Source organism: Carya illinoinensis, chromosome 13, assembly GCF_018687715.1.
Source record: "Carya illinoinensis cultivar Pawnee chromosome 13, C.illinoinensisPawnee_v1, whole genome shotgun sequence".
In the NCBI taxonomy this organism is placed as follows: domain Eukaryota; kingdom Viridiplantae; phylum Streptophyta; class Magnoliopsida; order Fagales; family Juglandaceae; genus Carya; species Carya illinoinensis.
Window position 1 is genome coordinate 16,613,744 of NC_056764.1, and position 72,089 is coordinate 16,685,832.

The 72,089-nt window shown below is 34.7% G+C and overlaps 1 long non-coding RNA gene across 16 annotated transcripts; it reads right to left on the reverse strand.

The window, feature by feature from the left end:
- Nucleotides 1-19,956: 19,956 nt before the first annotated feature.
- Nucleotides 19,957-32,758, reverse strand: LOC122292268. Of its 16 annotated transcripts, none has more exons than XR_006236879.1 (5): nt 31,325-32,758; nt 22,732-31,193; nt 20,756-22,271; nt 20,540-20,605; nt 19,957-20,371 (listed from the first exon to the last, which is right to left on the reverse strand). It is a non-coding gene; the product is annotated as an uncharacterized LOC122292268 (long non-coding RNA). The 16 variants fall into 16 exon arrangements; XR_006236877.1 differs by having other exon boundaries at nt 20,503-20,605; XR_006236878.1 differs by having other exon boundaries at nt 19,957-22,271; nt 31,325-31,493; nt 31,680-32,758.
- Between the last annotated feature and the right edge of the window lie 39,331 nt (nt 32,759-72,089).

A 72,089-nucleotide genomic window follows, 5' to 3' on the forward strand; every position in this document is an offset into this window, starting at 1 on the left:
ACAATGGTATGGTGTCGTCACATGATGGGTAACTCCATACTTAGTCAGTAGCGCTTCAAATTAGTGATTGCAAAAATGCTTCCCACTATCACTTGTGGCGCCACAACCCCACTTGAGATTTGGTGGTGACTAAGATGCCAGGACATGCAATAGAAGGCTACACACCCCTCGTACATGACAGATAATATGCAATACTCCTAGGTATTCTAGCAGTATGCAATAAACGTTCAATGGAAACAGTAAAAAAGTAAAGAGAATTTAAGCAATGCAGTAGGCAATCACAAAGTACATGGTACAAAAAAAAACTTTTACCCCAACCTTGTCCCATCATTGACATCCATAAACAGAGAGTTTTCAAAATATAGTATGAGTTTGAATTTTCCAAAACATGGGACCAAAATATTTCTTTTCATATATCAAGTTCCGAAAGCATTTCTCCCTTATGGAAAACGGGTCCCAACACTAAACATCTCTTCTCTCTCTCTCTCTCTCTCTCTCTCTCTCTCTCTCTCTCTCTCTCTCTCTCTCTATATATATATATATATTTTTATAGCGGTTCGTCCTTCACTTGTTTCTCCAAAGCCCGGTCATTATCCCTATTATTGAGGCCTCGGAACTCCTCAATGAACGGGAGGATCTTAGAGATCTCCTAATCTATAGCTTCCAGGTGCTCCAAATTAGTGGGCTCTGGCCTATTGATGCACATCTTAGGCACGATCCTCTCCGGAGGAGGGGTGCCGTTCTCTTCCTCTTGGTCATTGGCATCACCTTCTATTCTTATAACAACTTCTACCATTTCAGGGGAGGAATGATAGTGAAAAATTATAACAATGAGATTTCAAAATATCTCAATAAGTAATCACATAGCATACCACAGTTAATACAAGCATACAAGAGGTCTATCATGCAATGCATGCATGAACATGTACATAACTCATAATTGAGACTGAGCTGTGACTCATGCATTGACCATTCTTAAAACTTGTAATAGAGACTTAACATTTTCGAAAAACATACTTTCATCATCATTCATATCTTAGTTAATCACGTGATCCAAAACATCTCATATCATATTGCGATTCACATCATGTGATCCATATCATATCATGCAGGTGGGTGGCCTTGTTCTTATAACACTTGTGGATACATCACGGTTTCCCTATGCACCGCGTGTTTCTGCTAGTTACCGCACTATCACTAGTCCATGCACCATGATGTCTACGTCTTAACATAATTTAACTTATTAACTCAACAATACTATATCGGGCTACATGCCTTGTGCATCCACTAGCGTTAGGCGCTACCCCTCTCCAGCATTCTTTTAAAAGAATCCATCTGATCGAAGTCGATGGTTTTTTGTCGATTTAGGGGTTATCACTCCATTCTTAAGCACTCCAGAGTGGATAGAGGAGTTCCACTAAGACATTCCCCCGCCCTAGCATTTGGGGTCGTGATAAAACTTTCTAAAACATTACTTTATTTCCAAAAACTCTTTTTGTTCTTGAAAACTTTTCTCTTTGAAATCACTTTTCCCAAATGCATGTGACATGAGACTTAAGACATGTGTGCTAGTACTTGACATATACCATATGAGATATCATGCATGAAATAACCAAGCATAACGTGTTTAATTCATAGCATAATAACATAGAACTCATAAGATCTTGAAACACAAATATGGAACTAGGTAAACTAGCCTTAATCGAAACATACATGCATAAGAACATGGAAAATCATCACTTAGACATATTTCAAACTTCATCCAAGATGCTTAGAAATCATGGCATAGTAGAACAAGACATGGAATCATGGCATTTGAACAAGATCCAAGTCACTCAAAATAGGGTAAAACCAAATCATTACAAGTCTTAAAACATCAACATCATTTTTCTTAAAACCGAAACATGTAAGGAATTTGTTGTGAAATTTCGCAAGTGTACGAAATCGTACCAAATAATATAATGATAAGAAAGATGTCAAACCCACGAGGACTATTTACCTATTAACTATAGAAATTGTTCTAATTCTAAGTTTTTTGAAAGTCAAGAAAAGTGGTTGATTTTGAATTAGAAAAATAGCAACAAATTAAATTAAATCAACAACTAAAGAATTGATCAAACACTTGAAAGAAAGAAGATTTCACCCAAGAAGAAAATACTAAGGCATCTGACTCACCTAACCAATCCAATCTCAAATCCTAAACATGCAATAAATCAGCTATCATCCTATTTGAAGGCAAAATATTCTAACTTATCTAAGACCCTCTCTCGAGTAGAATTAGAATTACTTAACCTACGATAACCCGCGATATGTCTATACAAATTGAAAAGAATTTGAGTACATTAAAATTAATAATATTTCACATAAAAGCCTCATAGATCACATTGACACATTCTCATCTTTCATTCAATTCATGGCATACATCTTACGAAACTAAACTACATGTATCATCTCTCGAATTAACATGCACAACAAGTTATTCAACTATTGGCTAACTAATTGAAGGCATTAAACTCAATGAAGTATACTCAAAATGAATGAAAAAATTATGATCACAACGAAATAAGATTCGGGATTGTCCTGGAGAGGCTACATCGTAGCCTTAGCAATAGAAATTAGTTCATAATCTAATCAAAACAAACCATAATAATTTTAGAATTCATAATGAGAATTATACAAAGAGAAGATTAAAGAGTTAAGAAGGAAATTCTATGTAGATCAAGAATCTCTATCGTTGATGAACTCCAATTCTGCAGATTTTTGACCTCCTGCTTGAAGCACTGTTTCATCCCTAAAGATATTCATTTTCGGCCCTTCCTTAAATACGAAAGTTTTAGGTTTTTATCTCAGTTTTCCGTAGACACCAAGATTGCCCTTATTTACAATAAGTTATGTTATAAATACTAAAGGGTATTTCAGGAATTCTGCAGTTTTGTGACTTTTGAATTGATGCACCCTTTCGGCCTTCTAGATATTCGTTTTTGGCCAAGGATTTAACACAAAAGTTTAGGATTTTCTCTTGGATTTCTGTAAACACCAAAATTACCCTTACTGGAGTTGTCTAGAAAAGGTTATCCTCTAATTATCGAAGGATATTTCGGGAATTTCGAGAACTGAATGTTTCCTATTCTCTTGATGACTCCTTCAATTTATTTATTCTTAAAAATAAATAAATAAAAACTCTAATAAATAAGAAAATTAAACACAAACTTGCATAAAATTAAGAATAAAAGTATGACAAAACTTATATAGAAATTAAGCACCTCAAACACCCCAAAACTTAAGATTTGCTTGTCCTCAAGCAAAAAGAAAAGAAAAAAGAAAAAAAAATTTAAAAAATAGAATAAGTTGATTTCTCACAATGATTGCCTCATGGATTGCATAAAGAAATTGAGTGATTCAAGTGCATGCTTAGGCCACAAGAGAACCTTTAAGTGTGTGTGTGTGAGTAACCAATCTCAACTTGCTATTCTATTAACTCGGATTAATTTATACAAACTTGATTGAATTATGATTGATCTCTATGAGAATGAGATTCTCAAACTTCATATGCCTATTTTTCAAATCAACTCTCTACTAATGTATTGCAAAAGAAAAAAATTGGTATGGAATTCAAAGTAAGACAATTCAACACAAGCTTATTCAATGAAGAGAGACAAAGTTTAGTTTTACATTTACTTAATAGAGCAACTTATGAGCAATTTATTCATCTCTTTTTTTCTTTTTCTTTTTCTTTTTCCACAACCCCCAAATTGTTTTTTTTTTCTTTTTTTGTAATTCGGGTTGTATTATTTGTATTTTGTTTTCATTTTTTTCTCTTATTATTATTATTATTATTATTATTATTATTATTATTATTATTATTATTATTTATGATAGAATAACAAAACTTGTTCTTGCTCTTTTAACTCTTTAACAAACTTTTTCTCTTCTCTAATGATTAAGCAAATAACAAATTTTCTTAAAAAGGTAGGATGATTGTTTATGGGTTAAAAGGTGTGGTAAATGTGGGTTAATGAAAGAAAAATGGCCAATGTGTTTAAGGCTCAAAAGGGTGACTAGTAATATATAATTAGGGTAGGCTGGAAAAGCTCAAACGTTCCAACGATGGCCTAGATCATTTCTCTAGTGGTGTGTTGCCTAGGATTTCACCTTGAGAGATTATCAAATAGGTTCTAAAAGTAAGTCTTAGAAAATATCTAATTCACATCAATATACTCTAAGCCAACAAAACAACTTATTGATCATGGTATTGTGCAAAAATGTTCAAAGGAATTCAAGTAACCCAAGCTAACACAAGAATTAAGCACAAACAAGACAAATTTAGCATTTTCTAAGAATCAAACTCAATTTCAATAAGGTAATATCATAGGCTTGTGGTCATCAACCAAAAAACAAAATATTTTGTGATTTTCAAAATTTTTCAATAATTTTTTTTTTTTTGTTTTTGTGAAAATAACTAGATACTCCCAAAATAAATTACAGATGCCCCCAAACTTAATGAACACATTGTCCCTAATGTGAAGAATCAAAAGAGATGACAAATTGAAAGGATAAAAGTAAACTTCCCTGAAAATGTTGCATGAGTGTAATGCTAGGTCCGGGGAACATTTGAGGCAATCATTTGGGCTCTACAATGCCGACTCTCAAGTGTGTGCGCCTAGGTGTGTTTCAAAGGAATGATGTGGAAGGTTCTTCTAGCACAGCGGCACAGAATTGCACTATTTGAAAAGTGAGAGCATGAAAAATAAAATAAAATTGAAATAATAAGAAAAATAAACGAAAAAAATAAAATAATGGAAAGAAATTTGGCTTGCCTCCCAAAAAGCGCTTGGTTATAGTCTTTAGCTTGATGTTTCCTTCTTTGAATCACCAATCAATCAAATCAATGGAGACTTTTGGCTTGTTGACATCTCCTTCGAAATAGGGCTTTAGACGTTGACCATTAACTTTGAATATGCCTTTTGAGTCATTAGAAAGCTCAACGGCACCATACGGGAAAACTCATGCTACTATAAATGGTCCGGACCATCAGGATCGTAATTTTCTAAGGAAGAGGCGAAATCTGGAATTATAAAATAAAACTCTTTGGCCAACTTCAAAGTTTCTCTTGAGAATGTGTCTATCATGCCATCTCTTGGTTCTCTTCTTGTATATGCGAGCATTCTCATAGGATGCAAGTTGAAACTCATCCATCTCGTTAAGTTGTAAATATCCTCTTCTCACATGCTGCCTCCATATCAAAATTAAGAGTCTTAATAGCCCAATAGGCTCTGTGTTCCAATCCACGGTTAAGTGACATGCCTTCCCAAAAACTAGACAATAGGGGGACATACCAATTGGAGTTTTGAAGGTTGTCCGGTATGCATAGTGCATCGTCTAACTTTTTGGACCAATCTTTCCTTGGGTTGCTCACAGTTTCTCCAATATTCATTTCAGCTCTCGGTTAGAAATTTCCACTTGCCCACTAGTTTGAGGATGGTATGGAGTGGCAACCTTATGTGTAACACCATATTTACTCAAGAATGCCTCAAATTGCCAGTTGCAAAAATGTTTTCCCCCATCACTAATTATTGCTCTTGGAGTTCCAAACCGAGTGAATATCTGCATTTTTAAAAAATTCATCACAACTTTAGAATCATTTGTAAGGAGGGAATGACCCCATGAAATCTATGCCCCAAATATCAAATAGCTCAACAACAAGTATATTATTTAATGGCATTTCATTTTTCCAGGAAATATTACCACTCCTTTGACAGTTATCACATGAACAAACAAAAGCATAAATATCTTTAAAAATGGTGGGCCAATAGAAACCTGATTGAAGCACTTTAGCTACGTTTTGTTCACTCCATAGTGCCTACCAACCTCTAAGAATGGCAATGTCTTAGGATCGACTATATCTCTTCCTCAGGTACACATCTCCTAATCACTTGATCACTACAATGCTTATAAAGGAAATGTTCCTCCCAATAGTAATGCTTGACCTCCAAAAAGAATTTCTTCCTTTGTTGGTATGTAAAATCCTAATTGATCACATTGTTTACCAAGTAGTTTACATAATCTGAATACTAAGGAACTTGTGTTAGAGATACAACAAAGAGTTGTTCATCTAGAATACTATAACAGTCTGTTAGAAATTCAATAGTGGAATTTCGATAGATTTTAGAAAACTCGTGAAAACTCCTTTAGTTTTCACGAATCGACTAATTACAAAGGTTTTAACCTGTCAATATAGTCAGTGTTATCACTCGCTATGGTACTAGAAATGCAATTTTAATTGCTTGAGGTAGTTAGAAGTGTCAGAATACGTTATGATTTCTGCCACTAGAGTCAGTTGATTATTTAGGATTTTATGGCGCAATAACTCATTTTCATAATTTCAGACAAAACGCATATTCGAAACTGTGAAATTATTTTTAAGGACACTTCGGGTTGAGTTTTGGTAAATGATTTTCACTGTAGGTTAATATGAATATTTAGGATTTTTCAATACTAAGTTTATTATGCATTTTTTTGGAGTGAATAGAAATCTCAATAAGCGTACTAAGTGTATGTTTTCAAAATCACATTGTGAAATGTCCAAATTAGGTTAGAGAAATTTTATTTAGACACTTGGCAAGATCTTAACCACACATAGTGAATAGTATTAGACACTTGGCACAAAGATAAACCATTAGATGGATTTGTGAAGAAGGTGTGAGATCGTGCCGTCTAAGCAAAACTTTTTTTCATCTGATCAACCAATTTGAGCTAGATCAAAGAGGGTTTCAACCCTAATGAAACCTTAAATGGTTGGAATACAATTGAAACCCCAAAAACTATGTTGAAACCGACACCCTAAATGGTTTTCCCAAACCCTAAAGTTGGCATTCAAACCCTTTTTAATCCAATTTCTAGCATTGTGTTTAATCACTTGATTAAATCACTTCTACATGCTATTAATTTCTCAAATTCTTGTTATGACATCATTATCCAACCTTTTAAATTTTGGAAGTTTGATTGGGCCAAGAAAAATTGGATTTGGGCTTGATAGCATCTCAAACCCTAACCAAACCCCCTTTAAACACCAAATTGAAGCCCACCTAGTTGAGACCCATAAATTTGGCCACCTTGGCAAAGCTTCTTGAAGAAGTTTTCTCCCCCACAAGGTAGACCATCCACTAACCTTGGCTGCACCCAATAGTGCCTTGATATGGTGGAGAAACCCACCTCATCAACCTCCATACCTCACACTTATGAGGCAGTCATTTACCCTCACTATTCTCCACTTTATATCACATAGCCACCTCCAATCAAGAGTCAATCAAACCCATATCTTCCCCCTCCAGACGTCTAGAGTCATGTAAGATACACTTCTTTCTCTTTAATCACTTCTTCACCCCGTTCTTAGAGAGAAACCCAAAAGAGCTATCTCCGAGATTTCTGGGTCTTTTTGCGTGGAGAGTTTTTACTCCTTTTAGGTATTTTCACATGATAACTCCTTCATAAAAATTGTTCCTCTTTGAGTATAGTTTCCGTATATATATTATTCATATCATTCCAAGTTTATTGGTTGATCAAAAGCATTTTTAACCATGGAAACATCATTCTGGGTGTGAAACTGGAGAGTATGTTATGTTTTGGAATTTGTGACAAGCTAATGGACATATCTTAGTTCAAAAATTTTATGGAGTGTTTTTAGCATGTGTTTAAGAGTTTTCATTGAGGTTTTGTTACTTGACTAAAACTTTTGATGATAGATTTTCTTAGATCTAGAAACTTGAAAACTGAAAGTGGAAAAACAGTTTTTATTTAGAGAAAATTTGAATATTTCATAGTTTGATCTTACTCTAAAGGCTTTGATGTGATGACCCGCTTTTACGTGTATTTTCACTGAAGGGTTGTTTTTAATTTAATTAATATATTGATTTATTTATTTTAAATTATTACGTTTTAAATTGGTTTTTATTTATTTGCTGTTGTGTTTTATTTATTTAGTCGTTTTACGGTTTTTAATCTCGTTTTTTGCGGATCTGTTTTGTTTTCCGAAGTGAGGATTGGACCTCATTTCTTCCCTCCATCTTTTCTTTTCTCTTTTTCCTTTTTCTCTTTTTCTCCTTTCTTTCTTTTTTTTTCTTTTTCTTTTTCTTCCTTTTTTCCCTTCCCTCCCACGCGACCCCCCCCGGTCCGTCTCCCTCTCTCTCCTCTCCTTCATGCCGATCACCCCTTGCACCCAAACCCACCGCCGCCGGCCACCGTGCGGCACACCAACCCCACCATTTTCTTCCCCTCCCTCCGGTGAACCACCCCACAAATTTTCACCGCCAACGGAGCAGCCGTTTAGCTGGAAAAAGCTCATTAAGCCACACGGTTTTTGCTCCGATCTGCCGCAGTCGCTCCACCTCCGGCCATCACCTCTTCACCACTTCATCACCGACTCCTTGTCATCCTAACCCACCCATTTCCGGCCTCTAACAGTCACCGGAATAGCTCCCACGAGCTAGTTTCCATTTTGGGCATTTTAGCCCTTCCTCCGCCGTTTTCGCCGCCACCCACGGCCAAACTCCACTTCTCTTAGCTTCATAAACATACTTAGACCATTCCCTATCAATCTCGAGCCTTTGTTTGTCCCTGTTCAAAAGTGGGTATTTTACAACCCACGGCCACAGTGAAATTTCACTGTTACGTTGCTTTCCTTCCGCCATTTACAACGCCGCGAGCTTTTTAAAAATACCATATAGCGCTGAAATTATTTTCCAAACTCTAATTTTAGATTTGAATGTATTTTTCTCATACAATAAATATTTATTGTTGGTTGGCTGATTCCGGACTGAGTCCGAGGAGTTCGAGGGTCGGATGGTTTGAGGACGGAGTGCTTGGTTATGTTTGTTTGTGATTTGGTTGGTTATTCGTGCCATGAGGCGTGCGTTGCATATTCCATATTTGTACATTTTTTTTAATCGAGAAAATCCCGTTTTATTGGCGTAAATGGTTTTTGGGTGCGTGTGTCTCACGAGCCCAAGCCGAGATGAGTTATTATCTCGGTGGAGCTCCTCTGGTCACTCGGGAGTGGATAATACTGAGTGACATCCCCTGGGTTGTCGCAGGGCGACGACCGGATCACACGATATGGTAACGCTGTCGTGTCGACTCCGTGGTCCCTAGAGTGGCGGGGACTAGAGGATGGCCTGGCCAGGTACGCGCAGGACGTGAGTCTGGGCAGCGCTCGTTTAGGTGTCACACGCGTAGTCGTTACCTGCGGTGTGGCATAGAGCTAGGGTGTGCGGATGATCCCTAGGGGAGATCATGGTGCATGCATAATTGGATGGTTTTTATGGTTTTCGGATACGGGCCATTTTTGGGGAAAATGACGAGGTTTGGTTTCGAGGCATTTGATCCATTTTCTGGGAAAATGGTGGTAACAGTTTTGGGCCATTATCTGGGATAATGGCAAGGATGTACTGAGGCTTCTGATCCATTTTCTGGAAAAATGGTGGTTTGGGCCATTATCTGGGATAATGGCAAGGCTTGGTTTTAAGGATATGTTTTTGTGAGCCAAATGGATTTTTTTGGCGTGCGTAGAAAAATTATGATTTTATGGGGCATGTGCATTGGTTTTTATTTCATGCATATTGTTTGAGTTTTATATGTTTTTATCTAGTGGTTTGGATTTTACTTACCTATGGCACCATTTTTTGTTCCGTAGATTTTGGTGCAGAGTTCGAGGAGGAGGTTGAGCCCGAGGATACGGCTCCGCCAGAGTTCTGAGTGGAGTTTATGTTTTCTATTTGGTTTTGATATAATATTTGTGTTTTGTAATATTTTATTATGTATGTTTTAATAGCTTTGTATTAAAACAAGAAAAAAATTCTGGTAATTAGTCATGACTTTCATTACCTGCTGCGTATTTCTTTTTGCACATTTGTTGCTTTTACACACACTTGACACTCGTCAATAGGATGATGACCCGTGATGTCATCATCCGGACGTCTCGATTTCCCTGTGTTCGTGCATGGGGATTTGGGGACGTCACAGGTGGTATCAGAGAGGTTTGGCTCTGGGTAAAACCACATGTCCCGTAGGTAGTACCAGAATGTTTTTAAGGTTGTGTTTTAAAAATTATGTTAAGTAAAGTTGTTATTTGATTTGTTTTATTTGTTTTATTTTTTTGAGCTTGTTTGCTTGTTTTTATTTATTTGATTATGTTTTTGCAAGCTGGTTTCTTTTTGTTTCTTGTTATGTGGTGTTGGTCTTTGGTTTTTGCTTTTGTTTGTTGTTGGTTTTATGTGTTTTTGTTTTCTTAAAGGGGGTCAAAGGTTGTGGTGGCAGGAAAAATGGTAAGACCAAGGAAATCTACTCAGAAGCCACGGGACAATGCATCAAGAGATGACTCCATAGCCCAAGCAATACGACAGATGACGGAGTTTATGCAGCAGAATTTTAGGCCATAGCAGACAGGGCCCTGGCCACAGCAAGGAGGACCTTGGCCACAGCAAGGAGGACCTTGGCCACAACAAGGGGGTCCCTAGCCGCAACAATGAGGGCCTTGTCCACAACAAGGAGGGCCTTGTCCACAACAAGGAGGGCTTTGGCCACAACCGGGAGGTCCTTGGCCACATCAGGGAGGGCCTTGGCTATACCCAGGAGGATCTAGTAGCATGGTGCAAGCCGGATGCACCTATGAGCGCTTTCTGGCGCATAGAACTCCACACTTCACTGGAGAAGAGGATCCACTTCAAGCTGAAAAGTGGATCAAGGACTTGGAAAGAACTTTTGAGGTGTGTGGTTGCACCGAGGCGCAACAAGTACTCTACGCCAGCTATCTGTTGCAAAGCACCGCTTCTGATTGGTGGGACACCAAGAGGGTGATGCTGGAATCAGAATTGGGATCTTTCACCACTGTGACCTGGCAGCGCTTCAAGAAAGAGTTTAATGATCACTTTTTTCCCGCTTCTGTAAGGAAGCAAAAGGCAAGAGAGTTCTCAAATCTGGTCCAAGGGAGCATGACAGTGGAATAGTACACCCGAAGATTTATAGAACTGGGGCGATTTGCTCCCCACCTCATCGCCACAGAAGAGATACGAGCTGAGCGTTTTCAGGAGGGACTACACCCTGATATATGCCATATGGTGGTCAGTCACCGAATATCCACTTTTCAGGACTTAGTGGATGTGGCCACCCTTATAGAACGAGAGAATAATCTGAGTATGGACTCCCCTCCAGGGCATAAGAGGCAGAGTTTTTCTGGTGAAGGAAGCAGCTCGAGTTCACCTCAAAAATTTGTTCAGCGGACTGGAACTCGACCGCAAGCATCCTCAGGTGTTCGCATAGGAGGACGTGTGCCAGTTTGCAGAGTTTGTAATAGAGCCCATGTGGGTGAGTGCCCTTCTGGTGGGGCTCGATGTTACAATTGTGGCCAGCGGGGTCACTTTGCCCGTGAGTGTCCAAGACCAGTTCAAGGAAGCCGTGGAGGTAGACGCTGTGGAAGAACAAATCCAAGGCAAGCAATGCAAGCCCGGGTTATGTTGTCATACCCGGAGATATGGATGATGAGGCACCAGCGACCCATGATGCTGGAGTAATTACAAGTATGGATTAATTTAATTTAATTTTATGTTGGATTTGATTTTTAGTGTATTTGGTTTCTCCTTTGTTTTTTGGATTTCATGGGTTAATGTGTTTGGTTCAGGGAGAGTCCATTTATATGAGTTTTATGCTTGCACTTTGTTTGATTCGGGTGCTTCACAGTCATTTGTATCTTCCACGTTTGCTCGGATGTGTAATTTGATCACGGAACCTTTGCCAAAGTCATTGGTAGTGGCTTTACTCGATGGTGAAATAGTGTGGTGTTCCAAGGTTGCTTTGGGATGCCCGTTAAATTTTGATGGAAGGTTCTTGGATGCTGATTTGGTGGTGTTTAAGCTGTTGGGTTTTGATATCATCCTCGGGATGGATTGGCTCTACCGATATTCTGCGAGTATTAATTACAGAAGTCGGATAATTAGCTTTCAGCTTCCAGATGGTGATTCTCTAGAATTTGCGGGGAGTAAGTTAAAAGAAAAGCCGGTAATTATATCGGCAATTCAAGCAAGAAGAGAGATTGCATGGGGAGCGGAAGCCTTCTTAGTCCAGATGGTGTCCACGCTGTCTGAGAAGAAGTCTTTGGTAGACATTCCAGTTGTGGAAGAATTCCCCGATGTGTTTGTGGATGACTTGCCTGGACTACCCCCTATTCGAGAAATGGAGTTTGTTATAGACTTAGAACCTGGAGCGGCTCCTGTACATAAAACTCCTTACCGATGGCACCGGTTGAATTAAAAGAGTTGAAGACTCAGTTGCAAGAGCTGGTAGATAAGGGATTTATTCAGCCTAGTACTTCGTTGTGGGGTGCGCCAGTGCTGTTTGTTAAAAAGAAAGATGGAACCCTCCGTATGTGCATCGATTATCGTGAATTAAATAAGGTGTCCATCAAAAATAAATATCCTCTCCCACGGATCGACGATTTATTTGATCAGCTTCAAGGAGCGGCTGTGTTCTCGAAGATTGATTTGAGGTCGGGATACTACCAGCTGAGGATCAGAGACAAGGATGTGCCCAAAACTGCTTTCAGGTCGAGATATGGGCATTATGAATTTAAGGTGATGCCGTTTGGGTTAGCTAATGCCCCTGCTGCTTTTATGGATTTAATGAATCGAGTATTTCGACCTTATCTGGATTCCTTTGTGGTAGTATTCATTGATGATATTCTGATTTATTCCCGAGATGTTGAAGAGCATGTGTATCATCTTCGTCTGGTACTTGGGAAATTGAGAGAACACCAGTTGTATGCCAAGCTCAGCAAGTGTGAATTCTGGTTGCAGGAAGTTAGATTTCTTGGGCATGTAATTTCCCGAGACGGAGTGGCTGTTGATCCTAGTAACGTGGAAGCCATTTTGTCATGGCAGCGTCCGACTACAGTGTGTGAGATCCGGAGTTTCTTGGGACTTGCCGGATATTACCGAAGATTTGTGGAGAGATTTGCTCGCCTATCCGGACCTCTCACAGCTTTGACTCGGAAGAATACAGAATTTGTTTGGTCAGATAAGTGTGAGAGAAGCTTCCAAGAATTGAAGAGCAAGTTGACGACGGCACCAGTGTTAGCGCTTCCAGAACCGCATAAGCCATTCGTAGTCTTCAGCGATGCATCTAAATTTGGATTGGGTTGTGTCCTTATGCAGGAAGGACGGGTTGTTGCTTATGCATCTCGTTAGCTAAAGGACCATGAGAAGAATTATCCGACGCACAATTTGGAATTGGCTGCGATTGTTTTTGCTCTCAAGATCTAGCGGCACTTTTTGTATGGGAAGCATGTGAAGTATACACTGATCACAAGAGCTTGAAGCACTTGTTTTCCCAGAAAAATCTAAACATGAGGCAGAGGCGATGGCTGGAGTTAATCAGTGACTACCAGTGTGAGATCAAGTATCATCCAGGGAAGGCAAATATAGTTGTTGATGCTTTGAGCCGAAAATCGCATTTGGAAGTTGAAGCCAAGCCATCAGAATTGGATTCTTTGCTTTGTGCGATGAGAAGGCTCCTTATTGAAAGTTCACAACAAGAAGAGATTTTATCTTCAGTTCTTGATATTCGGGTAACTGATTTTGAAGAATTGAAGACTCTTCAAAGGAAGGATCCGAAGCTGCTGAATATCAGAAAAAGAGTCAGGAAATCTCGAGGGCCGTTACAGTATATTATCGATAAAGATGGAATACTTCGGTTCCGAGATCGCAGAGTGGTCCCCAAAGATTCAGAATTCAAGGAGCGGACCATGGCAGAAGCTCATGCGGCCCCTTATTCAGTTCATCCCGGCAGTACAAAGATGTATTGGGACTTGAAGAAAAATTATTGGTGGGATGGAATGAAGAGGGATATTGCCTTGTATGTTGAGAAATGTCACACATGCCGTCAAGTCAAGGCTGAGCATCAACGACCCGCTGGTGTGCTCCAACCCCTCCCTATTCTTGAGTGGAAATCGGATGACATCACGATAGACTTTGTAGTGGGCTTGCCGAGGACGCCTAGTGGGAAAAATTCTGTTTGGGTGATTGTTGACTGGTTAACAAAGAGTGCTTATTTCTTGCCTGTTAATAACACCGATTCCTTGGGTAAGTTGACACGCTTGTATGTGAAAGACATAGTGCGGCTGCACGGCATACCAAAGAGTATAGTGTCTGATCGAGACCCAAGGTTCACATCTCAGTTCTGGAAGAGTTTGCAGGCGGCATTGGGTACTAAGTTGAAGTTCAGTACTGCATATTACCCGCAGACAGACGGCCAATCAGAGCGCACCATTCAGACCCTTAAAGACATGTTGTGAGCGTGTGTCATAGAATTTCAAGGGAGTTGGGAAAACCATTTGCCGCTCATAGAGTTTGCGTATAATAATAGCTTCCATGCGACCATTCAGATGGCTCCCTATGAAGCTCTTTACGGGAGGAAGTGCAGATCGCACTTATGTTGGGATGAAGTCGGGGAGAGTAAGATTATTGGACCTGAAATAATTCATGAGATGCAAAGCCAAGTTCAGATCATCAAGGATAAAATGGCGGCAGCTCAGAGTCATCAGAAAAGCTACGCTGATACCAGGAGGAGAGAGTTATCTTTTGAAGAAGGTGATTGGGTTTATCTCAAAGTCTCTCCCATGAGGGGTGTTAAACGTTTTGGTAAGAAGAGGAAACTGGATCCAAGGTATGTCGGCCCTTTTCAGATTCTGGAGAAGGTAGGGTCCGTCGCCTATAGAGTTGCTTTGCCAGAGTATTTTGGAGATATTCATGATGTCTTCCACGTATCGTCCTTGCAGAAGAGCTTTGGACAACAAGAGCCACGCTTTGTCGACCCAAAGAGTATTCAGTTGCAACCGGATCTCACTTATGAGGTTGTTCCGTCGCAGATCATGGATTGGAAGGAGCAACAGTTGAGGTCCAAGACGATACCTTTGGTTAAGGTGGCATGGGGAGATCCGTTAGCTCAAGACTTCTCTTGGGAGCGAGTAGCGGACATGAGGGAGCAGTACCCATACTTGTTTGAGTAAAAACGGTACGTTTCTTAATCTTGGTCACAGGTGGTTTATGTGATATTATGTGGCTTGTTTTAAGTGGATGGTTAATCTTGCAAATTTCGAGAACGAAATTTGTTTTAAGGGGGGGAGGATGTGATGACTTGCTTTTACGTGTATTTTCACTGAAGGGTTGTTTTTAATTTAATTAATATATTGATTTATTTATTTTAAATTATTGCATTTTAAATTGGTTTTTATTTATTAGTTGTTGTGTTTTATTTATTTAGTCGTTTTACGGTTTTTAATCTCGTTTTCGGCGGATCTGTTTTGTTTTTCGGAGTGAGGATTGGACCTCATTTCTTCCCTCCATCTTTTCTTTTCTCTTTTTCCTTTTTCTCTTTTTCTCTTTTCTTTCTTTTTTTTTTTTCTTTTTCTTTTTCTTCCTTTTTTCCCTTCCCTCCCGCGCGACCCCCCCGTCCGTCTCTCTCTCTCTCCTCTCCTTCACGCCGATCACCCCTTGCACCCAGACCCACCACCGCCGGCCACCGTGCGGCACACCACCCCCATCATTTTCTTCCCCTCCCTCCGGTGAACCATCCCACAAATTTTCACCCCCAACGGAGCCGCAGTTTAGCTGGAAAAAGCCCATCAAGCCACACAGTTTTTGCTTCGATCTGCCGCCGTCGCTCCACCTCCGGCCACCACCTCTTCACCACTTCATCACCAACTCCTTGTCGTCCTAACCCACCCATTTCCAGCCTCTAACAGTCCAAGGAGTTCGGGGGTCGGATGGTTTAAGGATGGAGTGCTTGGTTATGTTTGTTTGTGATTTGGTTAGTTATTCGTGCCATGAGGCGTGCGTTGCATATTGCATATTTGTGCATTTTTTTTTAATCGAGAAAATTCCATTTTATTGGCGTAAATGGTTTTTGGGTGCGTGTGTCTCATGAGCCCAAGCCGAGATGGGTTATTATCTCGGTGGAGCTCCTCTGATCACTCGAGAGTGGATAATACTGAGTGACATCCCCTGGGTTGTCGCAGGGCGACGACCGGATCGCATGATACGGTAACGCTGTCGTGTCGACTCCGTGGTCCCTAGAGTGGCGGGGACTAGAGGATGGCCTGGCCAGGTACGCGCGGGGCACGAGTCTGGGTATCGCTCGTTTAGGTGTCACACGCGTAGTCGTTACCTGCGGTGTGGGACAGAGCCAGGGTGTGCGGATGATCCCTAGGGGAGATCATGGTGCATGCATAATTGGATCGTTTTTATGGTTTTCGGATACGGGCCATTTTCGAAAAAAATGGTGAGGTTTGGTTTCGAGGCATTTGATCCATTTTCTGGAAAAATGGTGGTAGGGTTTTGGGCCATTATCTGGGATAATGGCGAGGCTTGGTTTTAAGGATATGTTTTTGTGAGCTAAATGGGTTTTTTTGGTGTGCGTAGAAAAATTATGATTTTATGGGGCATGTGCATTGGTTTTTCTTTCATGCATATTGTTTGAGTTTTATATATTTTTATCTAGTGGTGTTTGGATTTTACTTACCTGCGGTACTATTTTTGGTTCCGTAGATTTTGGTGCAGAGTTCCAGGAGGAGGAGGAGGCTGAGCCCGAGGATGCGGCTCTGCCAGAGTTCTGAGTGGAGTTTATATTTTCTATTTGGCTTTGATATAATATTTGTGTTTTGTAATATTTTATTATGTATGTTTTAAACAGTTTTGTATTAAAAAAAGAAAAAAATTCTGGTACTTAGTCATGACTTTCGTTACCCGTTGCGTATTTCTTTTTGCACATTTATTACTTTTACACACACTTGACACTCGTCGATAGGATGATGACCCGTGATGTCATCATCCGGACATCTCGATTTCCCCATGTCCGTGCATAGGGATTTGGGGACGTCACATTTGATATTTTTATATGATGATCCTAAGTCTCTTATTTTCATGTTATAATATTAGTTTGAAGCTATTTAGTATTACTTTCAAAGATATGATTTTTCTATGCAAGAAGATTCTAGTTAGACCTAAGATTTGATTTTTTGGGTTAGATCCATGTTTTATTAATTTTTAGCCATGTGATTTTAATTTTTATGGTTGGATCTTCTTTAGGACACATTTTTAAACCATTTTATGTTTTATTTTGAAGATCTCATCTTTGTAAGTCATTGATCAAGAGATTTATCAAAACTATTTGAGAAAAAAGTTTCTGTTTTTGGACTATGTGTAAAACCAAAAACTTCAAGTGTTATTTTATGCTTTTGATGACTTTAATTTGATGATTTAAAACATGGTTGATCTTAGTATGATGTTATGAATATGTTAGAAGTAAGATTTGATTGTTTGAAATTCTTGGAAATGTTTTGATTTAGGGTTAAAGCTTGTGATTCAAGTGTTTAGATCTTTTTACAAAAAAGTTTAGCGTTGATTATTAGCTTCGTATAAATGGATGTTTTAAGTATGGTTTTAAACTTAGGATAGGAAGATCTTTCTTGCAAAATTTTGGTTTAAGCATGAGTTTTGATGTTGGAAAGAATTTTAATAAAAATCAAGAGAAATGGCCTATGGATGTTTCGGCCATGGTGTGTTTTCTATATTTGTGATTTGTTTTAAATTTTTCTGAGTTGATATTTGAGTTTAGAAATTTACATGAGGAATGTAAATTTTGAAAATTTTTTGAATTAGGATGTGAAATCCTTAAATTATGGGTAAAATGGTTATTTTCCCACATGTAGAGGGTAAAATGGTAATTTTACTTTATGTTGTCTCTTTTACACATTTCTAATTGTTAGTAATTAAATTTCTAACTTTTAAATACTCTCTTACAGTTTCTTGTATTTTGCACTTTTTATCATAGCATGAGATGATCGAAGTAAGTTTGCTCTTAACTTACTATCAGTTTATTATGTATGTGTGATGGGTAAGGGAACTACAGTTTATATATGTATGTTACCGTATATGTCATGCCATGCCACGTCATTACATGTTTATCTATTATGCATGATTTATTCTATCATGGATATTATCTGTTACACAATCTATTCTATCATGTATTATTGTATGTTATAAGTATGTTATATATTACATATATGTCATATCATGTAATATTCAATGTTGCAAATATGTCATGTTAAGTATGATATACGTTACATGTTCGGTGATGTTACGAAATGTTTCCATCTCAAGTAAGTCATGTCTTTCAAGTTATGTTTAAGTCAGTTATGTCTAGGATACTCACGATGTAATCATTATGATTATCCGAGCATCTCCATTTGTAATTCACACAAGGTACTTTTGGCGAAATCATTTTGATTGTCAGAATGCAGTTCAAGTTCATTCATGCAAATACTCATGGCTTAATCATTCTGATTGTTAGGGTATCTTATTTAAAATGCTCGTGATGTAATCACTATGATTGTCAGAGTATTATTAGGTACTCCTAGTGTAATCATTCTGATTATTAGGGTACGTGCTTTAAAATACTCGTGATATAATCATTCTGATTGTCAGAGTATTACTAGGTACTCCTGGTGTAATCATTCTAATTGATAGGATACATGATTTTTTTTAAATACGCATGATGGAATCATTCTGATTGTTCACTATTCCTGACAAAACGACTGGCGAAGTCATTTTGATTGTCAGAATTCAAGTTCAAGTTTAAGTCAAGAAGTTAAGAATATGCAATCATGGTAACCCCATGAGATAAGAATACATCATCATGGTAACCCCATGAGATAAGAATAAGTAATCATTGTGACCCCATGAGAAAGAATAAACAATCATGGTGACCCCATAAGATAAGAATAAGTTTCAAATCAAGTTCACGTTAAGTCAAGTTTCAGATCAAGTTCATGTTATGTTATGTACATACATGTTATGCTCATGTTCATATTAAGTTTCAAGTTCTTGTTTATATCATGTTATGTTCACGTTTATGTTATATTATGTTCAAGTTCACGTTCATGTCATTTTATGTTCACGTACATGTTATCTTCAATTTCACGTTCATGTTATGTTATGTTCACATTCACATTATGTCTCAAGTTCATGTTTATGTCATGTATGTTCACGTTCATGCTATGTTTCAACTCTATGTTATGTTTCAAGTTCATATTTATGTTATGTTGCTAGTCCATGTTATGTTTTAAGTTCAAGTTCATGTCATGTTAAGTCAAGTTCAATTCACGTTTCAATTCAGGTTATGTCAGTTACGCCATGCTATATGTCAAGTTATGCTATACTTACTTACGACTTTAATTATGCATTCATGCTTTTATTGCTATGCATACATCATTAACATGTGTGAGAGTTTCCTGTTAACTTACTGAAATTTGTAATCAAATCTCATCGTGGTAGTTCCAATTACCATTCCCCCCGAATGGTAGGCGATGTGTCAGGATCAGAGCAAGGAGTTGACATTGGTAGACTGGAGAAGGTTGACTTGATGCCCCAAACACTACACGGAGCTTACAGCTTCCATAGTTAGTTTTTGGACAGTAGTCTAGCCTCGTTAGTCAAGTTATACGAGTTACTCAACGAACTTCCTCAATAGTATATTTTGGTAATATAAATATGAAGTCTAGTCTCCCATGTTTTTTAGATTACAGTCTTCTAAGACTCGTACTGAAATCGTGGATGTTTATTTTGTTAAGTATGCTTAGATTACGATTTAGTTATTTGAGATATTATAAGTTTGGTGCATAGTATTGCGCAAGAAAAAAAAATTTATCCTCTGCGAATATTGCATAATGCTATATGCATGTTAGGAACATTACATCTTATATGTCATGAACGATGGCAGGTAAGCTTATGTTGCATGTCCCGACGCTTCAAATGTTCATCCGATCCCAAACAAAAATCTGGGGGCGTCACAAATACCTCATTTATTGGAGAAAGTGGAGCTCTCTCTTCAGTTGTGTGCTCAAGTCTAGAGAGATGATCGACTACTTGATTTTCGATTCCCTTTTTATCTTTGATCTCCAAATCAAATTATTGTAGTAGTAAAATCCACCTAAGTAACCTTGGTTTAACTTCCTTTTTAGCTAACAAGTATTTAAGAGCAAAATGATGAGTGTAAACAATTACTTTTGACCCAATTAAATTTGATCTAAATTTATCAAAAGCAAAGACCACGGCAAACAATTCATTTTCTGTAGTAGCATAATTTAATTGGGCATCAGTCAAGGTACGACTTGCATAGTAGATAACATGGAGAACCTTGTTCTTCCTTTATCCAAGCACAACTCCTTTGTATAATCACTTGCATCACACATCAATTCAAATGGAAGTACCCAATCCGGTGCACTTCTAATTGGGGCTGAACTTAACTTCTTATTCAAATGTGCAAATGCCTGCAAAAAATTATTGGAAAAGTTAAATGGAGTATCTATGACCAAAAGAGAACAAAGGGGTTTAATAATCTTAGAAAAATCTTAAATAAAACGAAGATAAAACCCCGCATGTCCCAAGAAACTTCTCATACTCTTGACCGTGCTAGGTGGAGGTAATTTGTTGATCACCTCTACTTTGACTCAATCTACCTCAATGCCCTTGGAAGAAACTTTATGCCCAAGTACAATTCCTTCCTGCACCATAAATGACATTTTTTCTAATTAAGAATAAGGTTAGTTTCTTTACATCTTTGTAGAACTAAAGATATATTATTTAAACAATTATCAAATGAAGAACCAAAGACAGAAAAAATCATCCATAAAAATTTCAAGAAACTTTTCCACCATCTCCGGAAAAATGGCCATCATGCATCGTTGAAATGTGGCTGGAGCATTGCACAAACCAAAGGGCATCCTCCGATAGGCAAATGTTCCATACGAGCAAGTGAAAGTGGTCTTTTCTTGATCTTCTGGTGAAATGTGGATTTGATTGTATCCCGAGTATCCATCTAGGAAACAATAATAAGCATGACCTGCGAGCCGTTCCAACATTTTATCAATGAAATGAAGTGGAAAGTGATCTATTCGTGTGGCATTATTGAGCTTGTAGTAGTCTATGCACACTCTCCAACCCGTGACTGTTCTTGTTAGGATGAGTTCATTATTTTCATTCTCTACCATTGTCACTCCTCCCTTCTTGGGCACTACTTGCACCGGACTTACCCATGAGCTATCATAAATAGGGTAAATAATTCTGGCCTCCAACAATTTGAGAACTTCCTTTTTCACAACTTCTTGCAAGTTCGGATTAAGTCTCCTTTGTGGCTACACTGTAGGCTTATAATTGTCTTCCATTAAAATCTTGTGCAAGCAAAGTGAAGGGCTCATTCCCTTAATGTCGGCTATAGTCCATCCCAAAGCTTGCCTGTGAGCTCTCAAAACTCGAAATAATTTCTCTTCTTCAAGACCTATCAAAGATGAAGAAATTATTACGGGTAAAGAAGAATCATGTAAATAAGCATATTTAAGATGAGAAGGAAGAGGTTTGAGTTCTAAAGAATGGGCCTTAATAATGGATGGCTTTTGTGGAGTAGTGTTTTCGTCCAATGTTATGTTTTCTTACTTCCCTTTAGGTAAGTAAGGTGGAGATGCTTTCAAATAGTGTAGACAATTGCTTATATTGGAATTCTTAGAATCAGAAGTGCCAGATTAAATAAGACATGCCTCAAGCTGTTCCTTAGGATAACTCTCTTCAAAAATTTCTACCATAAGTTCCTTAATCATATCTATGTTGAGGCATGTATTGGTTGTTCACAGATATTTCATTGCCTCAAACACATTGAATGTAACTTTTTCATCTTGCACCCGTAGTATTAGCTTTCATTGTTGCACATCTATGATAGCTCTTCACGTGGTTAGGAACGGTCAACCAAGAATAAGTGGGGTTTCTCTATTTTCCTCCATATCTAAAATAATAAAATCTGCAGGGAAAATAAACTTGTCAACTTTAACAAGAACATCCTCTACTATGCCTCTTGGTCATTTAATGGATTGGTCCACCAATTGAAGTGAAACGGTAGTGGCCTTGACCTCTCCTATCCCCAATTGCCTAAAAATAGAAAAGGACATCAAATTTATGCTAGCACCTAAATCACACAAAGTTTTTTTTCGAAATAAGAGTATCTAATGGTGCAAGGAATAGTAAAACTCCCTGGATCTTTAAGCTTTGGTGGCAACTTATTTTGGAAAATGGCGGTGCACTCTTCAGTCAACATCACAGTCTTATACTCTCCTACTTTCCTCTTATTTGATAGAATCTCCTTCATGAACTTCACATGACTAGGCATTTGTTTCAAGTCATCTGCAAAAGGAATGTTAATATGTAATTTTTTGAAAACATCAAAGAATTTAGAAAATTGTTTAACTAGCTTATTTTTTTGAAGTATTTAAGGAAAAGGTATAGAAAGAACATAATGAGAAGTAAGAGAAGAAGACTCGGGAGGATTTCCTGAGCTTTTCACTATTGGGCTCAGAACAGGAGTGGGCAATGCTGCTCTTACAGTCATCTCCTCTTTTCCAGAATTTTTCTTTTTCTCTTCTAAATTAAGTTTCCTTCCACTTATTAAAGTAATGGCCTTCACTTGCTCTTTCAGATTGTTTTCTATGGTACTTGGAAGGGATCCTTGAGGCCTTTCAGGCATAAATATTGCCAAGTGACCAAGTGTCCTTTCAATGCCCCACATAGTATTCTCATTGTTCTTTAGAGTAATGTCATGTTCTTGAAATTTAGCATCCACATTGACCATAAATCATGCCATTACCTTATGCAAATTCATCTTCTTCTCTTGTTGTTGATTTTGAAAACCTGGTGGAGGCTTGACAACATTCTGAGAGTTGCTCCATAGTAAATTTGGGTAGTTTCGCCATCCTGAATTGTAAGTGTTGGAATAAGGATTGCTTTGTCGTTGGTAATTCGACACAAATTTTGCTTACTCCAAACTATTGTTGGCGAATAGATTTCCCACTTGATAATCTACCCCCATATGATTTCCTGCATAAAATTCACAAATTACATTAGTAAATTGAATGGAACTCACATGGACATTGTCTAATTTCTTAGATAAAGCTACAACTTGAGCAGCTAAAGCAGATAAAGGATCAATTTCATGAACTCTCTGAGTTCTTTTTGTTGTCACTCGATCCACTAGCCATTGATAATTGTTGGTTACCATCTCCTCCACCAACTCATATGCGTCTTCCGGTGATTTCTTCATCAAAGTCCCTCACGCTGCTGCATCAATCATTGTACGTGTTGTAGGTTGTAAACTATTGTAGAAAATTTGCACTTGAATCCAAACAGGAAGTCCATGATGTGGACACTTTCTAAGCAATTCTTTATACCTATCCCAAGTTTCATAAAGCAACTCCATATCAAATTGGACAAAAGTGGTGATATCATTTCGAATCTTTACAGTTTTGGCTAGGGGAAAGAACTTTGCTAGAAACTTTTTAGCTAAATCATCCCATGTAGTTACGGTTAACGATGGAAGTAATTTTAACCATGCTTTTGCCTTGTCTCGGAGGGAAAATGGAAAGAGTCTCAATCTAATAGTATCATCAGAAATCATGTTATGTTTAAAAGTATCACATAACTCCAAAAAATTAGCTATGTGAGCATTTGGATCATCATGTGGCATGCCACTAAATTGTACCGTTGAATCCATCATTTGAAAAATTGCTGGCTTTATTTCAAAGTTATTGGCTTGAATGGCAGGTCGTCTAATGCTAGAAGTAGCTCTGGTGACCAAAGGGACAGCATAATCTCCCAAAGTCCTATTTCCAACTTGATCTTTCATTGTTTCATTCTCAGTTGTGGAATCCTCATTCTCCTTGTTCAAACGATGAAGGGTGCGTTCAATTTTAAGGTCAAAAGGTACTGACTCCAAGCTTCGAGTACGTCTCATGCATAACTTGGGAATGCTGAAAAGAAAAATAAAAACAAATTAACAATCAAGACTTAAAAAGAAAAAAAATTCACATTAACTTAGAACTAGTTGGTATCAAAAGTAATAGAAAATAAATAGTCCTCGGCAACGGTGCAAAAACTTGTGAAATTTTGCAAGTGTACGAAATCGTACCAAATAACATAATGATAAGAAAGATGTTGAACCCACGAGAACTATTTACCTATTAACTATTGAAATTGTTTTAATTCTAAATTATTTGAAAATCAAGAAATGTGGTGGATTTTGAATTAGAAAAACAGCAACAAATTAAATTAAATCAACAAATAAAGAATTGACCAAACACTTGAAAAGAAGAAGATTTCACCCAAGAATAAAACACTAAGGCATCCGACTCACTTAACCAATCCAATCTCAAATCTTAACCATACAATCAATCAACTATCATCATCATATTTGACAGTGAAATATTCTAACTTATCTAAGACCCTCTCTCGAGTAGAATTAGAATTACTCAACCTACGATAACCCGCGATATGTCCATACAAATTTAAAAGCATTTGACCACATTAAGATTAATAATATTTCACGTAAAAGCCGCACAAATCAGGTTGGCACATTCTTGTCTTTCGTTTAATTCATGACATACATCATATGAAACTAAACTACATGCATCATCTCTCAAATTAACATGAACAACAAATCATTCAACTATTGGCTAAATAATTCAAGGCATTAAACTCAATGATGTATACTCAAAATGAATGATAAAATTATGATCACAACGAAATAAGGTTCGGAATTGTCATGAAAAAGCTACAATATAGCCATAGCAATAGAAATTAGTTCATAATCTAATCAAAACAAATCATAATAATTATGGAATTCATAATGAGAATTATACAAAGAGAATATTAAAGAGTTAAGAAGGAAACTCTATGTAGATCAAGAATCTCTATCATTGATGAACTCCAATTCTGCAAATTTTTTATCTTCTGCTTGAAGCGCTGTTTTGTCCCTAAAGATATTCGTTTTCGGCCCTCCCTTAAACACTAAAGTTGTAGGTTTTTATCTCAGTTTTACGTAGACACCGAGATTACCCTTATTGGAGTTTTCTACAAGACGTTATGCCCTAAATACTGAAAGGTATTTCAGGAATTTGGCAGTTTTGCAACTTTTGAATTGATGCACCCTTTCCGCCTTCTAGATATTCATTTTTGGCCAAGGATTTAAAATAAAAGTTCTAGGAGTTTCTCTTGGCTTTCTGTAGACACTGAAATTACCCTTATTGGAGTTTTTTAGAAAAAATTATCTTTCAATTACCAAAGGGTACTTAAGGAATTTCGAGAACTGAATGTTTCTTATTCTTTTGATGACTCCTTCAGTTTATTTATTCCTAAACAAAATAAATAAAAACTCTAAGAAATAAGAAAATTAAACACAAACTAGTATAAAATTAAGAATAAAAGTATGACAAAACTTATATAGAAATTAAGCACATCAGAATCTTATCACCATTTTTCATCATAAACCACATTAGCCATTCCATAATCATATTCCAAGTTCATGTAAGAGTATTCAATCAAGAAAATAAGAATAGCAATCAAAGTAATAGAAACAAACTAAGGATTTGCACAAAAGTGTACATGCATTAATAAGAAGTAAGTTGAGTGTGTACTTATAAAAATCCATGGAGATTAACAAATAGCAAGCTGTAAATTGAAGTGTAAATAGTTAGAATGAGGGCTCTAAAAACCCCAATCCATGAGGTAAAAGTGTGTGTGTGATTGCTAAGGCTACTACTCGAGTTTAAACACCAATAGGTCAATTGGTTTCTAGGGTTTTGAGTTAAGAAGTCTCTCATTTTCTTGTGTTCTTCTCCATAACTCAAAATAAGGTAAAAAGGCAAGTATTTGGCTAAATACATGAAGGATTTGAACTCCTCATTATTTGGCTTATCCCAAACCCTAGGAAACCCTAGTTGGTTCATTAAGAACAGTGTGAGACTGTGAGTGTTTGGTCAAAACTGAAACTATTTAGAGATTCTCATCTCCACGAGTTGATAATATGTCATGTGTGGGTGTGTGCATGAATCAAGAAAGTAAATCTCACCATGCTTCTTCTTTGCTAAGCCGAAATCTCTTCTTGAAGGTAGTTTTCCTTTGTTTGGTTGGAAGGAAAGTGTGAGAAAGTGAGAAATCCTTTGAATGCTTGTGTGAGAGAGAATCAAGAAGGTGAGAACATGAGAGGTCCAAAAATGGCAAAAGAAACCCTTGAGCGTGTATCTCTCTCCCCTTTATATAGAACTTTTCCACAAAATCTTATTGGTCACTTGAAACCCATTGTATAAAGGACAAATGGCATTGTCCTTCTTCCTTCCCCCTTGCCTTCCATGTCCCTTGAGTTTTATCATGAGATTGCCTTGGAAAAGATCAAAGCTTGAGGTGGCGTGTGGGGTTCCTCCCCTCTTGGCCAAATGCCTCAAATGCCCCTCTCAAAAGTTTCTAAGTGCAATCGTGTACATTAGGGCTACTAGGTAAAATTACTCACTAATCTCTTCCTTTTCTCAAAATAACATGTTGCATAGATGCCACATGGCTTAGGCATGTGGAGGTTTCTAGATGCCGCCCCTCTCTCTCTCCCTTCCCTATGGAGGTCTTTCTCATTCCATGCACATTCTCGAGTTGACCTTCCACTTTCCAAAGCCTTTTGTTGTAACCCTAGTTAACAAGTGGCGTGTGAGTGTGTGCCTTGAGTGTGGTGGCTGAAACTTTAGGGTTAAGATGGTCTTTTGTGCTAATGTCCTTTCATCTTTTCCTCTAGAAACTCTTTACATGGTTGGCACTTGGCAAAAATCTAAGAAAACTCATGGGTGGGTGTGTGGTAGGAGGAAACCGAAAATCCTTCTTGTCTTTTAGCAAATGATGGCAGCTCAGTTAAGACAAATAAAGAAATTTGAGCACCATCGTACTCACGTTTTGTATATAGACTTCCATGGTAACCTTTATAATCAACGAGCATTACCGTGAGGACCAGAAACCTCAACCTAGCTGGAAAGAAGCAGAAATGGAGAATCTACGAAATTTTAATCCAGAAGTGGAATCAAGTCATGCAGTGGAAGAATGCTTGATTAAGTTTATGCCTTGTGAGACCTCAGACACATCTACAAATCGCATTCGTTTCCGTGAAGAAGGCCAACCTATCAAGGACAAGGAGCTTGAGATAGAGCACAAATTAAATGAAATGCGGGTGAACATGTATTTTGACTACGACCTAGATGCGGTGTTCTATTTTTCTCAAGATTCAGTAACAAAAGAATTGGATCAAGCACCACCCTCATCCTCATCTTCAGAAGAATCCATGGCAGCAACGAGGGGAGGTAGTAACCCTAGATCTAACTACAATTGTTATGGTTACTGTCGGAGTACTGATTTCAAGGAAGAAATCTTTTTTTCAAGGAGGGGAGGATGTGATGACCCAACATAGTGAAGCATGGGCCATGAAATATTTTCTTGCCTTAGTGATAGAGGGCCCTGGTGATTTAAGGGAAGAAGAGGCTTTATAAGCTTAATTGTGGATTTTATTCCTAAGAACTCTTAGTGTAATTCAACCATAAGGGAAAACCCAAGACGACTTAAACTTTAGCTTAACATTCAATCCCTAATGGTATCTAGTGTTGATAATGGGCCAAGGGGGAGACAAGAGTGTTAGGAAAGCCCAAGGGAAGGCTTACACACCTAACCCTAGTAGCATTGCCATTTGTCACTCATGCAAAGATGCTTCTAGAAAAATGAAATGCTGAGATGCATAGGAAAAACCAAGAGGCACTCGGCCAAGCTATCCTACACGCCTAGCATCTTCTAGATGGACACATTTTCAATTTCCAAGAAAGCCATGCATAGGGAAGTGGCGCATAGGGAAGACCAAAGGGATTTCCAAGAAGGTTTTGTGAGGGAAAGTGATGGTTTGGATTAAAGTGAAGCATGAAATCTCACTTTATTAGTTAGAGAATGAAGTTGGGCTTCTAGATTCATAGTTTAGGCTTAAGATTGATGATGGCAAGGGTTATACTTCAAGGATTGGATGATGACTCGTGTAAGTGAAAGGAAATGGATATTTTGAATAGGTAGAGGTGTAAGTTTGTACAATTAGAAATTTTATGGAAGAGTATGCAAGTAAATAGATAATGAAGATTATTTGGACAATGACTAATCTAAGTGTGAGAAGTCCAAGTAAGGAACCAATGAGAGGTTAAAGCCATAAGGGAGAGAATGGACTAAGAGTTAGGGAGATAGTTTTATTATGCAAGTTCTACTTTTAGTGTTCTTGTAAATGAAAAGGAAATTAAGTGAGGTTGTGTATGCATATAGGTTTCCATCTGACACTCAAATGAATGGATTAGATGAAATGTGCATAGCATGGAGTCCAAGGAAGTATTATATTCATGCTTTTCTAGAGTTTTTAAAGCTATGAAAATGAAAATGAATGGTTTAATAAAATGCTTTTTAAATCTATGCTAAGGTATAAAGGTTTAAGTATATGTATGTACTGACCTTATTTGGCAGCCCCTTTTTACGCACTCAAAGAATAGTTGTATGCATGTGAATAGATGTTATACATAGTATGTATTGCATGCATGTTCCATGAAATGAATGATGAGGATTTATGTTCTATGTTACGAAAAGATGTTTTAATGAAATGAATTGATGAATGAAAGGAATGAATAAAAAGAAAGGAAAGGAAATGAGTAAAAAAAAATGAATGTTTTAATGAATGAAACTACGTAACAATCATGACTGATAAATGAATGATAGTACCAAAGGACAGGACAGATTGCAATGTCCAATAAATAATATTGGTAGTGCACCCAAGGCTACCCCTTAACTAAGGGATTCCCAATTTACAGCCACAGGTGAAATTGGACTCAAAAGACCGTTAACCCCAACACACGGGGTGTAATAGTGTATAACGGCTAGAGGAAAAGTGATCAAATTAATTGTATGAATGAAAGGTTTTAGTTTTATGAAAGAGAGTACAAGGTGGGAATGCATAATTGAAACTTATGTAAAGTATGTATATGAGTAAGAATGCATGAATGAAACTTATGTTCTTATATTTTTACGGTATGAGGTGATGCTTACTGAGTGTTCGACTTATTTTATTTTTATGTGTGCCCCACACAAGAATGAAATGAAGACGAAGCGTTAAAACAAACATGGCCCAAGAAAAAGATGACGAAAGCCTAGGCCTTTTATGTAATTTATGAAATATTTTTTTTTTTAAAGAACTCAATTTAAAAAAGTCAGTAATTCTCGTCTCGTAGTCTAAAATCATTTTCTAAAATTCCACCCCAAGAATGGGTGTTACAAAACCGTTAATTAATATTTAAATTAATTATATAAAATCTTTAGGATGGCATATATGATATATTTCAATGTACCATAAATAATAATTAATCTGTATATGAAGATTTTTCAACTTTTGAAAATGAGAATTAATAAACTCATATAATATTTATTTTTCAAATATTTGAATGCTTCTCAATAAATTTCTATAATTAAATTTATTTCGATTATATACGCCACCGTTCAAACGGGATAGCAACCATCCCCACTAGAGTTATTCATAACTTCCCACCAAAAAAAATGTTCAAATGATTGGATCTCACATTCGAACGGTTTCTAACTTTCCCCCGCCACAACTATCATTCGCCACAAGTATCATTCGAATAGTTATGTCAACATTCAAATGTGAAATATCATATTGTTCGAACATGTTTTGGGAACGTTCAAACTATTTTGTTTATTGAGACGCTATATTCCATCCTAGAAACTCTAGTTTGAATAAATATTTGTCTGTTTGAACTTGTAAAAAACTGATTCGATATTTTTGGACGAAATATAATTTTTCGCCTCAAATAATTACTTTTAGGGACCAAATTTAATTTATCCTTAGAAGATTTGGTCCCTAAACTCAAATTTCTTGTAGTGAATTATATATGTTCTATAAGAAATAGATTAGTGTAGGTAGCCAGCAATGCTAGACGTACATGATACTATATATCCACGCATGGCAAGATTAGCAATATTAATGTAGATCCAGTACTCTGTTATAATAAGAACAAATATGACTAAATATCCTGTCTTAAAATAATAATCATAGAGTTTTTTCTTTCTTTTTCTTTTTAAATCTAAACCCTAAACATGTTTTGCATGCGTCTGAAACAGAGTGCTGCCATCCATATAAATGACTACCATGCTGAAGATTTAACGTAGGGTACAGTACTTTTTCCTACTTGGCCAAATAATTTTCTTATATATATATATATATATAGCGAGTCATTATTTATCGCACTATACATTTAACTACCAAAAGGCAATTAATCGTGGAAATTTCAAGTTCTGCAGATGAAAAAAAAAAAAGACAAAACCAGAAGAACAAACAAGATTTTATGATGTCGATGATGATCTATATTATATTTATGGATTATTTAGTATGATCTGTTTTGGTCTCATTAATTAATAACAGTTTGGAGAAATCAGTGGTCCTAATATTTCACAGCTAGCCAGCTTGTTTAGAACCAATAAAGCAAAGCATGGGCATATACCCTTCTACTGAAGCCCCAATATTGCAGGTGAACCAGGACAGCTTAGACAGTGATAGAGGCACACAGATTTCCAGAATTTTGAAGTGACAATTATAACTGCTGTCATGAATGAAGCAGAAGAGAAGAAAAGTAAGAAAATAAAGACATTTTTTTTGGACTTTTTTTGGGTAAAATATTTTTGAAGATCAGGTGGTAAATATAATTCATGGACTGACCAATATCTCTCTTTTAGAGTTACTACATGCCAGCCGAATGATCCAAGTTGCAAGATGTCTGATCTTTTAAGTTTGGTCCACAAACAAGAGTGATGGGTGATTAATGCTGCTGAAGGTAAACTGGTAAAGATAATTCTGGCTGGGAAAATAAGCTCCTACTCTGATTTTTCGGATCCAAAGTCCAAACTCTCGTTCCTATTAATTTTCAATTTTCTGCTTAATTCCAAATAAAAACCCACTAGGCAGAATGTCTATAAAAAGTCGATGTGTATAGTTTTTTGAATCGTGTCGTGATTCGAATGGAAAGAAGCAAAAACTTCAATAAGCTATTGATATATAGCTGAGATAATCAAACCGGATGAAAGAACCGAACGTGAAAGCTAAGTACTTCCTTTTTGGTCACCTTTCTTCGCAGTTTTTTTCTCAAATTTTCCCATCCATTCTTAGAATGCTCATGTGATGACTTGTCATCCACCAGTAACTGTTTCTTTGCCTTTCTGCACATAAGCCATGAAAACACACATAAACATTTATGGTGAAGATTTCTAGAATCCATGGATGGATCTAAAACAAAAACACCCACCGATGCAGCCGCAAGAAAACACAACAAAAATGCATTAAAAATCACCTTTCCCGATAATATGTTAATTCTATAGCCCAAGCTGCATCATCAAGATTCTCTCTCTCTTGATTTCTAGAAATAGACAGAAGTATATATCCCCCATCTCCATCTATAAGCACCTGAGAAGATACTATTTCCACCCTAGCAAGTTTGGCTCAGAGGAATATTCACAGATCTAGAGAAGGTCAGCAGAAGTCCTTGAATAGTCTATAAGATTCTACGCAGTTTGCAGAGTGAGAACTGACAATCATATAAAAATATACATACAGTAAACCCACTCAGATTGTTTTGGGAAAAAAACTGAAGATAGAAAGAAAACCCAGCTTACGGTAACAGAAAGTACTCGGAAGGAAAGGATCACCTGGGTTCAAGTGCAAAAGAGGCAGTATTGAATAGTGCAAGAGATCATCCTCTTTAATTTGTGTAGTCGTTTATTGCCGATGCAGCATCATCAAGATTCTCACTTTCAAAAGAACTGTGGCAGAGTGCAGATTTTGCAATCAACCTCTGTGCATTTGCATGTGAATCTTGATGATGCTACACCCGCAAACAACTGACTGTCAATCTATATATCGTCCATGCACAACGCCTGATTTTACCGAATATGTGCACTAAATATTATATCAAGAAAGGTAGCAGAAGTACATCCGAACATTTCCATTGGGAGACCCTCGTCAAGAAAAGGAAAGACAAAAAGAAGGAAATAAAAATGAAGAATGGAAAAAATATGACATTTCATGTACGACTTAGCCCGACGCCACAAGAAAAGATGACTTGTTCGATTATGAGTGGTTGAAACATAAAGTAGTACGTGAGGGGTACCACCAAGAAGAATCTACCGTGTCCAACACGACTATAGGAACAAAACTTTCAACTATCGAGTAAAGACCTATTGAAACAAAACAAAACAAAACCCTATTCATAAGTTTTCTGTACCCCAAAGAAAGAAATTATAATTCACTACTATTTATGAAGTCACAGAAACTGGAGACTGAAACCATCTGTATCGAATTGACTTGACACTTTCGAAATCATATCTGGGTCAGATTTCTCCGATTAGATTCCGGCAACAGAAACAGTTCGAAAGGGAAGCCGAGTCAGATTCCGGCACAGGAAAAGAAAGCCCCGGTCTGCAACATATCTCTCCATGCCAGATTTCAGCGATTAAGCCCACAAAGAAAAGGTAAATCAACAAACAAAATTGATATATCAGACGGACAAAAAAAGCAAGAACCCGATAGAGGTAAAGCGGTTTATATATACATATTGATTGGGGAGAAAACAAATAAGTACAAGCAATAAAAATGAGCAAGAAACAAAGGAGAAAAAAGCATACTGTTTTGCACAGAAAAACAAAGAAGGTGAGTAAATGGCTGAGATCTATGATCTCTATATATGGACGAGACCACAGAGAGAGAGAGAGAGAGAGAGAGAGAGAGAACTCACAACTCACAAGAATGAAAACAATGGAGGGAGTGACTATTGGACAGAGATATATAAACAGGGCCGACGCAAAGTTTCATTGGCTGTCTCAAGTTTTTACCATCTTGATATTCTGATTGGTTTATGCTTAGCTGTTCGGTACTGCCCCAATATTGGCGCAGTTAAACATCACCATCTTCCCAAAACCCTAGTTACTTTGGGTGGTGGGAGCAATGAGCTAAAGGCATCCTCTTGTGATTATAATGGACTTTCCATACTTTCCCCCTTTTTTTTCCGTTTTTCTCTCATCTTTTTGTTTCTTGTATGTTTTTTCTATAAATTTGTTCTTGGAAAATGATAGAAACATATTCCACCAATTAATAGACTCGATCCCAATCACCAAAGTTACGTGGAATCTCGATCCATCGGTAAAGAATATATATCAAACTTCTTAGAAATCTAAATTGACAAAAATCGTCATTTCAACCGACGAAATTTAAAAATAAAAAATAAAAAATATTTAAGAATAGTGATACATACACGAGATATGCACCAGGATAGTATGTACATTTTTGTTTACATTGTTCACGAATACTGCAAAAAAGAAATGCACCGTCCTAGTGCATTCCCTGGTACGAATTAGTTGATCTCAACCTATGTATAACACAAGTTTCCTGATGCTTAGATGCATCATGCATGCATGCACTTTAGTACATGTGCCATAAATATGGCCGGATTCCGGTTGCCCCAATCACTAGATATCACACGATTACAAGCATGTCTTCTTTGACGTTGTTCTACATGTGTAAGAGTCTTTTTTAGATTCAGGTCTCTAAAGTTTCTAGTTTAAAATGAAAGAAAGTTTGCAGAGAAATGGTTTTGACCAAAACAAAGAATAATTCAATAGAATATTTCAAATATATATAATTGTACAAGGTAAGCTAGAAAGGAAATAAACTAGAAATGAAAGACTAGACTTAACAAATATATAATATTTGATAGATGCACAATATTTGACAAATGTGAAGTTATCTATACAGAAGTCCTGAATTAGTGGGATTCGAACGTTGATATCAAGATTGATCTCTATTAGGCATGTGAATCTGAGTGTTGAAGTTGTTGCACAATTTCCTTTACTGATGTGGCGTCTGCTGAATTGTTTGATTTAACCTACCTCCGCAAGCTGATGGGGAGTGGTTCAACCAAAAGTCTGGATTTAAGGAAGCTAAACCGAGAGATAGAGAGACCTTTAGTGAAGATATCATCCACCTAATCTGAGGAGGAGATAAACTTGATAAGGATGTCACCATTGAGTACCTTCTCACGGATAAAGAGATAATCGACCACAATGTGTTTAGTGCGTGCATAGAACACGGGATTGGAAGATAATGCCAAGGCACTAATGTTGTCACACCATAAAGTAGGAGTTTGTAAAAGAGGGACACACAGTTCTTTGAATAGTATACATAGCCAAAAAAGCTCAGCTGTGTAGAGAACCATAGCACAGCATTTGACTTCAGTGCTGGATTGAGAAACTACAGCTAGCTTCTTGGCACTCCAAGAGACAAGCTAGACAGTTGCCAAGAAAGACACCAAAGCTAGAAGTTGAGTGCCGATCGTTAGGATCACCAGCCCAATCAAAGCTAGTGAGGGCTTGAACATGCAGTGGAGATTTAGAGTAAATTAATCCATGATCAACGGTGTGTTTCAGATGCCTTAACACTCTCTTAGCTGCTATCCAGTGTAAAGTGGTGGAGGAGTGCATATGTTGGCAAAGTTGATTTACAGAAAAAGCAATATCAGGGCATCTCAACGTGCAGTATTGTAGTGATCCCACTAGTCGGCGATATGCTGTAGGGTCAGAGAGAGCTTCACCATCATGCCTAGAGAGTTTAGAACCTGAAGTGCAAGGGGAGTACATAGGCTTAGCTCCAAGCATGTGAAAGCGATGAAGGAGGTAAGTGATATACTTAGTCTAACATAGATGAAGTCCAGTTAAGATGTGAGTGGCTTGAATTCCTAAGAAGTAGATGAGAGGACCCAAGTCTTTGAGAGGGAATTTTCTCTACAAGGTGATAGTCCCTAAACTCTACCACAAGTGTATGGGTCGTGACAAATAGAACAGGATAAAAAGAGTATCATTTCCATAAGAAGGAGATTCAAGTACCAATTTATAAAATTTCCTATATTATTTAGACGATCCAAATTGATGTGATTGACTACAAATTTTTAACTTGAAAAATCAAATATGAAAGGTTTTTAGGGCTTGGATATCATCAATTGAATTCCTACAATGAGTTTAAATACGGTTGCTTGCATTAATATTTTGCTAATTACAATGATCTAATTCCCCTTTTTTTTATTTGATATCCTCTTTCAGGGTATAACACCTATACCTATATTAGTCCTATGTATACTTTTGTGATTACAGAAATTAATATAAATTTGTTATGCTATGTGGAATTCTTGAATGTAGGTTGCAATAGTGTGTATTTATTTCTGAACTACACTGCCAAGGTTTGACGAATTTATAAACTAATATTGAATTTCAACTTTCGTTACTTCATTTAACATCTTAAATATGCAATTCATGGCCAGTAAATTACAATAATGAAAACCAAAATCATCAAATTACAATTAACAAAAGATATTCAACACAATCATACTCAAATCATATTAAAAATTCAATGACTACATTCTAGCCCTAAAATAAGAAAATTAGGAAATCATAATTGATAAAAAAATTCAATTATTCCTCAACATAAATTTGAATTCAACATCCTTAATAACAATTTAGCAACTAAAAATTACAAAAAAAAAAAAAAAAAAAAAAAAAAAAAAAAAAGAACTCTATAATTGTAGAAATCGTGAGTTTTGTTTTTTCTCTCGAAATTATAGCTGCTCCTTTCAATTCTCCTCTTTCAATTCCATGCCAATAATATACTTATTTATCGTAGAAAAGAAACCCTAAGATTTTCCTGATTTCTCTTAAAAAATCGCTTAACTTTTTAGACTTATCTTGGTTACATGTACGGGCTTTAGGAGGTCAAATTTTGAAATCATTATTAAGGAGAAAGTTTTAGCCCCTTAAGATAGATTTTGAATCCATTAAGAATTGTATCAATCGGATATGTGAGTAGGAAGTTACGGTCAAAATACTAAAGTATGTACAAGTCGTCTTCTAACGCATTTCGAATTCGAATTTCTTATGCATTCCTTCTGTGATTTCTTTTTTTCTTTCTTCCTTTTTTTTTTCTTTTTTTATGGAAATTTTTCTTTTCAAAACCCTCCTTCCATGTCTTCAGACCATCTAATCCATTCAAAATCGATTCTCTTTTCAAATTTTGAAACAAAAAATATTCCCCATGTAGGCTATTGAGAATTTAATTCTTGGCTACTTGACTTCTAGCTAGATTTAGAGCATCAGAATAACATAGTTTGGAACTAGGCCCTTCATGAAAATTTTATATCTCGTTCTCAGCTTTCTAACCCACCTAGGATTGATTCATTCTGACTTCAAGATCTTCAGATACAGGCTGAAAACCAAAACAAGGTCTGGGTTGTAGTAAACTTCTGGACAATTTCTGACTTCTCTCTTTCTTCTAAGTTTCAAACTTCAAAAAGGCAAAATTGGGTTTTGGACTCATCATAAACATGTTAGGCATGCCTCTTAGATTTCCAAAATACCAAAAACCACCTAAAATTGAGGTGTGTAGCTCCAATTAGAACCCAAAAACCCAAACAGTGTTCTATTTTGACTCGATCATCTCAACTAGGATTTGTTCTCTAAGCCTAGCCCTAATTTCAACCTATTTCAATAATTAAACACCTACAAAATATCAAACATTTTCAAGAATTAAATAAATGTAAAAGACACCTAAAATTCTAGACAAATGAGCTAATAAACATACAAAATACTCTTAATCAAAACAATTCGGACCTAGAAAATGTATGAAATAAATTTTCACATCACAAGGCATTGATTAGAGAAGAAATAACATATGCATGTGAACCAGTGATGATAATATCATCAACATAAATAAGTATGAATATTTTGACATCATTTTGAATGAATAAAAATATGGAATAATCAACAAGAGAGGTAATGAATCCAAAATTCAGCAGAACAGTCGAGAGACATTGAAACCAAGCTCGAGGAGCTTGTTTGAAACCATAAATGGCCTTGTGTAATTGACACATAAGTAAGATGAAGAGCATCAATAAAACCCTATGGTTGTTCTATATAGACTTCTTCCAAGAGGTGACCATAAAATAAGGCATTGGATACATCCAATTGCCGTATGGGCCAATTAAAATGAACAACAAGAGTCAAAATAATACGAATGGTAGAGGGCTTAATAACTAGAATAAAGGTGTCAAAATAATCCACACCCTACTGCTAATCAAAGCCCTTCACTACAAGATGTGCTTTGAACCTCTCAACAGAGCCATCAGGTCATTGCTTGATCTTGTAGACCAACTTGTTGCGAAGTACATTGTGATGTGATGGACGAGGAGAAAGGGTACTCCAAGTCTGGTTGCTTGTGAGAGCATTAAATTCTCCTGTCATTGCCTCTTTCCATTGAGGATTAATGATGGCTTTGGAAAAACAAGATGGTTCCGCATCCAAAAGTTGAGCATGAAATGCAACAAAGGGTACCGAGTGTTATAAAGGTGATAATCTAGAAAAGTTTGAGGCTGGAGGGATCTTGTACGAGATTTGATGAGCATAGGGTGAAAAGCAGGGGTGGGAGAGGGAATGGAAGGTGCTGAGAGATCAAAAGTTGAGTTAGGAGCAGTGGGGTTGGGAGAGATAGGTAAGAAGGGAGAAGTAGTAGGGTTTGGTAGTGGACTAGCAAACTATTGAGAGTTAGAGTTTGGAGTGTGAGATGGAGTAGGGAGACTTATATTAATGTAAAATGGAGGATTAGATGAGGCACTGATCTAGGAGAGCAAGTTGGATTGAGCATCCTCCTTAGCAGAAAAAGATTTCTCATCAAAGATCACATGTCGAGAGAGATAGACTCGGTTGGTGTTGCTGTCAAGACATCGATACCCTGCATGACTATACCCAATGAAGATATAAACTTTGGACTTGAATTCAAATTTATGGTTGAAGTAAGGTCGAAGAAGTGGAAAGCATTTACAACCAAACACGCAAAACATAGTGTAGTTGGGAGCTTGATTGAATAATTTCTTATGAGGAGATATGTGATGTAGAACTATAGTGGGGAGTTTGTTAATAGTGTTTACTGCAGTGAGGAAAGCATCTACCCCGTACTTGTTGGAAAGACCAGAGTGAGCAAGAAGTGTCAAACCAACTTCAAGGATGTGCCTAAGTTTCCTTTCTGCAAGACCAATCTATTGTGAGGTGTGTGGGCAAGATTTTCGGTGAAAAATGCCATGTTGATTTTAAAATGATTGAAATCTAAGGGAGGTGTATTCACCACCTCTATCAAACTAAAGTCCTTTAATTTTGTGAGGAAATTTATTTTTCACAAATAGTTTGAATTTAATAAAGGATTCAAAAGCATCAGATTTGGACTTCAGATGATAAAACCAGACATATAGGGAGAAGTCATCAACAAAGATGATATAGTACTTGCAACTACCAACTGAGGTGATGGGTGAAGTCCAGATGTCAGTGTGATTTAATTCAAGTGGAGTATCAGAAATGCATGTAGATACTATGAAAAGTAATTATTTACTTTTTCCAAGAGGACAATAATCACAAAAGAAGTCCTTAGAATGAGAAGTGGTTAAGACAAGCAAATTATGATCTTTTATTAATTGAGAAGTGAGTACAAAGGAAGGATGGCCAAATCAAAAATCTCATACTGGAAAAGTAGTTTTAAGGCCTAAGAAAGCAGTAAAGCCATTGACATCTTTATTGAGAAACCTTTGCAACTTGAGAGGATGTAGTCCATTTTCAACCTTGCCTACCAAGAGAGTTGTCCTTGTCCAATTGTCCTTCACAAGAAAGTAAGTGGAGGTAAGTATAAAGTAACAATCATTGTCAGCACAAAATATTTGGACAAAGAGGAGATTAGTCTAAGCTTTTAGACAATCAAGAATATTGTTAAGTAAAACCTTAGAATGTGGAGATAAGAGGATACTCGAACCAGCATTTTGAATGGAAATTCCTGCACCATCACCAACTTATACTATCTCAGAGCTTTGGAAAGGCTGCTGAAGAGTCAAGTTGTCATGTTGATTGGTGATGTGAGCATTAGATCCATTGTGAGCATACCATTGTTGATTTTCCAGTTCATGATCAGTTTGAGCAACCAGTGCATGTAGTTGGGAGGGAGGGTGTCGACCTTGGAAGGAGTAATCCATCCGATGGAAGCAGTATAAGGCTTGGTGGTTTGTTCTCCCACCCCATCTCATCTCAACTCATCTTCCGAGGGCTTGCCTATGGCTAAAAGTTGGTCTGCTAGGAATTTGGCATATTGAAGATATTCAATACAATTCTTGGAGTCCTTGTGAAGACACTGCAATTGCCTCTTCAAATGAGAGATTCTTGACCTGGATTTGGATACAAACTAAGTGGCTATAGCATGCCAAACTTGGCGAGATGTATTCAAGCCAAATATGGTAAAAGTACTGACTCAGACAGGATCATTCTGATCCACCCAAACGAATATTGGTCTTTCTTGACCCAAATTTCATAGGCAGGATTTGGAGTATCCTTCCCATTAGCATTAGTGAGAATTGGTGATGGGCAAGGGTTAAAACCATCCACAATGCCCAACATGTCATGACTCCTCAAGACTAGATCAAGTTGAGAGAGCCATTGTAAGTAGTTGGTGTTATTAAGTTTGACACCAATGAACTAAGTAAAGGTGAAAAAAAAAAACGAGTGATGCAGGTGTAGTGGTAGGTGAGAAAGGATCTATGGTATAGAAAGACAAGTAGGGGAGAAAATTGGATTGATTGATAGATTGAACCTATAGATGCTCTAGTACCACGAAAGAAAGTTTGTAGAGAAATGGTTTTGAACAAGAAAAAGAATTCATTCAATAGATTTCAAATATATAATTGTATAAGGTAAGCCGGAAATGAATTAAACTAGAAATGAAAGACTAGACTTAACAAATATACAATATTTGATAGATGTACAATATTTGACAAATGTGGAGTTATCTATGTTGAAGTCTTGAATTAGTGGGATTCAAATGTTGATGTCAAGATTGATCTCTATTAGGCATGTGAATCTGAGTGCTGAAGTTATTGCACAATTTTCTCTTCTGATGTGAGGTATATTGAATTGTTTGATTTAATATTTCTTGTTGTCATATCTCAAAGATTCTGTTCACACTTAAAGAATAAAATGAAAGAGCTTCACACATCAAGACAAATATAACATCTACAACTATTCAAGTAAATTTACCAATATTATATAAATATATATAATAAATAGTGTAGGACTTAAAGCATAATTCCCAACTAGCTAGGGAAAATTTTAGCTAAATTTAACTAAAGGTTGCACTTTTTCCTGATTTAGCTATCCAATTATTTCACATTTCTACATCTCCCACTCTATTTTAGCCATTCATTTTTATTATTTTAATTAAAATATTATTTTCTTATTTTTTTATTCTTTATCTTGCAATCATAATTTTCAAGTTCTTATTCTTACAACTATTATATTTTTCAAAATCTATTACTTATAAATACTTATCATTTTTTTATATTTCTCTAATATATAATCATATTTACAGTTATTTGTTTTTCACATTTTCTTCCCTAACAATCATTTTTTCAAAGTCGTTAACTTTTTCTAACGACCATAGTTTTCAAAGTTTATCTGTTTCTAATGATAAAAATTTGAAAATTTTCTGATAATCATTATAACTCAAAGTTTGTCCTTATCTAACTGTCATATTCTTGAAAAACATATTTTTCCAACAGTCATAAATTTCTTTCAATATAAATAAGCTTGGTTTCTTCCAACTTTCATTATAAATTTCTTTTTCATTGAATCTAACTTGTTACTCTTATGTCTCGTCATTTTCTATAGGTCATTCTTTCCTTCTCAATGTACTTATTAATGATTCTGACAATAAGTTAGAGATTAATGATGTTATAAAAGAAGAAGAAAGATCGGCACCACCTCAACTATACATTAAGCATAATCATTTGCAAGGTCATGAAAGATTTTTTTATAATTATTTTGTTGTAGCACCAGTATTTTTTTTTCCAAAGTATTTCATAGGAGGTCTTGGATGAGAAGATCTCTTTTTTTATCAAACTCAATCTAAAGTAGAAGCTCACGATCCATATTTTGTCCAAAGAATATACTATGTTGGAAGACTTGGTTGTTTTGCCCTTTAAAAGATCACAGTTTCACTAAGAATTTTGGCATATGGAGTAATTGGGGATTTTATGGATGAATATCTAAGGGTTTCAAATACCATTGCAATGAAAAGTCTAAAATTATTCGCTAAAGTGGTTGTTTATATTTTTGGGATTGTCTGAATCTCACAATGACATCAATGTTTTGGAAAGATCTTTTGCATTTAGTGAACTTTCTTAGGGACATACTCCTCGAGTAAATTAATCAATCAATGGTCATGATTATACTATGGCATACTACCTTGCAGATGGTATATCTCCACAATGGCCAACTTTAATTAAAAAAAAAAAAATTCTAGCCTTAGTAGGTTCAAAAAATATGTAATTTGCTACAGTTCAAGAATTTATAAGAAATGACGTAAAGTTTGCATCTAGAATGCTCCAAGCACATTTTTCCATTGTTCATTAGCCTGCATAAATATGCAAAGTCACTGCTACAAAACATAATGAAGGCATGTATAATTATTCATAATATGATTGTTGAATATGTGCAAGATGTGCAACAAATGAATTTCGATTAGGAACAAATAAATAAAAACCCTCCTACACCAGTCTCATGTGATCAAAATTAGGATATACTTATGGAGTTAATTTGTAGCCATCTTCACATTAGATATCGACAAACTCATTCACAACTCTAGTCGGGCCTTGCTTAACACCTATAACAACTATATGGAGAGAATGATAAAAACTTTGAATGAGTTCTTATTTTTATTTTGTATTTACAAATCCATATCATAATATGTTTTTATATTTGAAGTTTAAGAATGACCTTGTCTGAATAAAATGGTTATATCTTTTGATATATAAACTTGATGAATACAAATTTGATGTCATTGGAAGCTTAATAAAAAATCTACAAACTTTGTATTTCACAAAAAGTTTTCAATTCAAATGATTAGTAGGCCAATATGAGTTGTAAAATTAATAGAAACACCTACATAGAAAAATATGTATTTCCAACAAATTTAATCTAGTTACAAAGCATCACAGCGATACCAAAAACTATAGAATTAAATATCATACTTCAAATATCACATCTTATCAAAAGGTAGCAAAGTAGTTGTTACCAAAATATTTTTTTTTCACATATATCAAAATAAACATTACATATGACAACTAGTTGAATGATCTTCACTTTTCAAATATTCCCACTTGTTGGTGCCAATACTTTTGTTGTGTTTGAGTCACTCCACTTGTGTCCATCATCATTACTCTCTCGTCTCGATCTAATTGTTGCAATTGAAGATGTTTCCTTTTTATATGAATTCTCTCCTTTTCAATAGTCATTTCTCTTTCTCAAAATGAAGTCTAAATTCATGTTTTAATTGCTCCAATTGAAACATTTCTCTTTCCAAGGGAATTACCTCTTCTACTTGTACACGTGGGTCCTCAAGATATTCTTTTCTCTTCCTTCTTACATTTTCAACTTTCCTACCTATTGGTCTCCTGGTGTCTATATTGGTACCATGAAATGTATAATCATCTCCAACTTGATTTATTGATTTTGGAGTTTGAGGATTGAGGTTTGAAGATACTATAATAGATTATTTCTTCTTACTTTTTACCTTGGGCCCATGTTGCAACCATTTTTTGGTTGATCCCTCAACAAAAGCTAACAATATTCAAATGGAAACAAAATCTTATTTATAGATTGATGTATAATCTTTGCATTGGCAATCTAAAGAATTAAGGTAAATGAAAAAGAAATAAGTATTGATAACTTAAGGTATTAACATTGCATTTAATATAAGTTATACATTGTCATGCTCAATAATGTTACTTTGATTTTGATATTCAACTTGAGGTAGGCATTGACAAAACTTATTGGTTACTTGTTAAATTGTGGACCACCAATTCATTAAGGAGTTAGAACTAGGTACACTTGTAGTTGGGATGTCCTTGTGTTCAAGGAAGTATGTGATAGCTCTGTTCCAAAGTGTTTAATGTTTTAGTTAGTTCCATGCACCACATCAATACTAACCTTTAGCCATGATGATACTAAAAACTTGTCTTCCTTTATAGAGAAGTTTGCAGCCTGTTGTGTTTTTTTAGTATAAATAGTTTTTGAAGGTTGAAAGTCTTAGATACACATTTGAATAATTTAAGCATATTTAAAAAATGAGTTGTCAATGTTAAACATCTCCTTGCAAAAAACTTGTGAAAAACATATTTCCTTAGTCTTGCAAATTCCTCTTAAAAGAGCAACATAGTTAACACTACTTAAAAATTTGAATAATGAGGCATAAAACTTATACCAAAGGCATGGACAATAATTTGTAAATTGAAGATTTTTTTGTATTTTTTTTTTAATTCTCAACTCCCAAATTTATACAAAAACAAATGCTAATGAACTAATCATAATTAACAAAAGTTATGAACACTAATTTTTTTTTTTCCTTTAGATCATCACAGGGAGATGCTTTACATGCCTCATTAGATCTAGTTGCCTTAAATGTGGGGCCAACTAATTGTGAACAAATATGCAAATATATATATATATATATATATATATTTATATATCCAATTTCTATCATTGAGTAGCAAAACATGCATATATTTTCAAATGGCATTCCATTGCCTAGACACATTTTTTTGTGTGATTTCTTAGCCAATTTAGAAAAGTCAAATGTCATCTCATGCTAAATTTAACAAAAATAATCTAGATAAACAAATAAATCTTAGGTTTTATTTTGCAACTTTAAAAAGTTAGATGGATCCATGCCTGAAACTATATATAGAATATACAACTTTTGATTCAATTAACAATAATGACTCAACAAACCATGGCTTAAATAAGAAAAAAATAATATTCCTAAAGCCAAAATCTATAAAACATAATTAAACAAAATTTGAAGAGAATTTGTATCCAAACTAAAAGTGAATTTGGAAAAAAAAGTTAGAAATTTACCCTTGATTAGAGATTGGAAGAGATTAAGCTTAAACAGTAATGTGGCTTGTCATGCTTTGTTTGGTCGTATGCAAGTTTTAGAATACAAAATTGTTGCTTTTTGATAGAAAATAAGAACGAATTAACTAGTAATAGAAAGCAAAGTGGATTTCACGCTAGTTTTTATTGTCATTATTTTCTTTAATAAAAGACCTGGAGAATTTAACCATAAAAGTCTCATTTGTTGAGTCAATAGTGTTAGCAATCTTTTGCTAATACTGTAAAAACTAGCCAATTCATATGCTATTACTACTAGCCGATTAGAATAAGTTTTAAATTACTTTTTGATAGGACTATTCACCTAACCCGACTCAAAAAACACTGTCTCGACCCGACCATACAAGCTTCCAGAAAAGGAATTTTTGAGCTAATTAGATTAATTGATTAACCGAACCAAAAAATTTCAGAAATTAATCGATTAACCAATTTTTTTTAAAGGATTGCCCAAATGTTGTTCTTTGTCAAATTGTGGGGCATCTAAATTTAAGTTTGCTTTTATCAATTCAATGGAATACTTTAGAATTGAGTATGAATATGATGTCATTAAGTTTGATGAGATCGTAATTTTTACTTGAAAAAAATATATTCATGTAAAAAAATATCTTTACATGAATATGATTGTTTTGTATTCCTTGCATTAAAAGACTTCCAAACTTCATTATCTCTCCAAGAAATAGAAGAGAACTACATGCAGCATAATCACAATCCTTTTTTGTTCCTAACTTCCTGTGATCTTGTATAGCTACAAGTGAAGGCTCACTTTAATCCTTTTAGGTCTCAACAAGTAAGAAGGAAGTAAATTCCTTGATCAAAGCTGCATTAATGTTTTATAATATGTTACTAGGAAGTGATGTTTGCTACAACAGAGGAAATACAAGTTTTTGGGTGTTGGGCAGTTGCTATTCACATATAAGAAGGTTCCTACAAGGCAAGAATTTGATGAAAGCTATGTTTATCTTATATCATAAAATGAAATTCTTTTCAAGACAAACTAATCAAGAGGCAAAACAAACTACATATACAAAACTAAACATCCCTGAAAATTGACAACAACTATTCATCTTAAGTCAATGAGCATCATTTCCAAACTTATGTACCTGGTCCTACATGGGCGTAATCCCAGTTTACAAGATTGAAATAACAAAAATTTCACATTTGTTCTCCTTAACATCATCATCTTACTTCTGTTGCAAACTTCTTCTAAGTGTGATCCAGCAAACCAACCCATTGTGATGGCCATGTCCTCCATTTGGCTGAAGCCTCATAACACCATTTGGTATGCTCATCTTATCATTAACCTAAATGGGCATGTCAAAATAGCATAAATGAGTCAATAACTACCAGTTGAATATGAGTTTTTAAGGAGGATTCACAACAGCTTGTTTTCTAGTCTACTAACAAGTCTTATTCATTGCAAGTCATTGAAGAACTTAGACTGCCCACCTATAAAGGCAATTCAAGCATACAAATAGTATAAGATTCTCCTCTTATCAAGTATATTTGAAGCAGCTAGTATAGATGGGAAACAATCAAATAAGGAATTTCAATAATCAATGTGACTTCAAGTAAGGAAAATTCAAATAATCGTGAATTTGCCTCTTTCAAAATATTCATTAAAGTCATCTCTACATGAAAAAAAAAGATTATGTTAAAAATATAATTAATTGAAATGGCTATATGAAAATATTCTTCAAATATGAATCTTACCAGTTTCTAACTTGTAACTTTTTGCATTTTCCATTACGTTTTAGGAGCCATTACATTTTAGGAGCCATAATTAATGGAGGGAGCCATTAACCAATTTGTGTGCAAATAAGAGTTTCAACTATTACAAGGGCCAATAAGCTATGAAATGAATCTAAGACACAACCTCTAATGCTAAATGTCGACTCGAAAATATCAAAGTTAGGTGTCAATCGTTCAAGGCTCTCCATCAAATAATGATCCAACTCTGATTGGGACTCTATAACACCCTTTGATACTTGATAGTGCCAATACAAACTATAACTATCCTCATCATCATTGGAAGTTGTGTTGCTTTGAGTCTCACCAACACTTGAACCTACATTGGATTTTGAATATTGGTTATACATCTGCTTAATCATCCTCCTTAACTTTGTAACAAGTTCGGAAGCTCACTCATGGCCAAGCAAATCTGTAAAATAAAACTTTAAAACTTCTAATTTGGAGTGCAGATCAAGCATAGCTGCAATAAATAAGATTTTGTTTACTTTCTCAAAATTTTTCCAATACTTATCGTATTTCAACAACATCCTTTCTGACATAATTTTCAGCATATCATCATTACTCATAGAAAATTTGATCAAATGGTTATAGATTAAAGATATTTCTTTGATAAACAAATGTGAAGTTGCATAAGTTGAGCCTGAAATCTGCAAGGTGACATCGTAAAAATCTTCAAAAATCATATAAAAACCTTAATAATTTTCCAATCATCTAAAATTAGTGGTTCTTCTCCAACCTCAAGTAACTGTAAGTCAAACTAATTGTCTTCATCTTGAATCACCTCAAAAGCTGCATAACACTTGAGAGCTACACTCAACATCAGATATGTTGCGTTCCACCTGATTGGAACATCAAGAGAAAAAAGCACACCACTCAAGATATTTTGTCTCTCTGCGCATGACTTGAAATATCAAGTTTTGCCGAAGTAGAATTCACATATTTCACTATATTTTGCATATTCACAATCGATCCATTAATTTCTTTCAAGTCATTATAGACAATAAGATTCAAAATATGTGCACAGCATCTAATGTGCATAAGGTCATTTTTTAATACCAAACAATTTCTAAATTTGATAATCTTCCTTAAATAATCGATAGTCGTAGTATTAGATGATGCATTTTCTACTGTGATTGTAAATACTTCTCTATGCCACATCTAAGTATAGATGACTCGATCTCTCTTCCTATTGTTCTTCCTTTTATGATTTGGAGTTTTCATAAAACCTATAATTATTTTATGAAAGACCCAATCATCATTAATAGAATGAGATGTTATGCATATATAGTTAAAATTTTGCACTGGAGTCTATATGTCAGTAGTGATATAGATTTTATAATTAGATACCATGAATATGTCATTTAACTTGTTTTTTACTGACAAGTACATTTTCATATAATTTCGCATAACAGTAATACAAGAGGGGATTGGAAATCTAGGTTTAACTACAGCCATAAAGTCTTTAAATTCCCGTTTTTGTACAAATTTAAATGGTCGCTCATTTATAATTATCATCTTAGCTACCGCCAACCTTATTTTATGTGCATTATACTTGGCAAATCCAAAACTAGGACTACTAGTTATAACATCCACCCCATACCTCCTAGGTCTGGTCATATTTTATTGGAGGTTATCCATTCCAATCCCAATAGCAATAAAGGCCTTACATGTGTCATTATGGTGCCTTAGGGATGAAGTATCTTATTTTTTAGAATGACATAATAAAACCTTACCACAGTAATTGCATATAACTTTGTGAACATTGGGGTCCTCATACTCAAGCCTAGGAAAATAAAGCTATACATTCGATCTACCCCGAGATCTTTTGATGGGAGGGCGATATGAGAAGGAGTAGTTGTAGGGAGAGAGCTATCCAAATGAATTACATCAAGGGATTGTATCAGACCCTGTCAAATGCATAACAGCACTAGGTACCATAACTGTAATTTGAAATAAAGAAAGCATCATTAAATTATTAATCCATAGCTAATTTATAACCTTAGTAATCATTAAGAGACTTGACAAGAGAGTACTTAATAAAATACTATTGTAGGAAGATATAAATTTAGTAATCATAACCTTGTTTGAATTGAGAAGCAAAAAAAAAGTTAACAGAGTCATATGTTTCAAATATAATAGCACTTATGTGAGAGACATAAATAGATTTAAGTTACAAGAAGTAGAAAGCATACAGTATCCGTAATCTAGGCTGCATTTTGGAGAACTCTGGTGTATATAAGTGGTTGTTATCAAGAAGACGATCATTGATATCATATGATGTACTAACAAATGACTATGAAATAAAGGAATTAATATGACCAATTACTAACTTAAAGGAGCCTTGGTAATCTGGATATAGTACTTCAAGCGGGATTTGTCCACTAATTAATGAATTGTTGTTGTTCATGCTACTTTCATTGTAGAATTGATTTAAACAATATAGCATAAAACACAAACTTACAAGTGCATTGCTTTGTTCAACTTTGAAAAATGAGACAGGAATTGGTCTTGATATGTGATTCTGGTCAATTTATATTTTGTTCAAATTTTGAAGATAACCTAGCTCTTTAGGTAAGAACCTGTTAATTGGTTTCCATTTAGATGCCTAGAAACATGAATATAAATTCTCTATTTTTGATTATCTTCTAAAATTTGTAACCAAAAGATTTTTAAAAAAATTTAAAAAAAAAATAATTTTAATTTATGTAATTTGCGCCCCAACTAGGTTGAGGATTGTTGCCAATTAGAAACAATAACATTTAAATTCCTAAGTTTACCACCGTCTAATTAAACACCATGGTACTACGTAGCTCATTTTGGAATTACTTCAAGGTTTTCTTTTGAAATCATTAAGACAATGACCACTACATGATAATTTCTTCATTCCTACAGAAAAAATAACAATAATCCATTTATATTTCCCTTCAAAATAATAGGGACCAAATAATCATATTGACAGGTACGTCTAAACAAGGGAAAAAGAAAACTCCTTCCTGTTGCAACTTTGAGGTGGCTTCGGCACTAAAATGATAATCATATCAAAAGCTTACAGCTCTATTGTTCAATCCCCAAGTCCAAAAGCAAAGCAACAAAGTTTCAAAAAAAAAATGATCATAATAATATCAAATCTTCCAGCTATATTATTCAACCTCAAGTCCAAGAAAGCAGAGCAACAAAGTTTGAGGACCAAATTTGCAGCGATTGAAAATAATGAAAAAGTATTTTCAACCAAACATTTAACATTGAAAACGGAAAACCAATAATACCCAAAAGTTCAACAACCAAGATCAACCCAAACTCAAGAACCCTAATGGCTCAAATCATCCATACCTTCAGTCAAAGAGACTGAGAGACTAAGATACATAGAGAGCGTGCAAGCAAGAAACCAAGTGAGCTACGATCTGTGACAAGGAGGGATTTGTGACTTATGACTGAGTCTTGCGAGGCCAAGGGAGATGAGAGTGTTTGAGAGTGAGTTAGAGTGAGAAAGAAGGAGAGTGAGTTCTGAGAGTGAGAGGGCTAGAGAATCATGAAGGAGAGGGTGAACTGTTGAAGCCTAAGTTTGGAAAAAGAATTTGATAAAATGACTAAAACGACGTCGTTTGGTCATCAAATTCAGTTCTTGGGTATTAAATGATTTAACAGACTGGTTTTGGAAGCCAAATAGAATTCTTATGCTTCTTATCCAATTCGTCTTGGGTCAGTTAACTCAAAAAAATTGGGTTAGGTTAGTTAAGCGGTTTAAATTTACAGCCCTAGTTTTTGACATCTTACTAGTAAAAATAGCCTTTGAATAGCCTATTTGGAATGCTCTTACATGATCGTGTATATCTCTCTTCTACCATAAGCCCTAAAATTTAGATAAAAACTTTACTGGATTTGAAGAACTTTACATGATCTGCATGATCATGTCTATCTCTCTCCTACCATGATCCCTTAGTTCTATCCCCACTATGTAATTTGAAAGTATGTAAGTGTCGATACCTTGAGTTCAAATTCAAAGCCAACTACGATATGGGTAGCCTCTTTTTCTTTTCTTTCTTTTTGCGTTTTATTTTGGGGACGTGGGGGCTCGAAAGGATGGGGGAGGAATTGTAAATTGATCAAATAAAGATTGATGTGCGAGACTCATAAAACAAATCTATCAAGATCTTGAGATGTGAGAAATGTTGGAATCTAGTTTCGAATATTTCAATGCAAGCATACCGAGTCCTTTCCGTAAGGTAGAGGTTCCTTGCTTTGTCGCTTGACAAAGCTTCTGTCTCTTGAAGAGAAGTTCATAGAGTTTTTTATGTGTTTGCATCTCTTTCCCCTTTGTTACTAGACGACAATGGCCGATGAGCTAGCTACGAAATGGAACTCTCTGAAACTGACGGAAGATGAGCAACAAGAACTAATCCTACCAGAGGAAGTTGTTCAGTTCACAAAACTTAGAGGAAGCTACTGCATCTTTGCCCTCAACCTAAATGAAATAAGTGTTAACCAAGAGGCTTTCAAGTCCACCATGGCAAAGGTGTGGAACCTGGAAGGATGGATCACGTTTAGGGAGACAGGCTTCAAAAAATTCCTTATAGAATTCCAACTCCTTACAGACAAAAGAAAAGTGATCCAAGGAAGACCATGGTCTTTTGACCGCCATCTTACATGCATTAAGGATTTCAAAGGTGACTTGTCCCCAAACGAGATAAATTTCGTGACAGAACCTTTCTAGGTGCAGTTCCACAATGTACCTTTCGCCGGCATGAATGCAGAACAAGGAGAAAAAATAGGCTCAATTATCGGAAAGGTTCACAAAGTGGAAACAGATGACTAAGGCTGTGGGTGGGGAAGCCATCTCAGAATAAGGGTGGATGTTGCTGTAAACAAACCTCTCCCTAGAGGAAAGATGATCAATGTGAGGGGTAAACAATGCTAGATTTATTTCAAGTACAAATGCCTTCCTATCTTCTGCTTCAAGTGTGGCCTACTAAAGCACATGGAAGGGAAATGCTCAAGTCTTAGCACATCCAAGCAATCCCAGGATCAATATGGTCAATGGATGCAAGCATCACATGCTCCTTTTCAGTTCTCCTCAGCTAAGAGGTATGGTAGCTCATTGGAACAGACATCACAAGACACATCTTCTTCGGGGCAACCAGAGGTAGCAGAGGCCTAGAAGGACAACTCGGGATGGTCCAACATAGTTGTAGGGAAGAAGCTACAAGTCAGAACACTACAGTTGGTAGTCAGAAGCAAGGAAGAGGCCATACCCCGACATGTTAGGTTGACCAAACACGGAACAGTTTAGATGGTAAAGCCAGCTGCCCAGTCAGTTTAAACAAGGGACCCTCTCAGCATGAAAAAATAGAAACTCAAAGGAAAGAGTTCCCACCTCACTCCTCAGGACCACTAACACAGGTATGCACTACTGCCAAGGCTTACCTTTCCTCTTACAAGATAGTGACATGTGTGTTGACCTTAGTTCACCACTAAATTCCACTCATGCCTACAAATCAAACAACTCAGTACCTTTCCAAAGAAGTGAAACACGAGATAGTGCCAATGGTACTAGAGCAGGCACAAAGTGAAAAAGGAAAGCTAGGGAACAAGCTCCCACCCTAGTTGACATAACCAATTCTCAGCTTATACACACCTAGTCCCCTAATCTCAAAGGGCTAGCATCTAGTATTGAAACTAGATCCAGCAACAGAAACATTAAGAAGCAAAAAATCGAGAAAGAACCTGCTTTGAAACCAAACAAAGAACCAGAGGTGGTGGCTGTTCAATAGCCCCACCTAGCCAAATGAATTGCTTAAGCTGGAATTGCTGGGGGCTTGGGAACCCCTGGACAATTCATGAGCTTCTCCAACTGGTGAAGACTAAATCCCCACACCTAGTTTTTCTAATTGAAACCAAGTGCTCAAGTGAAAAGATGGAAACAATTCGTGTGAAAATGGGTTTTGACAACTGTTTTACAGTAAAAAGTGTAGGAAGAAGTGGTGGTTTAGCCCTCTTGTGGAATTCAAGTATAGAGGTGAAAGTGGATACCTATACTAATTGGCACATTTCAGTTTATGTTAAACTGCCAAATACTGATAAGTCATGGCTTCTAACAGGTTTCTATGGGCATCCTAATACTGCAAAGAGGTGTGAAACTTGGCAAATCCTTAAAGTTATAAAACCAGCACCACAAGTCTCGTGGATGTGCTTTGGAGATTTTAATGAGATAACATGCATAAATGAAAAATATGGTGCAGCTATAAGGCCTTACAAGCAAATAATGGATTTCAAACAAACCTTAGTACAATGTGAGCTAAGTGACTTGGGTTTTTAGGGGGGATAAGTATACCTGGGCAAATAATAGAGAGGGAAGCAAATTTACTAAGGAGAGACTTGACAGAGTACTTGGGAACTCCTCCTGGATTGACATGTTCGAAGACCATTCAATGCAGCACCTAGCTACTTATTCATCAAACCACAAGCCATTATTCATAACCATGCAAAACAAGAACAGCAGGCCAAGGAAAAAAAGGATGTTTAGATATGAAGCCAAATGGAGCATAAAGGAAGGTTGTGAAGCACTAATCAAAAGATCTTGGGAAACCATCAAAGGATCTCTGGACATTATTGGCAGTACATTGCAAAGCCTAAGAAACGGCAAAACCAGCTTGCAACAATGGAGCAAAGACCAGAATAAGATAGACCAAGAAATCCTACAGTCAAAGGTTAAAATGTTCAATCACCTAAAAGACTAGAACGTAGGCCAACATTATGCTGAAATTAGAGAAATTCAGAAGGCAGTGGACCAGTTACTAGATGAGGAAAATACAAAGTGGAAACAAAGAGCAAAGCAGAATTGGCTCAGGGAAGGGGACAGAATTACATCATTTTTTCATAAGTGTACAAACCAGAGAAAAAAATACAATTCCATCACCAAGATCCTAAATGAGTCAGGGCAGGAGGTTACTAGTAAGGAAGGAATTAGTGGCGAGATCCAAAACCATTTCCAAAACATTTTCACCTCATCCAAACCAAACAGTATACCAGAATGTCTGGAAACATTACCTTGCAAAATCGCTGCTGAAATGGTAGGAGTTCTAGGACAGGATTTTACAGAAGTGGAGGTTAGGGAGGCCATGTTTAGTATGAATCCTTTGGGATCCCCTGGACCAGATAGATTTCTAGCAGTTCTTTTCCAAGACCATTGGTCGATAGTGGGACCAAGAATCACACAAGCAACTCTCTCTGCCCTGAATAAAAGCAAGTGGTCAAATGGAGAGAATGAGACCTACATTGTGCTTATTCCCAAGAAAACAAACCCCTCGTAGGTGACAGATTTCAGGCCAATTAGTCTATGCAATGTTTTTTATAAAATCATTGCAAAGACTATAGCCAACAGACTGAAGTTAGTGTTACCAGATCTTATTTCTCCTACACAAACAACCTTTGTTCCTAACAGATAGATTACAGATAACATTATAGTGTTGTATGAGGCCCTACACACAATGAAATCCAGACTAAAAGGAAAAGATGGGTACATGGCACTTAAGCTCTACATGAGCAAGGCATATGATAGGATTGAGTAGCCTTTTCTGAGAAAAGTTCTGAAAAAGTTGGGTTCTGATCAGCATTGGGTCAACCTGTTAATGAATTGTGTAGAATCAGTCTCATATTCAATTCTCATCAATGGGAAAGCTCAAGACAAATTTGTTCCAACAAGAGACCTAAGACAAGGAGACCCTCTCTCCCCTTACTTATTCATAATATGTGCTAAAGTTTTAAGTTGCATGCTAAACCAAGCTGAGAAAACCAAGATCATTACAGGTCTACCAATCAGGAAGAAAAAGCTATCCATTAACCACTTGTTTTTTGCAAACGACAACATCCTTTTTTGCAAAGCCAACTCCATTGAATGGAGCAACCTTTATCATTTGTTGGAAAAGCATGAAACTGCTTCTGGCCAAAGATTAAACAAAGAAAAAACCTCCATATTTTTCAGTTCAAACACTAGAGAGGAGACTAAAGATATCATCATCAGCATAGCAGGGATAAGGGGCACCAATGTGTATGAAAAGTACCTAGGGCTACCAGCCTTAATTGGAAGGTCCAGGAATCACTCTTTCAAAGGTATAATTGACAAAGTGCAGGCCAAAATATCCAACTGGAAAAATAAGTTTCTCTCCCAAGCTGGTAAAGAGGTACTTATTAAAGCAGTCATCCAAGTCATACCAGCTTACAGCATGAGCATATTCAAGCTCCCCAAACAATTAGTGTAAGAACCCAACAAGTTGGTTAGGAACTTCTGGTGAGGGCAACAGAACCAGGAATCCAAAATTCACTGGGTGGGCTGGAACCAGATGAAGAAAGGAAAGAGCAAAGGGGGACTTGGCTTCAGAGATTTCTCAAATTTCAATTTAGCCCTTTTAGCCAAGCAGGGCTGGAAATTGGTCTCCAATCCCAACTCTCTAGCGACACAAGTGTTGAAGGAAAAATACTATCCAAATAACAAGTTCCTCACGACAAAAGTGGGACAGAACACTTCATTTGTGTGGCAAAGCTTCCTGGCAGCTAGACCTTTACTGTTGGAATGGATGTTATGGAGAATTGGAAATGGAAAATCAACTGAGATATGGAAGGACAAATGGCTACCTAACCCAACTACTTACAAGCCTCAGGAGTCAGTTAGATTCTTGAATGAGAGTACTAAAGTATCCTTTCTTATAGATGAATGCACTTCTCAGTGGAAGAGGGACCTGGTTACCTCCATATTTACCAAGAAAGAGGCTGAGTCTATTATGAAAATCCCCATCAGTCCATTGTCAAAGCCCGACAGCTTGTTTTGGAGGTGCACATCATCAGGCCAATTTACTGTAAAGTCAGCATACCACCTATTGAATGAACTGGAAGATCAAGATAGGCGCCAGTCCTCAAACTCCAGAACACATCAAGCCCCTTGGACTAGCTTGTGGAATTAAATCTTTCCATTGCCACTAAAACCTTCCTTTGGAGAGCTTGTCTAAACGCCCTCCCTACTTGAGCTAATCTAAAAGTAAGAAATGTGGTAGAAGACTCAGCTTGCCCCATCTGTCTATACCTATATGAGACCATTGAACATACTTTGTGGGAATGCCCTTCAGCAAGGGACGTTTGGTCATTGAGTAGTAGGAAATTCCAAAAGGCTAGCACACTTTCACCTTCATTTGCAGAAAAACTAGAGAGTTTTGTGGCTTCTAAGGAGACAGAAGAGCTACTCCTTTTTGCTGTAACTGCATGGTACATCTAGAGAAGAAGAAATGAAGCAGTCTTCCAGGGTCACCTCACTCACCCCTCCTCAGTAGTCAGCCAGTCTCAACAACTGGTAGAAGACTTGCAAAAGCTTCCTATGAGCAAAAAGGTAATGGCACTGAAACAACAAACCAGTCCACCATGGGAGGCCCCACCTCAAGGCAAAATCAAAGTCAATTGGGATGCTTCAATGGACAAAGTCTCTTGCAAGGTGGGGTGGGAGTTGTTCTACGTGATTGGAATAGCAAAGTGCTAGCAACCCTTCGGATGGAGCAAGATTTATTCCCTGATCCTCATACGGCAGAAGCATTTGCAGCCCTCCAAGCTGTCATGTTTTGCAAGTCACTTGGTCATCAAGACATAATCCTGGAAGGAGACTCCTTGCTGGTAGTAGAAGGCCTCAAATCAAAGTCTAATGCTCTCAACTATGCAGGCCAAATTGTAGCAAATACCAAAGAGGTTCTCAACACATTTAATTCGTGGTCACCAAGGCACGTTGTAAGAGCAATCAATGTAGTTGCTCATGCCTTAAGTAGGGATGCCCTTAGCATCAGTGGTAGTACCACTTCTTTTGTACACGTCCCACCTTGTATTCAAACTATGGTTTCATAGATATCAATACAAGTTTTCTTCTCAAAAAAAGTTTTGAATATGTCTAGGAAAACTTTTCATTTTCATTATGAATGAATATCTAATATATAGTTCATTGTAAGAACTATAGAAATTTCTCTTAATTAACTTTCTTAGGAATCTATAATCGAGACCTGATTTTCTAAGATGAAAAATTTAATTAGTCTCCTTTGGTGTCACAAAAGAATTAGATCTCTCCCATGACCACCACCCTCTTGAATAATAAATTTCAAATTTTCTATTGTATTTTTTTATCTAATTATATTTTCTATAAAAATATAATAAAAGGGTGATCTTTAACTTGAAAAAGAAGACTCTTAAATACTGTAGTCACATATTGATAAAAAGATTTACATCCAAAAGGAGAATGGACCGAGATAACATTTAATTCCATAGGTCATATATAGTCTCTAGTAAATATAGGATGATAGTACATAGTAAAAAAAAAAAAATCAAAATTACAATAATCTACTTCATAATAGTCGTATACATTTGCAATAATGCAGGACTAGTTGATTTATCAAACGAAAATACATACCCTATGTAATTAGGTTAGCAAACCTTAAGGCATTATACAATAAATAGAACCTGTAAGAAAAATGATTGATGCAATTGCCTAGTGCAACCTTCGTGTAACCGGCTTGTCCATGTCATTTAAGAAAAATTTGTGTTTTTCACCCGTTTCCTCTCTCTCTCTCTCTCTCTCTCTCTCTCTCTCTCTCTCTCTCTCTCTCTCTCTCTCTCTCCATTTCGTTTCCCTTCTCTCCCTCAAAATTTCATTTCCCTCTCCCTCCCTCCCTCCATCTCCGTCGGACCTCTCCCTCCCCCTCCCCCTCTCGATTTTGTTCACTCCTCCCTCTTCCTCTCCATATCATAACCCTAAATCCATCCCTCTCCATCTCCATGGGGACATTACCGTGGGTTGATTGAAGCAAGAACCGACAGTGAGAATCAATCGAGAGGGGAGAAGGAACCAATGCCGAGGGGAGAGGTGATAGTCGTCGTGCTTTCACAAGCCATGAAAGATGTTGGTGGTAATGGCCCTCCTCTGCCTCTCCCTCGTCTTCATCTTCTCCTTCTCGCTCTCCGTCCTCCACACTGCTCCCAATTTCCCAACAGATCTCTTCATGATCCCCAGCATGGTCCTTTGTTATGCCCCACCAGTCACTTCTCCTCCCAACATCAACACCTTTGCCTTTACCTAACTTGTTGCCGTGAAATATCGTCAAGTTTATTGAATTGGCTAATGTGATGAAAAAGATGAGTTAAGTTCATGTCTAGTGATTTGGTTTGTTCTTAATTCCTTTGTTTGAAGGCCAATAGATTTCTATTTCTTAGATCCAATCTCCATGATTTTAGAATAAGGGGCCATGATATTTGAGCATGCGGCAAACGTAAGCTTGCAAGAAAAGCTTCATGCCACAGAAAGGGAATCACCTTTTCTTTCTTGGAGAAGACGAAGGGAGGGAGAGGCAGAGGCAAAGGCAAAGCTGTCATGGAAAGGAGGGAGAGCTTTGAGGGAGGAACATGGGAAGAAGAGCTTCGTGCAGTCAGGACGTGCAAAGAAGAACACTATGTTTCATGGAAGAGGAAGCAAGGGATTTCTTGAATACGTGTCTTGTGAGGAAACCCATGTATGGATTCACGGATGAGATGTTAATGGAACATCAGTTTCTAGCCAATGTGGGCAGACATAATCATGAAGTGAAGGATGAAGGATTGCTGGTTGTTCGAGATGAAAAACTAGTGTCTACTCTGACTGATTCTGAGCTTATTGATTCATCTGTTTCAGGTGATTGGCTCTTGTTGTCTGATGACCCTTCATACTACAGTTATTGACCCGAAGAAGATGAAGACTTAGAAGTGCAATGCCATGGAAGATTTGATAAAAATGAATCTTTTGCAAGTTCTTTGAACTGCCTTGCTTCAACTAGTGCTTGAGGTGTAGACCACGATGAAATACCTCAAATATTTAGAGTTTAGACCTTTAAACTTACATATAGAAGGCAGTCCTTGGGCAAAAGATGTTGTAATGTGCATGTGTTTGTTGAATTTAGCCTCTTACTACAATCACTGCAGCCGTGCCGTTTGATTCCCACTTTTCTGTTGACTCGCAAAGTGTCTTCTAAGACATTGACTCTGCCTTGCTCAATATTTATCTTACAGAAATGCATTCAGTCCTTGTTTTGGAAAATGGTAGGTCTCTAATTTTTGTCTACGAAGAGATAGTCGGAAGCATTTCTGTGGTCTCATCATCTATGCTATGCGTTTTCTCCTAATTTTGTTTAGGCATCCTCATTCTTTTCTCTTCTCATCTTTCATCTTTTTTCTTTTTTTTTTCAAATATATCAGGTGATGTGGTATACCGATTGTACATAGAAGAACTATTTGTATAAGTGAGTGTCAAATTGTCAATATTAGCATCTTGATCTTTAAAATTTTGGTGATCAAGTAATTTTGTCTTCTTTCTCTTAAACATTTATTTCTATGTTAATGACCAAAACTATTAAGACCCGTTTGTTTAGTAAAATCTAAACTATTTCATTTTATTTTATTTTAATTTATTATTATAATTTTTTTAAATTTCTATATAAAATATAATAAATAATTTAATTTTTATTAATTTTAAAATAAAATTAATATTAAAAAATTATATTATAATAATATTTTATTCATTACGATTCAAAATATTTTAAGTTCTTTTTATCTCGTTAAAACTCTGCTCCACCGAAGAAAGCGACAAAGGGCTATTCATGTAGCATGCTAGTGTGAGTGAGTGTGCACTTTGGTTTTAAATTCAGTGCTTTCTGCCTGGGACTTCCTCTTTATATGAGCCGCCCTCGAGCTTGGTGTCTCCACCTGGTTCTGCTACTACTTACGTACCAGCTTGTCTTCTACCTCTCAGATGCCCGGGAAACATCTCTACTTTTTTTTCTTTCTTTTATCCGATCTTCTTACCAAACATTTCAGGTCCACTCTATATATATATATATATATATATATATCTTATTTCTACGAGCGAATGAATTTACTGTGAGGATCAACTTTGTCGCTCTTTAGGCACGTAAAAATAACAATGGGTAGCCACAGCCACTAGACACAGAGCTTCCGCTAATTATTATTGGATTTTTTTAATTTATATTTTTTAACACTTTAAAATATTTTTTAATAAAAGAAATTAAAAATATTATTAAAAATATTTATTTAATTATTAAGTAAAAAAATAAAAATAAAAAATCTTAATGGAATAACTAGCAGGAAGAGTAGTATTTTTCTATAAAAAATTCCAACTCAAATACATTCTTTATTTTAATACAAGTAAAGTTAGATATAAATTTGACAAATCTTTAATAAAAAAGTGAGCTCTACAAAAAAGTGATTTGTTTTTTATATATATATATTTTAATAATCTTTGTATTTTATAAAAGACTGAATTTGTATACTTTTCAACTTTAACGGATCATTACTTTTTTAATATTAGCTTGTAAATTTGTCAAGTTTTCATGCAGTTTGTGCACACACGTTAAGAATTAAATAGTCAACACACACACACACATATATATATATATATATAGTAATTTTCTGATTCTTTTGAAGATCTTTTTATTTTTTATTTTTTTAGATATAGGAGAATTGGGTAGGGGGATCGAACGCAGACCTCTTCTATAGAGACTGGGTCTCATGCCATCTGAGCCACAACTGATCTTATTTTTGAAAGCTTTTAAAAAGAGGAAACTTAAAACAAAAATGTTAAACTTATCGAACGTGGGTCTCGAATTTATGTTTTCAATTTTTTATTTATTTTATTGATTAAATAAATATGTTTTGTAATTTTTTTATTTTAAAAAAATATATTTAAAAATTAAAAAAAAAATTGATGGATTCTTGGACTATATTACTCGGGTGATGTAGCACTACACATCTTAAAATACTTTTTTTCCTTCGTTTTGTCTTTCTTTCCTCTTAACTTTATTTTATTTGGAAGATTTTATTGGAAACGAATGTGTGCATTAATATAAATAATCATTCAATGAGATTAGTCGAAAAGTTAAATTTTAATAAAAATTATATAAATTTAAATTTTAAATATAAAAATAATTATTACTGAAAGTTATTTATACATATCAAAAAATTTTATTTATTTATTTATTTTTGAGTATAGATGAAACCACTCCATGGTATTTACAACTGACAACTACAGAGACGTCAGGTTTGACATAGCCTGAAATAATAACCCTTGGTATTTGAAAAATAAAAATAAAAAGTAAATTTTATGTAAGCAACCGATTCCTTCATTCTTGTCTCAATCAACTCCAAAAAGTTATCATTATTATTTTTATTAAGAATAAAAATAAACGAATTCGAGATTAAATATAATCACACATTCTCTTCAATTCATTTCATTTTATCATTATATTTTTTTAAAATTTTTATATATTTTTTCAAATTTCTATATAAAATATAATAAAAAATTTAACTTTTTCAAATCTCAACACGCTCATAATATTTAAAACTAATATTTTAATAATATTTTATTCAATTCAACTCAATTCAACCGAACATTCAAACCCAACCATACAACCAGACGTGGCTAATATTGCAGGTTTTTTTTTTCGTCTTTATTTGCTTTATTTCCCCGATTTGTGAGGTCATTTCACAAATGAAAATCATTTATATACATTTTAAATAGAAAAAGTTTATATTTTTATAAAAAAATAGATTATAGCTTAAAAAAGTGTAAAAAAATATTTTTTTATTAATAAGATTCACTTTTTTAAAAGTCTTATATAAAATTTATCTATTTATACTTGTATATAATATTATCTTTCATAAAACAGCCGACAAAATTGAAATTAAATTAGCAAATGAGTCTTCAATTCTAATATTAGCAATGTTATATATAATTTTAAAGTGTATAAATTTCACATATTTAAAAAAATAAAATTATTATTAAAAAATAAATTTTTCATATGATTCTCAATTTTTTAATAGAATGCCCATATCTTGAATATCTTAAAATTGTATTAATTATTTTTTTAATTTATATTATAATTTTTAGATGTGTAGCATATCCTTAACGGGCATGTCATTTGACAACCCATTCTGACCGATCACTCTTTAACTTATTTATTTTATTTTTTGAAAATTTTAAATGTTTTAGAATAAAAGTGATCAGTTGGATAAGTCATTAATTTTTTATGTAATTAAGAAGATTTAAAAAAGAAAAAAATCGTTGTCAAATGGTATAAGCGAGCTATCTAACACTGTCTAATTTAAATGGCTATATAAATTAATCGGTTGACAAGATAATCATTTAGAACGTGATATATCTATTAATGATAGAATATAAATTAAAATGAAAAGCAGTATTTCTATATTTTTCCACTAAGCTTTGCTATTTATAAATCAGTGTATAAATACACTATTTATTGTCATTGTGAAACCTATTATAGATATAAAAAAGTACAAAAATTCTATATACAGTCACTTTTGCGTACTCTTTTATGTACTCAACTGATGTGATTGGTTGTATATTAAAAAAATTGATCAAGCCAATCATATTAGTGAAGTGCACAGAGGATACGCAAAAATGACTGTATGTAATATTATTCAGAAAAGTAATAAAACTATTTATTAATTGATGTAACGGGTTTTCACATTTTCATAGGTATATGTCTAGGTGTGTCAATATATGAGCTTAAAAGTAGATTTTTTGTTCTTTCCATCTAATAACTCACTTATTATGTAAAATGTTCTTCTACTCAGCATTACATATTTACTTTTATTTTATATATATATATATATATATATATTTCCTTCAACAAATGTTTTGGTATATAGCTGCTAATTAGTAGAATTTTTCATTATATAGTGATTACATGCCTCACTACTTGGTCACTTACCTCTTTTAATCTCAAAGAATACTTTAGAAAAAAAGAGAAATAGCATGTTCATAGCCTCTATAATATTTTTTATCAGCATGAGATCCCTTTTCGTTTTATTTTGTAAATTAATGGCTCGATTGGGGAGTGAAATGAGATGAAAATTTTGTGAATAGTAGTAATAAGATAGTTTATAAATATTAGTAAAATAGTTTGAGTTGATTATTTTTTTAACTATTGGGAAGGAGAGATAAAAAATTGAATAAAAAATATTATAAAATTAAAATATTGTTAAAATATAATTTTATAATAATATTTTTGTTTAGAAATTTGAAAAATTTGAATTATTTTTTATTCTTTATCTTTTGTTTGAAAGTTTTGAAAAGTTGTAATAATTAATTTGAAAATTTTGTATTTAAATTATGTTTGAAACCAAAATGGAATGAAATGAAAAGAAAGTAAAAATTTAGTTGCCAACATAATTTCGCACTAATATGTGCATTAATCTAATATAATTGGTTAAAAAATAAATTTTATTAAAAATGATACTAATTTAAATTTTAAATATAAAAAAATTAATATTAATATATAAATTAATAAGCAATTTTATTTTTACGAAACAAGAAAACAAGCCACAAGGTATTTCATAACCACACTACAAATCGTTTCCCTCATCGTGTTCTCTTATAAGAATAACATACTTTTTCTTTTTATCAACATATTAATAATACAAAAAACAAAAACCGGGAATTAATACAAAATTATATACACATCTGGTGTAAACCCAATTGCCGAAAGAAAATGTAATTAAAAAGAGTGGATTTTGGGGACTATATATCTGACCAGAAGTACGAGGGAAGTGTTTAACATGCAGTGATGTTTTCACGTGAGAATGAGATTCTCATTTTTCAGTGTTGTCAGTTTTCTTAATATTATCATATTGTCAGTGTTGAGATTCTCATATTATCAAACTCCACCTTGTAATTAGCCTGCTTTCTTTTTGTTTTCTTTCTCAGAACATGATCCCACCAAATTCTAATTAATTTATAATTATTGTCTACCAAACAATATATCAGCTCACTAATGCTGCCGATCGATCATGTTGGATACAAAATTAAGCACATGCATGATAGCCCCATTCATATTTTTCTATTATTCTTTTTAAAAAAATTAAATAATTTTAAAGAAATTTTTATTTTATTTTATTTAGGTCAAAGAAAAGCTGCGAAGCTTTGGATCGTGGTTACGAGTGTTACAGGTAAAGACAAAGTCGGGTAAAGAAAAATAGGTCGGAGAAGGGAGAAACATAGAGAGAGAGAGAGAGAGAGAGAGAGAGAGTCTGAGAGATGGACGATGCATGTCACATGGGAACCACGGAGCTCGGGAGCTGTGTGTGAAAGGTGATGGAGATCGTACGGAAGGGGCCACCATGACACGTGATGGTCAGTGGGAATGACAGAACTCACAGACTCTGTGCCTACGACAGTCGATGTCACTTTTGGCAACAAAACTGCACCCCAACCCAACCTGATTTTCCATCCTTCCACGCTGTCTTTGCGTGCGCATGCAAGATTTCATTTAGAAAAAAACCTATTTACAAACAGTACACTAATTTATATATTAATTTAATGTAGTTAATCAAAAAATAAATTTTATTAAAAATAATATTAATTTAAATTTTAAATATAAATAAATCAGTATTAATATGTAGATTAGTGTATAATTTTACTTGCATATAATAAAATTCTTTCATTTAAGACTCAATTCTATTTTTAAGAAATAAAAAAGAAACAAAAAACTTATAACTAATTATACGTGTTTTAAATTTTTATTTATTTTATTTTGAAAATATTATTTGTCATTTTGAATTTATGATAATAATAATAACAACATATATCTGTCGAAAAAATCAATTCATTCTCATTTGAGTTTTGCTATATATAAACACAATTGCGTATTAATCTGTATACCAATACTGATTTATTCATATTTAAAATTTAAATTAACACTGTTTTCAATAAAATTTACTTTTTGATCAATCACATCACATTGATGTACAGATTAGTGCACATTATGCTTGTAACTATATTTTTCCTACAAGTAAAACATATTAAATAATCTTTAATAATTTAATATTATATTATAAAATGATGATAAAATAAATTATGAGTAATATTACTCATATATGCCATATAAATGTCACAGTTTGCAACAAATTTGTAGCTCAAGCCAACCCTTTAATTGATTCATAATTCATTTCATCCTCTAAGAGCAGTCTCAATGGATTATGGAAATCTAAAATTAAAGTCACTTTTTACCTATTTGATGTTAAAACCAGCTACATTGGATTATTCAAACACAAATTTTGTAGCTTTTAACTACAGTAATGGGAAAAAAAATATCAAATTTGGTTGTAACTGTACAATCATCAAATTCTTATTTTATTAATTTATTGTAACTCTCCCTCTCTCTCCTCTAGTATAGATATATTCTAGTAGCTTTAATTCCGTCTTGCACCAGACCTAGTAGCTTTAATTCATGAGCTAATTAATTAAATAAATAAAAAATTAAATTTTAAATTCATGATAAAATTAAATAAATTAAAAATATCTAAATTAAATATTTTTTTCTATTAATATTATTTTATTACTATATAATGAATAAATAAATAATCTAATGTAGAGATTTGATGTGAATGAAATAGTAAAAATTAAATTCATCTCATATTATTTTATTATTATATAATAAAAAAAAAAGCTATTCTAATGTAGAAATTTATATGAATGGAATAGCTAATATCTAAATTCATCTTATATTCATCAAAAGTATCATTTACATATGCATAATCCAATAAAAATACTCTAAACTGTCTTAATTTGCATGCATGAGCTAATATTCAGACTCCAACTGAGATGTCACGGCAAAATCATATGCATAATCCAATAAAAATACTCTAAACTGTCTTAATTTGCATGCATGAGCTAATATTCAGACTCCAACTGAGATGTCACGGCAAAATCAACAAAAACCAGACAAATAGCTAGCTAGGCTTTATAAATGTCTTCTTTAAATTATGTAATTAAAGAAATATTACTTTTTATTATAAATTTCTTACTTACTAATATTACACTTTTTAAGTTATTGTCCAATTAAATGATTATATTTCCACAAAATAAATTAAAATATTGTATAAATATATATAACTGGAAATAAAATAAAATAAAAAAAGTATAGAATCATGAACATTAAAATTATTTATTTATATTTTAGTAATAAGCATTGTTTGGTGAATGCATGGTGATAGATGTGGTGGGGTCGGTTGGGTGGGTGGGGTCATATATAATTTATACGGAGATTAGAAATCGAATGTGGAAAGTCAGAAAATATATATAGATGGCAGAAAAGAAGCATCAAAATCTTCTCCCCTCCCCCACAAATAATACAATGTTTGGCAGGGATACTTTCTTCTACTTGATGGGTTCTTGGACTTCATGGTCCTGTCACTCTTTGTTTGATTATAACAGATGTGGTCACCCTTGTATGATTAAAACCCAACTATATATCTACATGATTTTCTTGGAAAGATGTAAATATATATGTATGGTAGGGCATAACAACTTAGTTTAGTTGTCACTTCAATACCAACACCAGATTGCCAAGCTAGCTGGTCATGTGGTGCGCCTAGTACTGTTACATCACGAGAAACTTTGAGAAGATTTTGATCACTTGGTGTTCTCCTACTCCTATCTCAAAATTGGTGTGGATCATAGTCAAATTTGAGAAGGTTTTAAGTATCATTTTCTACTCCAATTGATATGATTTCAGGCTCCTTTGGACAATTAAAATATCTCATAATATTTATGAATAGTAATAAAATGATTTGTAAATAGTAGTACAATAATTTGAGTTAAAATATTTTAATAGGTTTTGAAACAAAAAAAGAGAAATAGCTGATTAAAAATATTATAAGATTAAAAAATTATTTGAATATTTAAAATTGAAAAATATGTTTTTATGTTTAAATGATATTTGAGAAGACCGAAATATTGAGAATCAGAAATAATACAATGCAACCTGCATTGTACCGCTCAAGTGTACCGCTCTTTATTTTAATTTTTTTACTTAATAATTAAATAAGTAATTTTAGTGTATTGGTGCATTTTTTAATTTTTTAAAAAGATTTAAATATATTAAAAAAATATAATAAATGAAAGATAAATGTGTTAAGTGACACGTTCAGCGGCCATTGCTGACAGCAGCTTATTACAACTCATTGAGAATATCTAAAATTACCTTTATTCCCAAACAAGACTTTATTGTCGTATATTAGATTATAATTTTTTTGAAAATAGATCTAATGTATTCGATCTAACCACGTAAGTTATAAAGATATATATTTATATAAAATCTGCTTATGAACAAGTCCTCTGAACATATTTGTGGGGAACATTTTCCTGTCTCTAGCAAGTAAGGTAAGAAATGAGTCTTCTGAAAAGTCGGGACTGAAACGAAAGCATACGTACCACAAATCTCATATTGCAAAAAACATGAAACGTGCCATTTTTTAAACCACTCTAAGAGGCTATGTATGTGGACATGATGATGCCTTCGGAAGGATAGTGACTTGGGTACCTTATAAAAAGCATGGATCACTGATTGCTCAGTACGCATTCTTCACCAAAATGCTCTTCATACGTGGCCTCTGATATTCCATTGAGTTTGGTTATGGTTCTGCGCGCTACTGACTCTCTGCCCATTTTTGGTGTGATGCAATAAAAGATGGGGTAGGGTTGCATCACTATATTATCAACCCAAAAGTACTATAAGCTAGACAAGACTTGCTACCTCGCTTTATAGATTGACGTGATAGATAATGTGACATAAATACTTATACGCATGTCAATAACTAAATTTTTGGTATTTTTAAGTTGTCATTAAACAAATTGATTTAAGAAAATTTAAATTTTTAAATACACTATAGAAAAAATAGATATGTATATTTTAAAATTATAAATACCATTTATTTTCTTCCTTTCACTCTCATTGCACATCTATGTGATGATGCCTTGAGAGAGAAAGATCTCTACTCACGCGTCAATACCATGAGGATAAAGATCTTCCGATAGTTGCCACCTTGTGGACAACCTTCACACATAGGCAATTATCGTTAGGAGAGCTCTACCTGACCTCATATGCCACTCATTAAAAGAGGTGACAAACCTTCGCGCATAAGTGATTTTCGTTGAAAGAGGTCTACTTGACCTCATATGCCACTCGTTAAAAGAGATATTAAAATTTTATGTGACTATAATAAAATCTTTTGAGATATGCATAGTTTAAAATTGTAAAAATCATTTATTTTCTTTCATTCACTCTCATTGCACATCCGTGCGACGATGCTTTGAGAGAGAAAAATCTATCCTCACGCGTGTCAATACCATGAGGATAAAAATCTTCTCACATTAAGTTGCCAACTTGTGGACAACCTTCACGCATGAGTGATTCTCGTAGGGAGAGCTTATTCATCTTGACAACCACGTACACCGTTTGTTAAATAGTAATCTTACATATAACTGTAAATTGGGTAAATATCACGTAATTATTTTTAAAAAAAGTGACATTTATTATTAAAAAATTAATTTTTTTATGTGAGTCCCATATTTTTTTTAAAGTGATTACACAATAGTTACATAATTCATGATTGTAAATATATTTTCTTCTCGTTAAAAGAGACATTAGGCGGAAGGAGGGATCCCTTCTGCCCATCTATTTTTACTATAAATTTTTTTATTTTCTTATTATTGATTTTTGTTCTTGTAAAAGGTTGAAAGGGAAATACATTACTAGCAATATTTAGGGAAAAATAAATCATGTATGGCATTTTTTCGTTTTCCAAACATTCTATAGCTAACACAAAAAGGCATACATAATATTCTTTAAGGAATTGTTTGGATAGTTGAATAAAATTTTATTAGAATATTATTTTAAAATTTAAAAAAATTAAATTATTTATTATATTTTATATAAAAATTTTAAAAAAATTATAATAATAAAATGAGATGAGATGTATTGTCAACTTGCCTAAATGTTATCCTTGTCTTAAGTTAGAAACATGTGTCGATTAAAAAAATTAGAAAACATGTGTCTAGTCTATAAACTTTAAAATAATAGGTTAAAAATAAAATAGATCTCTCAATTTTAACACATTTGCGAATCAGTCCCTCGATTTCAAGTTTTTATAATTTATTCCCCAAGTATGTAAAATTTTGTAATTAAACTATTCCATCCAATCGAATAAAGTTGAGGTTGCCATGTGGTAACTAATTGGAGCTTGGCATTTAAATTCTATATGAGCATTCTTATTAAAATTAAATATAAATGTCTAAAAAAATATAATAAAAATCCAAAACCTATTTAAAAACAGAAAATACTTTAAGAATTATGTAAATATTTGAAAGGATGTAAGTAATTTTATTTAAAAGTAATTAAAAAAATTCAAAAATATTTAAGAAAATTAATTAACTAAACCAAAAGAATTGGAAAAAGATTTTCTTGTATACAATTAGCTAGGATGGAGAAAGAGGCCACTCAGGCCAGCTTCGGTACTTAAACCGGGACGGGTAGTACTATAGATAACCTTAGTACTCTTTTATTATTTATTACTCCCTTATTATCTATTTACTATTTATAATGTAATTTAAAATTTTTTAATTATTTTCTTTTAAATATTTTTTTAACATCTTTAATCATTAAAAAAATTTAAAAAATAAATAATTTTATTAATAATAATTTTTTAATTATTAAATAAAATAAAAAATTAAAAAAATCAAATAAAAAAAAAAGGTAAATAAATAGTAAGAGAATTTTAACCTATCATACAGGGGTATTCACTATTCAGTGCAGAAGTTACGCCTCCCCAGACTGCAGATGTATAATCGATCATTTGCATACTTTTCAAGGCTAAGATTGGGGAAGCAAGACCTGTTCCTGGGTGCATGACCGATGAACATCCTTTGGTTTTTAAATGACCGTTGAAAATTTTGGAAACCCAAGATTTCATTAATTAATTAATTATATTCAAATCTAGTACAATGATTTGAATTGATTGTTTTTTTTTTTTTTTTTTTTTTTTTTTTTTTTTTTTTACCTCGGCGAATTGAGTGTATCTTGTCCCATGAACATCATTTCTTTCTTTTTTGTTAGAGCTTTGGCCACCAACCTAGTACCACTATCCCGCACTAGCAAATATATATATATATATATATAATATAATATTCATCAACATGTAAATCTTCTCTCTTAATGGGACATTTCAAAGGGGGCTTTGTCCTTTTATTTGTCTATTTTCAAAAAAAAAAAAAATGTAAATCTTTGGTATGCATGCTGGATTAATTTAGTTGAGTTTTTCTTAAGGTGGTAATTAGTCACGATGATAAGGAAAAAATGATTGCACATGCTCACTGTCCACGGGTCCTACACAAACCCGGTCGTATGAATACTGAAAGTGAAACGTGAAATCACTGTAAATGATTGGAAAATATATTTTTCTTATTATTAGAGATTATTTATTTTATTTTATTTATGAATAAGACCTATAATTTAATGTTATATTAAGAAATGTTGAGATATTGATGATAAATAGTTTTTTTTTTTTTTTTTTAATGTTGTTGTTGTTATTCTATGTGAATGAGTAAGTCATCAAAACTATATGCATATAGTAATAGCGTTGAATATCGCCCTAAGATACCCCCTAACCGAAAACTCTACAGAGGTAAGGCATTAAATGCTGTAGGACCGACACAATGTGTTGATCACTTAGAATATTTAGGTTCGGTTTGAATAGAAAAATAAAATGAAATAATTTTAACTAAAAATTAAAAATTAAATAAAATATTATTTTTTAATATTATTAAAATTTTAAAATTTTAAATATTTAAATTATTTATTATATTTTATATAAAAATTTTAAAAAAATTATAATAATAAAATAAAATAAAATGAAATATTTTAACTATTTAAATAAGTCGGATCAGACAATTACAGTGTAACATTTCTATCTGTCCTACCGTTTACGTCACAATTCTTCCCTTTTGATACATTGAAAGTACGCACTTCCTCTTGTAAGCCCAGCCCATCTCTAGCACATCTGTTCTCTTCCGACTTCTCGAATTTCCTGTATCAACTTCCCATTTCATGTTATGGATCGATTCCAGCTCCTCAGTTATTGTTGATAGATCATAGTCTTTTGATTCCATTTCCAGATAGATAGATGATTTCTTTCTGTGCTGATCATACATGTCAGATCGATTACAGCTCCACATGCTAATCAGCATTTATGTACTCATCTTTTCAAACTCTTAATTTCCTTCTATATATATAACTTCTTGAATGCCCAACACACTCTCTCTCTCTCTCTTTATATATGAAGAAATGCTGAGTAAGCTGGAATCCACATCGACCGACTAGAATGAAATTAACAGTGCAGACGTCACAATAAAGACATAGAATTAATACGGGACTTACATGAAAAAAAAAATTTATTTTTATAACTTTTTTTTATTCACGTAAGTCTCCCTAAATATAAAATAATTTTTTTATAATTTTTTTTATTCATTCCGTACAGCCGACTGCACGCCGACTGCATTTCCCGACTGCAAAAAGTATTTCTCAACTTTGATTAAGCATTGGGAGATTTGATTAAGGAAAATGCTAGGATCACTCGTAAACGTACTGTCTACTGTTCATTGGTGTATTTTATTTTTTATTTATTTTTAATAATTAAGGAAGTGATTATTAATAAATTTGTATATTTTTTTAAATATTTCAAAAATATTTCGAAAAAAAATTACAATTAACACTAGGGGACATATTTGATGGCACATTTAAAAATCATCCTAACATTATCCTTTTTTTTTTTTTTTACTTTTAAAGAAGAAATGATCTTCAGTAAACGCCTCAAATGAGAGAGAGAATACAATGAAAACATCTTTCCATATAATAATGTCCTTAGAAACTCCTAGAGCATCTTCAGCAAGTACATTAGCAGCTACATTCGCTCCTCTTGTAATGAGTTGCTTCCTAAAACTCTAGCTGTGAAAGAACATGTTTTGTGTCCCAATTAAAAACTCTTTGAGTTGTGGCTAAAATCAACACTATGATTAGTGTTTCTAATAACATTTAAAGTGTTTCTAATAACATTTAAAGCATCTCCTTCAAGAATAATATTTTTTATTCCAATGTTCATAACAAATTTAACTGCTTGAAGAGCCCCCATAGGATTTAGCTAGATGAGGATCTTGAACAAAATTTTCTACATCCTCTTTGTTGCAATAAGCTGCCCTTCATTAGCTATTACTAGTATCCTAATGCCACCTTGCCAGTAGTCCTGCTAAGAGCTACATCCAAGTTCCCTTTCTACACCCCAACAGGAGGAGGTTCCCAACTAGTAATGTTGGCATTCAAACCTACTCATCCATGCTCTCCAGCTTATTAGCAGCTTGAAATTTGAGAGTTGCCTGTTTTGCTTGAACCATAACTTCTGTTGGATGAGTAAAAGTTCCTTTGAAGAGAAATGTATTTCTTCTTTGCCATAGACAATCTCCTCCGATCCACTAGCTCTTGGTTGAACAATTCAAAAATAGTTGCAAGCAACTCCAAAAAATTGACAGCACAAAATCCACAATTTTGAAGCTTTTTTGCACACATGTACCACACATCCTTTGCAGTAGAGCATTCCCATATTGCATGACTTCCTGTCTCCTCTTCTAGCCAACATATGTGACATAAAGGTGATTCAACAACCCTCCTCTTAAACATATTTAAGTTTGTTTGACACAAAATCTAGACATGCTCTCCATATGAAGACCTTAGTTGCACTAGGAATATTTAGCTTCTAGATTAGAGATCAGACTTGCCTATCAGAATTAGAGTTTGAACCTTGCCCTTGTCTATCAATTCATTTTATAAATGGTAGACACTTTTAACTGTAAAAAGGCCATTCATACTGCACCTCCACACTAACTTGTCTAGATAGTTTGAAATACTTACAGGCATTTGTTGAATCAGTTCCACTTCCCTACTTGAAAAAAATTCTTTGATCAATGGAACATTCCAACATTTTGTGTTTGAGTCAATGAGAGCTACTACCTTTGCATTAGAGTCCAACACAGTAGGCATACTTTGGATTTTGAAAGAAGAAGGCTGGGGAATCCAACGATCCTTCCAAATCCTCACTTATTCGCTATTACCAATCCTCATAAAGAACCCTTTTCTACCAGATTCTTTACTGCAAACAAACATGCTCCAGATAAATGATAGGTTAGCACCCAATTTAGCTTCAAGAAATGAGGTTGTAGGGAAATATTTCAACTTGAAAACTCTACTAGATAAAGCCTCTAGGTTCTGCATAATCCTCCATCATTGTTCTACAAGTAGTCCCAAGTTGAAGCTCTCCAAATCTCTAAAACCCAATCCTCCTACTGAGTTAGCCTTCCCCATTTGTCTCCAAGAACCCAATGAA